At 41.2% G+C, this 72,089-nt stretch overlaps 1 pseudogene; it reads left to right on the top strand.

Annotated features, from left to right (window-relative positions):
• The first annotated feature begins 30,148 nt into the window (after positions 1–30,148).
• On the top strand, positions 30,149–46,890 carry LOC145353702 (spermatogenesis-associated protein 17 pseudogene; annotated as a pseudogene).
• The last annotated feature ends 25,199 nt before the right edge of the window (positions 46,891–72,089 follow it).

The raw sequence follows: 72,089 nt of genomic DNA, 5'->3' as shown, positions 1-72,089 counted from the left end.
TTATAACTGACATGGGCAAAATGGGCAGAATGTGCAAACGCTGCAGTATATATTTCACACAATAAACACAATTCTGGCACTTTGTTTTTTTTTATTTGTGCGCCGTTGACTGGTTCATCATTTTTCAACCACTATAAGTGTCTCTTGAGCTGAACAGATTATTCGACCATTTCAAATGCCATTTTAAGGTATGTACATTGCAGTCGATATTAATTTGGACACAAGCGCGGCCAGTTAAATACAACACTGTTCCTGACATATGAAACTTGAGTTGGTCTGATGTTTCTTTTCAGACTAACAAGAACTGCATCATGGTCATGATAAGGCTTTTAATGGCAGACCTACTTTTATTTACTGACCTCAAATTTCCTATCTTCTGCAGAGAAATTCGAAACTACCAAAAAAAACACATACCGTACTCGCCTGTCAGGGGTTATGCTTAGTACTGAATACATTTTGACACATTATATGAATCTACTTCCGCATGTGGCATTTGATTTCATGCAGATGTGACAGTGTAAAATTCATGATACTGACACGACTCCAGATAATCATTTTTTGACTTAAAATGTCGGGTACGCACGTTGTGCTATTCTGCTTTTTAATCAATGTGTGTACCATGGGACAGTTGGCAAATCCGGAAGTAATTCAAAGCATCCAATGTTGTAAGTCACTCGAAGTATCAGCTTGCACCCGAGAGCGCTTTTTCGCCAGAGGGGTATCATTTCAGTATCCATTAATCTCTGTTTGCAATCCCTTTTATTGAAGCGATGCATTTGTACATTTAGAATGACACAGGGTATTGTGCTTTTCATCTTAGCGTGATACTTACTCTTCAAATTCGCAGCAATATAAGTATTATCAAAAAAAAATAAACACATGCTGTGTGTTCTATGCAATGACAGTCACCAGTATTGTATTATCATTATTTCGTTTGCAGAGGGTAGGCTGGGACAATGTTTGAAAGGTGAGTTACTCTGAAACATTGATATAGTATTTTGTAGAGCACTGTTTTTTTTTGGATCAGATTAAATGCACAACTCGTTCAAGACAACGTTTTTTGATCAAAAATAAATTACACTTCAATTTTGCAACTTATATTCAGTTCCAACAATTTTAGTTATTGTCTGAAATTAAACACTGGTTTGTGAATGTGCTGAATGTAAGCGAGATAATCATGAAATAATTAGAAGTGTTGATAAGGATATTGTGATGGGGTGACTGCACTGTTCTGTCCTCATGATAATGGCGGCCCCAAAAAAAAGAACTAATAGGAGCTAATGGGAATGACCCACATGAAGTCCACCTGGATCACTAAAAGATTATTGAGCCTTTGCAAGTACTTGACAAAACGGGAATAACGTAAAGCAGTGAAAGGGAAATGTTAGAATGAAAAAAAAAGAAACAACTAAAAGAAAACTTGAATTTCCAAGAACATTTAAGAACTGCAATGTTTTGCAATGTGTCAGTTGGAATCAGTTTCTATCACATCTTAAAAAAAAAGTTTATTTCGATTACTATTCTAAGAAAAGTGAAGTGACATTCCTTGAAAATCATTGACGAGTGGCATTAGATTTCTGGGTGTAGTAGAGAATGAAGAGTGGCGTGCTGTCCGAATGCGTACCTTATTTTTGTACGGACGAATTCTGGAATGCTGGGTGGAAATCTGCACGTCCAACGACCAATTTATTTTTGTGTTCTGAATATTCTCAGAAATGGACAATCAATGCAAAACTGATGGTACGTAGCTTTAGCTTTGCATGGACATGATCATTTTGTTTTATTTGACTAATTAAAGATTCTTATGAATACATAAATACCGATAAGAACATATTGTTCGCAGTAGAAGTTGAGAGAAAGTAAGGCCAATTAACTCACGAACCAAGACAAGGGCCGTGATGAAAAAGTAAGAGCAAAGGCACTTACAACATCCAAAGTGGCAAAAAGATTCATGGTCATTGTTCAAACTCCACACAACTTCTTGCATCAAAACTAACCACATGAAAATTTGTTCTCTATCTTCCACCCAGCATAGATGGACGCATGTTGTATTTTGAAAATTGTTTCCCGAACATCTCAGTCATACAATGCGATGTTTCGTCATTTCAGGATCAAATCTTCAAGGCTCAGCAATTGCTTGAACGTGCTAGCTTTAGTTAATGATTTCAATACTGATGCAAACCAATTCTATACCTGTTTAATTGTCACATGGTCATTCAAAAGTACCATCTATGCAATGATGTGTGGCACCGTGGCACAGTAGTTAGCAGTGCTGTCTCAGAGCACAAGGGTGCCAAATTCGATTCCCAGCTTGGGTCACTGTCTGTATGGAGTTTGCACGGTTTCCCCATGTCTGCGTGGGTTTCATCGACGTACTCCTGTTTCTTTCCACGTCATTATGAAAGGCGTGATGTTTGGGTGCACTGACTTGAACAGGAACCGAAATGTGTCGATTAGGGGAATTTCACAGTTCCTTAATTATATTATTAATCTAAGCCTTAATTGTGACTAATCAATCAAATTTAACGCAGCTGTACATTAAAATACACCGTTATGGCGTAACGTAGCTTTATTGGTTTCGTATTAAATCACCTTGGAAATGACTCGTTATATTTCTTTGTCTAATTGACTTCGTAAATGTGCCACCATAGTTAAAAATATCTGCAAACAGCGAAAGCAATGTATTTTATACGCATTGCCAAATTTTACTGATTACGCAGACTCATTACTTTTTCCAAGAGGTATGCATTACCTCTCAAGTTTTTGCTCTGAAAATAATTTTGTGTTGAGTCTATCATTACTTCGAGTATCATGACGTTTCCGTTTAATTTTCCTGAAAATATGATTGCATTAGTTAAAAAAAAGCTCACATGTTCTTCTTTAGTTGTGATCAAGGACATGGACTGTCAAAGCCAAATCCCACGATTTGTCAATGCAAGTTATTAACCTCAACTTTTTATTTTGTGCGATTTCTTTTTTCCCCGAAGTTAGCACGTGGACAACTCAGCATTATTTTATCCCAATAATCTTCATCGGCTAGCTCTGCTTTTTTTTTGTTTAACTTTATGTCTAGCATCAATAACTGTTGTCTCATTCAGAAACGTTTTAATAATCTTGAAAATTGTTCCTCACATGATATGCTAGAGAAGATTTGCGAATAAATGTGACTTTGCTGATGATTTGCTATCAATTACTTAAATCCGATATTTTAACTATATTATCAATGGAAAACTCATCTAAAATAATTCAACTTATTTTGCATTACACAGCTTTGCTCTAGTAAGCCTGAATTGTCCTCATCTTACTATTCTAGACGAACGATTACTTGAGGCAAAAGACGGTAGGGACCTGGATTCCCATAAATGTTTAACTCCTATATACTTCGATCTGTTTCTTTAAAATGCCATCATTTTTTTTCTTCCAATGGCAATTATACCTGATAAAATCACAATCGTTATTTTGAATGTTATCTTCACAATGATGTGGTGCTTTATGATAACTGTTTAAACTTTGGTGTGACTCACATCTCACGAATGCCTCAAACATTCAGTTGAAACGATGAAAACGGCTTCTTTGAGGTTTCGAAAACTCAGCTCTAAAGAGGTTATTGTCCTAAATGCACGGCCTGATGAAATATATCTCAGGACAATGTGGGAGGCTCGGGAGAAAATTGCAAGTCCGCTACCTGAGATAATTGAATCATCGATAGACACGTGCCAGGTGGAAGACGATTGGACAGTGACAAATGTTGTGTCTTTGTTTAAAAAATGGCTGCATGGAAAATCCTTGGAACTACAGGCTAGTGAGTCTCACGTTAGTGATGGGTACATTGTTGGAAGGTATTTTGAGAGACGTGATCTACAGACATTAAGAGACGCAAGAACTGATTAGGAACAGTCAGCATGGCTTTGTGAGTGGAAAATAATGTCTCACAAATTTGATTGCGTCTTTTTGAAGGGGCAACCAAGAAGGCAAATGAGGGCAGTGCAGTTGATGCTGTCGGCATTGACTTTAACGACGCCTTTGACAAGGTACCACATGATTGGTTGTTGCAAAAGGTTACATTTCACGGGATTCAGTTTGAGATATCCAAATGGAGGCAAAATTAGCTTTTTGCAGAAGTGGTTGTAGAGAGTTGTTTTTTTCAAACCGGATGATCAAGGGTGTGCCTCAGCGATCAGTGTTGGATCCACTGTTACTTGTCATTTATATTAATGTATTGAATGGGAATATAGGAGGCATGTTTAGTAAGGTTGCTGATTACACTTAGATTGGTGGTTTCGTGGACTGCGAAGAAAGTTATCTCCAGTTGCAACGGGATCTTGATCAATTGGCCAGTGAGGTAACGAATGGGAGATGGAGATAAATTAAGAGTAATGTGAGGCGATGCATTTTGGTAGATTGAACTCGGGCAGGATTTACTCAGTTGTTAGCGGTTAAGTCCACGGTGGGCAAGTGGGAGGCTTTCAAGGGCAAACTGAAAAGGTCGCAGGAAAGAGTTGTGCCGGTAAAGAGGAAGGATAGGAAAGGCAGGATTAGGGTGCCGTGGATTACGGGGGTTATCAGTGGACCCAACACTGATCGCTGAGGCACACCCTTGATCATCCGGTTTGAAAAAAACAACTCTCTACAACTACTTCTGCAAAAAGCTAATTTTGCCTCCATTTGGATATCTCAAACTGAATCCCGTGAAATGTAACCTTGGTCAGGAAGAGAGAGGCATATGTTAGGTCTAACCAACTGGGAACAGAGAGAGCACTGGAGGAATATAGAGAGTAGAAAGTCTGACAACAGCAGGTTTAAGTCCAACCAATTTATATGATAGTAAACTCACACGCTTTCTGGGTTGTCCCTTCGTCAGGTAAATGGAGAGTTCTGGCCTCCGACAGAGCAGATAAAGCACAGACAGTTTACAGATTACTGATTAGAATGTGAATCTTTACACTTAACCTGCTATTCAAGTCCTAAAGTGGCCGACAATGTGAGTGGAAGGAACACTGATCGCAGGTTAAAGAGATGTGCATTGTCTCCAGACAGTGCAGTAAGTGATGTTTTGCAAACCCAGACAAGTCACGGGGGTTACAGATAGTGAGTTTACTATCAAATAAATCGGTTGGACTTAATCCTGGTGTTGGCAGACGTTTTACTGTGTTTACCCCAGTCCAACGCCGGCATATCGACATCCGGAATATGGAGAGAGCAGGAGGGAGCTCAAAAGGGGTGTTAGGAGGGTGAAAAGGGGGCATGAAATTGCTTTGGCTGATAGGAATAAGGAAAGTCCAAAGGCATTTTACTCCTATATTAGGAACAAAAGAGTGGTTAGAGTGAAAATGGGCCATGTAGGGACAAAGGAGGGGAACTGTGCATTGAGACTGAGGGAAATGGGGGAGATCCTGAATGAATACTTTGCGTCGGTATTCACGAAGAAGAGGGGCTTGGTGTCTTGTATTGTCTTGGAGGGAGCCGTCGGCCAGTTGAAGGAAATATCCATTACGAGGGAGGAAGTGTTCGGGTTTTTAGGTAGCATAAAAACTGATAAAGCTCCGGGGCCTGACGGCATTTATCCCAGGCTGCTTAGGGAGGTGGGAGATGAAATTGCTGGGCCTCTGACGCAAAACTTTGTCTCTTCATTGGACACAGGGGAGGTCCAGGAGGACCGCAGGATAGCTAATTTGGTACTGTTGTTTACAAAGGGCAGTAGGGATAACCCTGGTAATTATAGGCCAGCGAGTTTGACGTCAGTGCGAGGAAAGTTGTTGGAAAAAATTCTTAGGGATAGGATGTATAAGCATTTGGTGCGTTGTGATCTGATTAGGGATACGCAGCATGGCTTTGTTCAGGGGAGGTTTTGCCTTACAAATCTGGTAGAATTTTTTGAGGAGGTGACAAAAACTGTTGACGATGGACAAGCCATTGATGTCATCTATATGGATTTCAGTAAGGCGTTTGACCATATCCCTCACGGTAGGCTGGTAGAGAAGGTTAATGCTCAGGGGTTCAGGGACAGGTAACTAGATGGATTGAAAACTGACCAGGCAACAGGAGACAGACAGTTGTAGTGGAAGGGTCCTTTTCTAGCTGGAGGTCCGTCACCAGTGGTCAGGGCTCAGTACTGGGGCCTCTTCTATTCGTAATATATATAAATGACTTGGAAGAGTGCATATGTGGTGTGATCAGCAAGTTTGCAGATGACACAAAGATGGCAGGATTGGCGGATAGTGATGTGGATTGTCAGGTGACACAACAGGATATAGATAGGTTGGTATATTGGGCAGAGAGATGGCAGATGGAATTTAGTCCTGATAAATGTGAGGTGATGCATTTTGGAAGGAATAATGCAGGTAGGAGTTACATGATAAAGGGTAGACCAATTAAGAGTATAGAAATGCAGAGGAACCTGGGAGTGCAAGTGCACAAGTTTCTGAAGGTGGAAACCCAGGTGGAGAAGGTCGCCAAGAAAGCTTACGGTATGCCAGCCTTTCCGGGAAGGGATATAGAGTATAAGAGCTGGCGCCTAATGCTACAGTTGTACAGAACGTTGGTTAGACGGCATTTGGAGTACTGTGTCCAGTTCTGGTCACCTTACTACCGGAAGGATGGGGAGACCCTGGAGAGAGTGCTGAGAAGGTTTACCAGGATGCTGTCTGGTATGGAAGGAATGGGTTATGAGGAAAGATTGGGTAAACTGGGGCTCTTTTCCTGAGAAAGACGGAAATTAAGGGGGGATCTGATAGAGGTGTATAAAATAATGAAGGGTATAGATAGAGTAAACAGAGGCAGGTTTTTTCCAAGATTGAAGACATATATCACGAGGGGTTACGAGCTAAGGGTGAGTGGGGAGAAGTATAACTTGGATAGTAGAGGGAGGTTTTTTTTCACACAGAGTGTTGTTGGGATATGGAATTTACTACCAAGCAAGGTGGTGGAGGCAGGCACGCTGGACTTGCTTAAGGATTACTTAGATAGGCACATGAGTGAAACAGGAGTGGAAGGTTATCGGAGACGGTTTTAAATAAAGGACAGAGCCTCGGGAAGTTACTAGAAATCTAATGCTGCATGTGTTGATGTTTTATCTATTTTACTCCGCAGGTGTGTCAGTCCACCTTGTTGTCAAACGAGGGGCATGCACACGGTGGGTCGTGCGTGGGCTGCACTTGGATGTTTCGAGAGTGGCCTCGTGCTTCGCGTCGTTGTGTGTGCTTAAAACTGGACCAGCAGATGGGCATCACAACATCTCAGTGAATATCACTGCTAGCCGTGCAGATACATGGATTTGGGCCATTGTCTGTGGGAGTTTGCACATTCACCCTGTGGTTGCTTGGTTTCCTCCGGGTGCTCCGGTTTCCTCGCACACCCCAAATATGTGTTCTTAGGCTGATTGGTGTAACAATTTGTCCCTAAATTATTCTCCCCTGAATCTGGTTTCCAATGGGGGTACCATAAGTCAAGGGAGGTGTCGGAAAAATTCTTTGTTAAGATGGTGGCGCGGGCTCGTTGGGCTGAAGGGCCTGTTTCCCGAGCTGTGTTGTTCTTTGTTCTTTGTTATTGGAGCAGGGTTGGGGAAAGTTACAGAACAAAAGATCCAGGGGTAAATGTCCATAAGTCCTTAAAAGTGGAGTCAAGGTTGGGCAGAGTGGTGAACAAGACATTTGGCATGATTGTTTTCATCGGTCAGAACATTGAATACAGTAGTTGGAATGTCTTCTTGAAATTGTGCAAGACATTGGTAAGGCTACACTTGTAATAATGTGTGTAATTCTGGTCACCCTATTATAGGAAGTGTATTATTAAACTAGGAATAATGGAGAACAGATTTAGTAGAATGCTACTTGGCCTTGATGGATTGAATTATAAAGAGAGGCTGCATCGTGTGGGATTTGTTTTCCTCTGGAACCTAGGAGGCTGAGGGGTGAACTTATGGAGTTCTATAAATTTATGACGGGCATAGATCAGCTAAATGTCAACATCATTTTCCAAACTTTGGGGAGACTAAAACGAGAGGGCACAGGTTGAAGAGATATGAAAGTGTCCAGAGAGGCATTTTCTCTTCACAAAAAGGGTGGTGAGTATCTGGAACGAGCTGCCAGAGGTAGTAATAAAGGCAGGTACAATTTTGCCTTTTGCAAAGTATTTAGACAGTTGTATGGGTACAATGTTTATAGAGGGACATGATCCTAATACGGGCCATTGGGATTAATTTACAAGTTTAAAAAAAAATACGGCGGCACAGGGAATTTGGTTCAAAGGGTCTTTATGACACTATGCCTCTAATGTGATGAAAATGAAATAAATTATTTGCTCGCATATTTAGCAGCTTGGTCCAATGGAAAACAAGGTTGCAGTGGGCAGCTACATTTGGCCTGGTAACATAAATAGAATTGAATATAAAAATATATCATTCAACAAACAAACTCTGCAAAATTCTTCTTGAAATAATAGACTACATTAATTGTTTATTGCGACATAGCATATTGAAGTTCCAGAGCTCTTCAACAACAGATATTCAATGCATTCCCCTCACAGTTCGCAATGATTGTTGCTCATCGCAGATTCAACCTGGGGAGGTGGAAAGTATTCTCCCTATGTTCACAATTGTGGTCCGAGGCTAAAGCATACAGTTTAGTTTCAGTGAATAATAATAATTCATTTTTGTCAGAGGCGCCCATTTGAATGAAGGTAGAATAGACAGAGGGATATTGTTAGCGATTAGCTATACCAATTAAATTAAGCGTACATTGCAGCAGAAAGTCACTCGTTATAACATTAATGATGATGATGATAATGATAATGATAATAATAATAATAATAATAATAATAATAATAATAATAATAATAATAACAATATCTTCACTATTACCTGCAGAAATTTCAAAGCTGAAAAAGCTTTTGAGCAATAAAGGTAAGGGAATTAGTTCTGAATTATTATTTATGTTTTTCTGTCACATACTTCAGTCATATTCCTGCTTTTTACATCAACAACGTCCTGAAACACATATTTTTGACACTTTGAAGCGTTACAGTGTGTAAATCACATGGGCTGAAAAGTGAAAGGAAAACTTTGTTATTATGGTCTTGGAATTGCTGCAGATGTCATTCAGCAGAATTATGCATTTATTTTGCTCAAAAAGGGAGCACAGGGTAAAGGGTAAAAGATGGTTTCAGGAGAGTCAAAATTTTAGAAATACTGATGCAGAAAACATCAAAATTTGTTCGATTCAATCAGTGCATGCATAAAATCAGGAAGGGAAGCAGTGGATAAAAAAAAGAGTTGGAACTGCAAAAGGACAAGAACATTTGAAGTTCAGAACATTGGATATTAATATTTCCCGTCCAATAATATTCTTCTTACCATGAGCGTTAATAACATCGAAAACGATGCAGTAATGTAATTATACTGTACTTACCAGCCTTGTCGAAATACCAAAGAACTGTTTGAAATTCTTGATTTATTTACTCACAGACAGAAACCTTGTCATGTCAGTTTGAGAATATTCAGGGAAAATGCATTGCACTCGACTTTTTTTTAATTAATAATTTTAAATTGCACGTCCAAAAATCATTTTGTTCAATCTGCCAAACATAATAGAATATAGTACAAACTTTAAGATAACGTTTGGTAAATATTTTCATTTTGTTTAAAGTTAGTTTGCTGAAACAGGTGCCTGAACGCTGTATGGAAAAATGCTGCTCAGATTCTCCCATTAAACATTGAATGTATTTTCAGAATCGTATTGTGAACGTACATGCAGCGGTGAGTAACCAGGAAAAAAAAAGCCTTCACTTCAAAAATGTTGGCATATAATTTGATATTCATAAATATGGATAGCAATTAGCATTGGGAGATGGTGGAGTTGGCAACAACACGCCCACAAACTCCACACGCCTGATTCCAAAAGCAGCCCTCTGTCCTACACCAGACATGGGATGAAAATAATTCATAATAATTTACATGTTTTTTGTTCTGCTTCTGACTTTATTGAATGTTTTTTTTAATTCGTCTTTTTTTTTGGTTTGTTTTTATTTATTTATTTTTCTGTTAATTGCTTGTTTGGTATGACACTTGTATCTCCGATATTCCAGAGCTCGATGAACTGCTTGAAGTCACATGTAAGCAATTAGACACGTGAAGCAAACTTCTGAAGCTAATATTTTCTTAATATCGGGGAAGCTGTTTTCCTTCAATCCACGAGCAAATTACCTCCCACGGAAATTAACAAATATCCAGTGGTCAAGGAAATGGAAGCCCTGATCTGCCTTTGTTACAGTTTTTTTTAGGAAATAATGCTTAATGCTAAGAGTAAAAGTGGAACAGATGATATGCAATTTTTATTTTTTTAAAATTGCATTCGCGGCCTGAGGAAACCGGATCATCATGTGCAGTAGGTGTGGCAACATAGGAAACATGCATTCTCTATTCATGTCGGAACTGGAGACCCGAGTTTAAGTCTGAAAAGCCGTCCAATTGATATGTCGTAACTAAAAAAAAAATACGTCTATGTAGGCAGCGTTATGAATTCCGGCAGTCTAAAATAATCATTAAATTTAAGGGTAAAGATAATCACAACTTGACAACATACGTGGAACATAACAGCGAAATAAACGCAATATCACCCTTGATGAATGCGCCAGGAAATGTGCCTTGAGTGATATATGCATAGATCGTGTAAGGTTTACATTTTCTTTCTATAATAGATGTTGTGGAATGACTTCGCTTGATATTACCGTGGAGTGGTTTCATTTTCACCGTCGATCGCCTGCCCTTTTTTGTCATATTCAGTAATTTTACTGTAATAAGAGCATAAGCGTGTCATAAATTGAAGTCCCTGGACCATTCGTTTAACTGAGGATAGATACACAGCAAAATAAGCAGACGATATGTTCCGCATATGATGTTGATGAAGTACCTCACTTTCACATTGCCACATATCTCAGTAATCATGTGAAGTGACCTGGGGTGAAGAAATAATTTTTATTTTCCAAAATGCTGAAGGACATGGGTTAAATGTTGCATGGCAAAGAATAATTTACAAATCGTAAATTAAACATTTTTTCGGCAGCAGTAAAATTTAAATTAAGATTGCTAAAGCTGCAAATAGGTAAAATAATCAGTCACTGCTTATCATCATTTTCTATATTAACAACGCAGTAACATGACGCTGATGCTATCATGACATAATGCACCATATGTGATTTCATTAATTACAATCATGAAAATTAATTGCATGTGCATACTAATATGGGCAGAGTGACATTGATCAGCATGAACATATACATTTGCATCGGGGATTTAAGATCAGGAAAGATTGGTTGTTTAGCAAACATGCAAACGCACAATTCAGCATCAGGCAGAGTGATGACAGATTCGAATGGCAAATTGAACATAGATTCCAGGAAACGTAATGTGCTTGTATCAAGTATAAACTAATGATTATGCAACTAATTAATGTGTGGTTGCAGAGGGGATTCTGTCCTAGCATCAGCATTTTGGAGAAAATTGAGTTGACGCAAAAAAAAACACATGTTCTTTTTTATGTAGTAAATATTTCCTTTCGTGGAGTGAAGTCTTTTTGTCTGCTAAACAAACATTGAGCTTCAGATGTTAGATTTTGCGTTGAAACACATTTGGAAATCTTCCTTCCCTGTTGTGTATTTCGGCTAATCTAACATGTTAAATGTGCATTTGATGTTGTTTCATTATTTTGCAGTGAATCAAATTAAATAATTTTACTTTCCAATGTGTTTAGAGATATATACATTTCATATCTCAGATCATGTTTTGACGCCAAAAAATATGAAAATTGTAGAAAATATTAGTCCATTTTAGGCTCTTTCGCTGCAAAATTAATATTTTCATTTTTCAGTAAGCAAATTGCTTGACAAAGAAAAAGGTAACAAAATGACATTTTTTTTAATGCAGTTCTGATTCAAGTGCAACATAAAATTCAGGCGCCGGTGCCTTAAACACACTGTATTTTAATCAGCACTGAAATTTGTTTGAGAAGTTGTCTGCGGCCTGCGATCAAGAAGGCAATATTATTGCATTGGTCCATTAGATGTCCTACTTGACATTCATTATTATTTTTTTTAAGTAATGCATTTCCATCTGATGGCGAGTCTGGGCATATACTGTCATATATACAAAAGGCAGGCGGCTTCTTTAAACACTGCAGTCTGCCAATTGTTCTGAGGGTGCCACTTCCATGATATCGACACTGTTAGTATTAGCCAGATGAAAATCTGGCGAGTAGTAAAACGAACGTCTACGTTGCTCTACTTTAGAGAACATTTTTCGACCGAAATGATTCTGTGAGTTGTGGTATAACTTACAAAAATAACAATAGCGTAGGTATGTTGATTGCCTTCAATTTCAGTGTCTGACAACGCTACAGCTCCATCTAAATAGCATGCATCTTAGAAAAAAACGCGGAATTAGCCATGTTTCATTGTTTTGTGGAACACGATGCTAAACCGATTGGTCATTTTTCTTCGCATCTGAATTATTTAATAGCATCGGTAAAGATGCCTGCAGAATGGTGCACACACATTTGGGGCATCGACTTGTCTCATTGCTGCGGTTCGGGATGTAATGGCATAACTATTGTGAAGGGGTCGTGGTGATGCACACATGCGGTGCACCGATGTATCACAATTGTACATGATTGTATTTTTTTTCGTGAGGTGCCATCGTCTGTTTGGGGACTATTATATGCGCCCCATTTCCTTATCTTGCCTTGAAATTTGTTAATGATTCACCTTCCTGAATTGTCTTTGTACATTTGGAGACGTTCAACTGCATTTTCAAGAAATTGAAATGCGCTTCAGACAATGTCCCGTTCCGGGATTTTACTGCAAACTACTTGACGCGAAGGAAACAGGTTTCGGCACTGGTGAAACTGTTCTATACCTCCAAAATCAATGATGTTTTCATGGCAACGTTGCTGAGTCGAGCTTTCAAGTGCAGAAATATATGATTTCTTGAGATAATTCAAATATTACACACTGCCTGGTTGCCGTTTATCATGGTTTCACAAAATTGAAATTTGACGTCTGCTCTTAATATTCTAGTGATATTCCCATTGAGACGGGCTTCCCTCTTAATGTTCGAACACAGTATGTTCTGCATACCTTAAAAAAAATCAAGGTTGCACACATATGCCGTCATTAATATACCACATCATTCGATAAAACAGCTAACAGTTTTTTTCAATAAAAAATACAGAACTGTGATGGCACACTGACCAGGAAAGTTGAATGGGATTGTTCTTCAATGTATAAAGTGGAAAATGTGAAAAAAAAAAAATGATTAAAGTGGTGGCTGTGTTTACCAAGTTAGCTGCGTTTTTCATTGGATATAAACAAATGCAGTGACTTGACTTTTTTTTTCAATTAAATTTTCTTACCAGTGATTAGACAAATGCATAATAGAGCACAAAGTAAGACCTCACAATGAGCGTTGCTAACGTCCGCTAATGGGCAATGAAATACTCCAGAATGAGCATAATGGAATCGCGTCAATGTGGGGCACTAGAAGGCATCATAAGGATTAAATTATGATTACTTCAGAAAGCCAAATCAACAAAGGAATGGACTGAAGTTAAGGCAATTTGATGTGAACGTCCAATTTCTTAAATGTAGATGAATAAACAAAAAGATGATGGGTTGCATTCTGAAGAAAAGCATCGATAAGAGTCTTCAGGATAAACTAGGGAATATTGAACATGTAATGTAATCATCCACGATAGATAAGTCCACAGTAATATACTGAAATAACGTGATCAATTAGCTGGAACCAGAATTCAAAAGGTTACAAAAAAGAGCAACATTATTTAACTAAAAGGGAACCAAGAGAACAAAAAGTAGGCTATGCTGAACTCCATAAAAACACAAGTAGAAAGTGATAGCAGGTTCAGTTGAGTGGTGAATCATAAGATTAAGAGCTTGAAGAATATAAGTTTAATAATGAATATTTAACTTGTTTTATTGTTCGAACGGCAGCAGCAGAAACAATTCCAACAGGGAGAGGTACTGTGATTTCATGCGAGGCCCAGATTTCTGAAATGGACACATCCGTTGAAAAAAATACGAGGATTCCGATAACTACATGAAAACAATAGTGTTCCAAAAATGAGGTGTTGAATTTAAGCGCCTGAAAGAGAAGACACTCTTCATTTTTTTCCCTGTAAGAGAATTAGGAAACCAGGAAGAGTTCGTCAAATTGACAGACAAAATGTGCTCGAGGGCTGGCAGATCACGTGTGCTTGTTGCATTTTAGAAGAACACCATGCACTTTTATTTCATGTAGCAGTCTTTGGTGCGGCTCCTCATCAAATGTTATCTGGAAACTTCAGTAATATGTCCCAGTGTGCAATATATCAAGTAATAAAAAAAAAACATGCTGCAACAGAGCGCACTTCGGTAGTGGATCAAACTGGATCCTTTGGATACTTCTCTCTAAGGCTTATTATGGCGAGGAAGCATGGAGGGAGAAATTGTTGTGAAGTAATTGGAGTACGGGAGGTCGCTTGAGAGGCTCGACTGCCGCTGTTAGAATTTTCAAATGTTTTCCAAACTGTCAGCACAGAAAACCATTTCTTGCTCGTCTGTCATAGATAAACGATGCTTCAGTGCAAGTAATTAGAAATTTATTGACAGCACCAGGTTTTTATCCACTATTGCCGTGTCTGTAAATATCGGACCCAGGTCAAGGATATATGAAATTCTAAATCAGAGTGAAACATATTCTAACTCACGTATATCACATTGCTGGTTAATATTTAGGTTTTAGTTACGGAAGATTGTAAGAAGGGCTTTAACGGGAACCGGTGATTATCCCATTAAGGGAAATCTAACATAAACAAAAATCGCATGGTCTGTGCAATTGGGTGTAAATGCCCGATGAACGAATTATTTTGAAGCCAGAGTAAGAAAGGCTGGAAAATCTCAACAGGAATGACAGCATGTGTATGGAGAGAAAATAGCTGATATGTCGAGTCCAGATCATCTTATAAAATATTTTGCCAAGAGCTGGGTGTAGCCACGAGTTTGTTGCACTCTTATTAATATATACTTTTTTTTTGTTTTTAAATGTGTTTTATGTGCTTTTAACATATGTCACTGTCGGAACACTGTTCTTGTCAGAACGCAGAATCCTTCAAGAAGACCATTTACTTCCGGTGCCTACCTGTCCCTTGACTTTCACCTATCAAATCTCTGGCCCATGCCACTGTCTTCCGAAATAGACCTGTGCTGCACTGTGCTGCGTTAAATTTCAAGGAACGAAATAGAAATTGAATTATGTCAGATAAATCACTCAACATCGAACTCCATCTTTTGAAAGATATAGGTACACTTTGCACTGAACAAAACATCGTTCAAAGTTCTCATATTCGGGTACCGTTGCAGAATTGGAAATACTATCCCCCCCAAAAGAAAACAGGTGTGAACCCAATATGGTCATACTTACGGAATTGTACAATGCAGAAAAAAAAACACCATCATCCTTGGCAATGCTCTGATCAACGAGCAGGGCATATGCAGTAAAATAGCGGCAGAAAATTTCTGTTTACACATGGAAAGGAAATATCATTCTTATCAGCAACTAATGCCCCTTAATTCTGATGCAGTCCTGTAGTCAAATGACGAGCAGTACTTTGAAGTAAATGCTGCAATTATAAATGGGGGTCAATTCCGATCTCATTTAAAAATCATATACAGGACTGGAACTTCGCATATTTGTGGAGGAAATCATTTGGTTGCCGGTTTCCATCTATTTTCCAGCTGTGAACGGCCCTTGCCATGGAAAAATGTACTTTTATTTATTTAGTAATTGTGTTGCATTATCTATTTTAAATGCTGAAAATGTCCTTCACCATTTCAGCAAAGATTTGGTTGATGACTGCACAACACACGTGCGTCCGAATTTTACAGCGAAAAGCAAGGATACCGATAATTGTGCCTTGTGACTCAGCACTCAATGAATCAACGCCGAACACGATTGCCTTCCATTGCTCAGGAATGAAATGGCAAATTTGGAGGAATTTGTAATTGTTCTGCCAGGCAAAAGGAAACGATTTTGTTACCTTCATGGATTTGTGTTGTCCATTCTGAAAACTTGAAAGACTGTGTGACACTCAGTTCTTCTTGATTATGAAATTGTTTCTTCGACATAGTGAACAACTATTTGGGTAAAGGTCAAACCCGGAAAAAAAAACGAGGGACTGAAATTTTGGTTGAGTGAGCTTTTGTTTTCTCGAAGCCTTTAAAATTTCTAAATGTATGCTTTAGAAAATAACGTCCTGACACCTTCGAATTAAGTCAAACAGACATCACTCCTTAATTCTGAAAATTCCCAACCAGTTATATAAATTTGCGAGTTGTATCCGATGATAATTTTTACATGACAGACACCTTGGAGTTGAACAAGATGTCTGCCAGTATATCATTTGGTTTTCTTCTGTATACACAAGATTAAGAACTTACCCTTGTCACCTGCCAATGTTGTTGCGATTTTCTGTAACTTCGGTGGTTGTAACCTGTCACAAAGATATCATTATTTATGTTCCTATACAACAAGTTAAAATGGCTGCTGTGTCCATCTTTTTTTTCAAAGTAGTATAACACTGGCGAATGCCAACGGGATGGAGGCAATTTTGCAGAATTTGTTTGTTGTTTAATGATAGAACGTATCACACACCGATAGGGGAAAACAAATCGCCTCTCATTGTGAATCAGTACAGAACTGTTCGCTCCAATGATCTTACTTGGATTACTCTTGCACAGGGCGAATGGTGGAAAGTTAGACTACGGTTCAACATGTACAATTATATGCTACGCGTACAGATTGGTAATGTCGTCTTCTTTCCATCCATCTCTATTTATTCTATTCGATGATATATTCAAATTTCTCAATATAATGCGCCCGATCTTCAGTGAATTTTTGAAGAAATTTATTTCTGCAATCACAGGCATATCTGCAGCTGTGTTGATCTTTGTAAGCTTGCATTGTAACATAACATAAGAAATAGGAGCAGGAGTAGGCCATCTAGCCCTTCGAGCCTGCCCCGCCATTCAGTAAGATCATGGCTGATCTGTCGCTGCTCAGTTCCACTTTCCCGCCCTCTCCCCATAACCCTTAATCCCCTCTCTTATCAAAAGCCCATCAACCCGCGTCTTAAAAATATTTAGCGATGCAGCCTCCACCACTTCAACGGGCAGAGAATTCCAGAGATTCACCACCCTTTGAGTGAAGAAGTTCCTCCTCAACTCCGTTCTAAACCGCCCCCCTTTTATCTTGAGGCTGTGCCCCCTAGTCCTACTGTCTTTTTTGAGCGGGAAGAGCCTTTCCACCTCTATCCTATCCATCCCATTCATCATCTTATACGTCTCAATGAGATCTCCCCTCATTCTTCTAAACTCTAACGAGTACAAGCCCAGTTTATTCAGCCTCTCCTCATAGCTCAACCCTCTCAACTCCGGTATCAGCCGAGTAAACCTCCTCTGCACTCCCTCCAAGGCCAAAATATCTTTGCGCTGGTGCGGCGCCCAAAACTGCACACAGTACTCCAGCTGCGGCCTCACCAATGCCCTATACAGCTGCAGCAAGACCTCCCTACTTTTATATTCAATCCCCCTCGCTATGAAGGCCAGCATCCCATTCGCCTTCCTGACCACCTGCTGCACCTGCAAGCTGGGTTTTTGCGACTCATGCACAAGGACCCCGAGGTCCCTCTGCACCGTCGCCTGCTGCAGTTTTTCGCCCCGTAAGTAATAGTCCTTCCTACCATTCTTCCTACCAAAGTGGACCACCTCACACTTGCCAACATTACATTCCATTTGCCATGTCCAAGCCCATTCGCCCAGCCTATCTAGATCCTTCTGCAGACTCTCCACACCCTCCGCACAATTTGTACTGTACTATGTTCCATCCGATTAAATTGGTTGTTTTCCCTTCTTTATCGGAGGCGTAGTAACTTTGCTCTACTGGTTTAGAAACAAATAGCAAACTTTAAAAAATAAACACAATTTAGACAGGCCGTTTTGAATCCATCCAGACATGACTCTAAGATATAACTGCTGGAAACGAAGCCCCATCCCATTTCCAAATGGGCCAGTTCCAATCAATTGACACTTAAGTGCGTAAGAACACGAGCAATAGGAGCAGGAGTAGGCGAACTAGCCGTTCGAGCCTGCCCGCCATTCAATAAGATCATGGCTGATCTGACTTGGATCAGGTCCAAATTCCCGCTTTCTCTCCATAACCTTTAATTCGCTTGTCTGTCAAAAACCTATCTACCCATGACTTGAATATATTTAGCGAGATGACCTCCACCACTACAACAGGCAGAGAATTCCAGAGATTCGCCACCCTTCGAGTGAAGACGTTCCTCCTCAACTCCGTTCTAAGCTGCCATCCCCCCCCCCCCCCCACTTATCTTGAGGCTGTGCCCTCTAGTCCTGCTGTCCATTCTGAGCGGGAAGTATCTCTGTATCTCTACCCTTTCCGTCCTTTTCATTAGCTTATCTGTCTCTAAAAGATCCCCCCCTCAACCTTCTAAACTCCAACGAGTACAGACCCAGTCTTTTCAGTCTCTCTTCATAGCCTAACCCCCTCATCTCCGGTATCAGCGTAACGAACCTCCTCTGCACTCCCTCCAAGGCCAAAATACCCTTGCGTAAGTGCGTCGACCAAAACTGCACACAGTACTCCAGCTGTGGCCTCACCAGTGCCCTGTGCAGTAGCAGCAAAACCTCCCTGCTTTTATATTCTATCCCCCTCGCTATAAAGGCCAGCATACCATTCGCCTTCTTGATCACTTGCTGCACCTGCAGACTGGGTTTTTGTGACTCATGCGCAAGGACCCCCAGGTCCCTCTGCACCGTAGCATGCTGCAGCTTTTCGCCCTTTACATAGTAATCCCTCCTACTATTATTCCTGCCAAAGTTGATAACCTCACACTTTCTAACATTGTGCTGCATCTGCCAGTTCCTCGCCCACTCGCTCAGTCTATCCAGATCCCTCTGCAGACTTTCCACACCCTCCGCACATTTTGCTTTTCCACTCACCTTCATGTCATCAGCAAATTTTGTTACCCTTCACTCAATCCCCTCCTCCAGATCATCTATATGAATCGTTAATAGCTGAGACCCTAGCACCGATCTCTGCGGCACTACACTCGTCACCAACCACCAATCAGAATAGCACCCATTGATACCAACTCTCTGCCTCCTATTAGACAACCAATCCTCTATCCAAGCTAACACCTTACCCCTAACTCCATGCCCCCTAACCTTCTGAAGCAACCTTTTGCGCGGCACCTTATCAAACGTCTTTTGAAAAACGAGAAACAACACATCCACCGGTTCCGCTCTGTCTACTGCACTAATCACATCCTCATAGAAATCCAATAAATAACTTTCAAAGAAATATTGCTCAAAGAGCCTGACATAACATGTCACTGGGACAGTCTTAATACGGGCATCCTATACAGTATAAGAGGCAATTTCACACACAGTAGACAGCTGGTTGACCTCACTGGAAGTTCCAAAGGTCAGACATGTCAAATGATGTAAAGTTATTCTTCAGGATGCAATATGAAAACACAATAATATTCCGTGGATAATCAGTCGGAGTTGTGAGGGTTTATCGAGAATCTGGGAATGGTTTGTTTTTGGAAAACAAAGTTCAGGAAAGGGCTGATAAAGGTATTCTAAATCCTCAGAAACGTGCCAATGGATGATCCCGAGAAATGCTTTCTTGATATCGAGAATATCAAGAACTACGTGGCACTGCTTCTAACAAATTTCCTAAGAAGCATGCGAGGTAAATTAAATCGTGTTTACATTTGATGTAAAATGAGGCTTGAGTCCGCAATGAACTTCCTCAGGGGCTGATGAATGCCTGCCCGAATTGAACATTTGAGAGGAAGTAATGCGCACATTCACAGAGAGAAATGTAGAACTCCACAGTAAGTTCCTTCCTGGAGGCAACAAAAGCTGGATGAGCGAAATGTCGAACAACCGAACGTCAAAGTTAGTTTGCATCCATTAGTCTGTGATTGTGTCTGTTGTACGAACAGTGACTTAAAGTTTGATTACTAAACCATTCATTTATCTTTTGACTATACCGGATCAGTTTCATATTCTTGAATCCGCATCAAAATTCCTTTATTATGTTTGGCTTATTTAAGCAATGTGGTCATCACAGGCTGCGTAAAAAAAAAGTGTAATTTCAATCATCGCCCTTGCCAATACGTTAGTTAGGTGCATTTCTTTTATTCACTGCACGAGCTCAGGTAAAATGACACCAGTAGTGCTGCGGAGAGGGAATTGCAAATTTTTGAACTCTCTGCTGCACGAACGGTTTTTTGTTTTGATGGAATACATAATGGAGTTATGCAAACTTCCTTTTTTGCCGGCAGTCCAGTCCGCACGACATCAATTACGATTTATATGGTAGATGTTGTTGCTGAAGAACTGGTGGTAATTGCAGTATATAATGTTCATTTTTGTTTTGTTTAATAAAATGCACATTGTTGTATTTTGTTAAACACATAAACTCGTTTTTGTTTATACACTGCTCTGTGAAATGTAACTTATCTTCCCAGAAACAATAATATGACCACAAGTTTCCAGCTTAAGGCAGAAATCGTTCCTTGATCTTTACACAACTCGTCACCTCATATTACGTGTCGAATGCATTTACACATGGCTGCTACTTACATCGATCATATTGAAAATTAGACATAAGTTGTTGTGAACTGGTCATTTTTTTCTGAAATATTATTTAAAGACTAAACACAGTTTTGCAAAAACTTCTTAACAATTTAACTCTAATCTCCAGAAATACGTAAATTAAAAGATCTTCTGGCCGGCAAATGTAAGTCATATCATCAAGAGACTAGAATTATTCATTGAAAGGATAATTCGTTTTACTGAGGGGAAACTTGCACTTCCATCATCTGGTAACATTAATATGCATGATGTAGAGATGCCGGCGATGGACTGGGTAAAAACAGCAAGGAGTCTCACAACACCAGGTTAAAAACCAGGTGAGTCACCTGACGAAGGAACAGCGTTCCGAAAGATAGTGGCTTTTGCTTCCAAATAAACCTATTGGAATTTAACCTGGTGGTGTGAGACTTCTTAATCCATTCATATGCCTCATGAGGCGATTAACAGGAACGTTACGTATACAAATGCATGGTTTTAGACCTCCTCGCTAGGGGGAGACCAGCAATTCCCTTCCAAGTTCAAAGGAGATTTAAATTGTTGAGTCCTGACCCTCTTTGTTTTCATGGCGGGCGAGTTGTTATCATTGTGGCTAAAGCCTCTGACATCTATAATAAAACCACGTTCTGTTGTTGATATGTTCAGTCTACTAAGTGAATAATCTTGACTTGGTTCCGTGATCTTCCTCTGTGAAAATATTGTGCCCAAAATGCGATAGGTATACATATATTTCGGAAAGTCGGCAGTAATCAATGTTGTAATGTAATTGGAAACGACACTGGATAATGCCGAAGCTCCACAAAATAAATAAACTCCTACGTCCTTTGTTCTTTTTTTTTATTTTGAATGTGGAGGAAGCAATGATTACTGAAGAAGTACAGAGGAATAATATCAGGAATAACCTTGGATGGTTTCGCATGATATCCATAACGGTTAAAAGCATCCTGAGCACGAACTCATCAACATAACCATCTCTGAATCGCCGATGTCTCTATTAATTGGATAAGGGCGACCCTATTCAATGAAAATTGTGGACTTTAAAAACATAGCCAGATTCGAACATTGGAACGAAGAGAAGCGTTCAACATATAAGTGGTGTATATCTAATATACATTCATTATTCCCACTCAGCATCTTTCAACTTGACTACACTTGTAAAGTGGCTGTTCGCACCCCCTGATTGTCATATATTAACAGTGAAACGTTACGTACCTCGAAAACAAACAACTAACCAAACGGGTAGACACTTCGAAATTTGCAGACATTTTTTGAGAGTACATATTTAGTATGATCAGGTCCGACATCTCGGGTCCTTATGCTGTGACAAACTTTCTTATTTTCTCTTCTTCATAACCAGAGAACACAACCTCCTGGTGTGCATCCGATTAAATAGGCATAGGAAAACATGAGTTTTGGGACAGAATAGACACAATAAAGAATCAGACACTAGCTCTTGTCAGGCAATATGTGAGTAGCAACACACTGCAAGCGTCTAATGTATTCTTAAACATGACGACCAGCTTTGCACATAATACTCAAAATGTGGCTTAAACATGGTTTGTAATATCATGAAAGAAGTACATATCCATACAATCCATCGTCTCGCATGAAAGGCCAACACAATATTCAGCAACTGGATTGCTAATTATACCTTCGAGTTAAATGATTTTCTGGTCCATTCCACGGGCATCATAATTGACTTTAAATATGAATTCACCACTCCCAATTTGAGTGAAACAATAAATCAAATGACTTTATGTTTAACACATTGTGCAACGCATTTTTCCCCCAGGAAGCTGCCTCCCTTATGTTGTAAAAACGTATTTTTCGGACTGCCGATGCTAATTTGACTGTCTCTCTTTAACATCCGGCAACGCATCAATCGTATTTCTTGTGAGAATTTGCTATTCCATAGGAACATCAGAACATATGAAATCGTAGCAGAAATAGCAGGAGAAATCCAGGACATTGAGTTTGTTCCATGCTCATTGTTCCTGTGGAGCAGCATCGAGAGGCAGTGATTTCTGGGCGTGTGTGCAGGTCGCGAGTAAGGTGCTTTTTCTTGTTTATATTTTTTAACTTTCATTTCTAGTTTAAAGTCGCGAGTAGCGGTGTTTTTTTTTTCCTTTTTTTGAATTAGTTCGAACCGGAAGTCGTCACTCGGACGCTTACCGGTATTTGTAGTTTTTTGTTCGGGTCTCCGACCCTATAAATCGGCACGAAGAGGATACCCGATCCTTTACATCGGTAGAGAATCCCACCCTCCCACCTCCTCTAACCTAATTATAAGTGAGTGGGAATTTTTGTTTTTGTTTTTTTTCTGCTGGAAATTGTTTCAGGGATGGCAGTTCAGGCAGTAAGCTGCATGTCCTGTGGTATGTATGTGATGAGGTAAATCAGTAGTCTTTCTGCTGATTTTACTTGTAGGAAATGTATTCAATTGCAGCTTCTAGAGAAGCATGTTAAGGAGCTGGAGTTGGAATTGGAGGAACTCTGCATAATTCGGGAGGCTGAGACACACATAGATAAGAGTTACAAGGAGATAGTCGCTCCTAGAAATGAGTCTTGGGTAACTGCCAGGAAGAGGGGAAAGAAACAATTGGGGGACAATCCCCTGGGGCTGTTCCCCTCCAAAATAAGTTTTCTGTCCTGGAGGCTACAGTTGAGGAGGTATCAACTGGAGATTGCCAAAGGGAGCAGGTCTCTGGAGGTGAGCCTGTTGTGAAGGCTCAGGTGGTTAGGGGTTGTAAGAGATTGGGCCTAGTGATTGGGGACTCCACAGTTAGGGGGACGGATAGGAGAGTCAGAGGTAATGGTAGGGACTCAGGTGTTGCCTCCCAGGGGCTGGGGTCCGGGATGTTTCAGAGAGGGTGTTTAGGACTCTTAAGGGTGAGGGGGATCAACCCCAAGTCGTAGTTCATGTCATAGGGAGGTTAAGGGAAGGAGATATTAAGCAGAAATTTATGGAGTTGGGGTGGAAACTTAAGGCCAGGTCGGACAGGGTGGTTATCTCGGGACTCTTGCCTGTGCCACGGGATAGTGTAGAGCGGAACAGGGAGAGGGAAAGTTTGAACTCGTGGCTGAGGGGATGGTGCAGCAGGGAGGGGTTCAGGTTCCTGAGCAACTGGGGCTCATTCTGGGGAAGGTGGGACCTCTACAGGAGTGATGGTCTACACCTGAATCAGAGGGGAACCAATATCTTGGGGGGGAAATTTGCTAAGGCTATGCAGAGGGGTTTAAACTGATTCGGGGGGGAGGGGGGGTCTTGAGTAGCAGGGGTGAAAGTGAGGGGGGCACAGATGGGGACTGCAATGAACGGCATCGTGGGGGTGAAGTGGAGCAGGGTTTGAAATGTGTATACTTTAATGCGAGGAGTATTCGCAATAAAGTGGATGAACTTGCAGCGTGGATCAATACCTGGGACTTTGATGTTGTGGCCATTTCAGAGACATGGATAGAGCAGGGTCAGGAATGGTTGTTGCAGGTTCCGGGGTTCAAATGTTTCCGTAGGAGTAGAGAAGGAGGTAGAAGGGGGGAGGGGTAGCATTATTAGTCAAGGATTGTATCACGGTGTCAGAGAGGAAGTTTGATGAGGACTTGTCTGTTGAGGTAGTATGGGCTGAGGTTAGAAATAGGAGAGGAGTGGTCACCCTGTTGGGAGTCTTTTATAGACCTCCTAAAAGTTCTAGAGAGGTTGAGGAAAGGATTGCGGAGACGATCCGGAATAGGAGTGAAAGTAATAGGGTAATTGTTATGGGGGACTTTGACTTTACTAATATTGATTGGAATAGCTATAGCTCTAACTCCTTAGAGGGGTCAGTTTTTGTACAAAGCGTGCAGGAGGGTTTCTTGACTCAGTATGTTGACAGGCCAACTAGAGGTGAGGCTATATTGGATTTGGTGCTGGGAAATGAGCCAGACCAGGTGCTAGACTTGGAAGTCGGGGTGCATTTTGGTGATAGTGACCACAATTCGGTTACGTTCACCTTAGTGATGGAAAGGGATAGGCAGGAGCCTCGGGTCAGTAGTTTTAGCTGGGGGAAGGGTAATTATGAGGCTATTAGGAGAGAATTAGGAAGCATAGGTTGGACTAGGAGACTACAGGGTCTCGGAACGTCCGAAATGTGGAGTTTTTCAAGGAGCAGCTACTGCGAGTCCTTGATATGTATGTCCCTGTCAGGCAAGGAGGTATTGGTCGAGCTAGGGAACCGTGGTGCACTAGGAAAGTTGATTCGCTGGTTAAAAAGAAAAAGGAGGCTTATGTCCGGATGAGACTTGAGGGCTCAGATAGTGCTCTAGAGAGCTTTAGATTGGCTAGGAGAGAGTTAAAGAGAGAGTTAAGAAGGGCTAAAAGAGGACATGAGAAGACTTTGGCTGATAGGATTAAGGAGAATCCTAAGGCGTTCTATAGATATGTTAAGAACAAAAGGTAGGTTAGGGGAAGATTTGGGCCAATTAGAGACAGCAGTGGGAGTTTATGCGTGGAACCAGAAGAGATTGGAGAGGCATTGAACCAATATTTCTCTTCGGTGTTCACGCAGGGGGACATAAATGTAGCTGTGGAGAACACGGGTTGCAGGGTTGTAAACTGGAAAGTATTGCAGTTGACAAGGAGGATGTGCTAGTTATTCTTGAGGGTTTGAAAATAGATAAGTCCCCTGGGCTGGACGGGATCAACCCTAGGATTCTCTGGGAGGCAAGGGAGGAGATGGCAGAGCCTCTGGCTCTGATCTTCAGGTCGTCGTTGGTTACCGGTATAGTGCCAGAAGATTGGAGGTTAGCGAATGTTGTCCCATTGTTTAAGAAGGGGAACAGAGACTTCCCCGGGAATTATAGACCGGTGAGTCTTACTTCTGTTGTGGGTAAGGTTTTGGAAAAAAATATTAGGGATAGGATTTATAGTTATTTGGAGAGTAATGAAATGATTAGAGATAGTCAGCATGGTTTTGTGGAGGGTAGGTCGTGCCTTACTAACCTTATTGAGTTTTTTGAGAAAGTGACCAAAGAGGTGGATAGGGGTAAGGCAGTTGACGTGGTGTATTTGGACTTTAGTAAGGCCTTTGATAAGGTTCACCATGGAAGCCTTCTGCAGAAATTGCAGATGTATGGGATTGAGGGTGATTTAGGAAATTGGATTAGGAATTGGTTGGCGAGTAGGAGACAGAGGGTAGTGGTTGATGGTAAGTATTCGACATGGAGTTCAGTTACGAGTGGTGTGCCTCAGGGATCTGGTTTGGGGCCACTGCTGTTTGTAATTTTTATAAATGATCTGGATGAGGGTATAGCTGGGTGGATGAGTAAATTTGCTGATGACACCAAAGTTGGAGGTGTGGTAGATAGTGCGGAAGGGTGTCTTAGTCTACAGGGAGACTTGGTCAAGTTGCAGAGCTGGGCCGAGAGGTGGTGGATGAAGTTTAATGCGGAAAAGTGTGAGGTAATTCACTTTGGCAGGAATAATGGATGTGTACAGTATAGGGCTAACGGTAGGACTCTGAATAGTGTGGATGAACAGAGGGATCTAGGTGTATGTGTACAGAGATCCCTGAAAGTTGGGAATTAAGTAGATAGGGTTGTTAGGAAGGCATACGGTGTCTTGGCGTGTATTGGTAGGGGGATTGAATTTAAGAGCCGCAGCGTCATGTTGCAACTGTACAAAACTCTGGTGCGACCGCACTTGGAGTATTGTGTGCAGTTCTGGTCCCCACATTATAGGAAGGATGTGGAGGCTTTGGAGAGGGTGCAGAGGAGGTTTACCAGGATGTTGCCTGGTATGGAGGGGAGGTCCTATGAGGAGAGACTGAGGGTTTTGAGGTTGTTTTCATTAGAAAGAAGGCGGCTGCGAGGTGACCTTATTGAAACATATAAGATGATCAGAGGTTTGGATAGGGTGGACAGTGATAGCCTTTTTCCTCGGATGGAGAAAGCTAGCACGAGGGGACATAGCTTTAAATTAAGGGGTGGTAGTTATAGGACGGATGTCAGGGGTAGGTTCTTTACCCAGACAGTGGTGAGGGATTGGAACGCCCTGTTTGCTGCAGTTGTGGATGCGCCTAGTTTGGGGGCGTTTAAGAGATCCGTGGATAGGTTTATGGATGGAAAGGGTTTGGTTTAGGTTAGAGGGTCATTGTTTTTTAACTGGTCGGCGCAACATCGTGGGCCGAAGGGCCTGTTCTGCGCTGTGATGTTCTATGTTCTATAATGCCATGGGTAGTTTCTCCCTTTCCTCAAATCCACCTTTTTCCACTACACCATATTCACCGATGCTCATTTAATTAGTAATTGTGTCCATCAGCTTCTTGAATCCATCCAATGATACAGACTCCATTGCGCTCTGGGGCAGCGAGATCCTTAAATTACTCAGCCAATTCGAGAAGAATGTCGTCCTCACATCATTTCTGACTCTAAAGCCGCTCAACGAATACCTGTGACATATTATGTTACATTGGCCCACAACAGAGTTGATACTAAGAATTATTTTAAGAATTGTTTATACATCTATCAGATCCATTTTCACCCATCGAAGCTACAGAGAGCAAAACCCAAAATGTATAATCTCGCCTTATATTTCACCACTTTCATTCCGGTAATCAATTTGTTGGAAACCCTCTGAAATGTCTCCAATGCCAACACATTTTCCCCAAACCAAACTGCAAAAATTGAGAACAGTTCTCCTTAAGTCGACTCAAAACATCCGATACATTGCTAATACGTCTCTAATTTAAGCTCCATTACCTGCGCAATCATATATATCGAAGGTCAATTTGTTTCCCAGCAGCAAAAAAAAAAATCCCGAGTGCTCTGGTATTTTCCTGGCAGAAAAAATGTACTCCTCGATCAATGATAAAAAGTTACACATGAGGAACTCATAGCAAACGGTATGCGTTCTCGAACATTCCTGCAGCAAATTTGTCTATGTGAGCTTGCAGGAAAAATCTATTGCAAATGCCCGTGTCTATTCTTCAGTCTATGTTTTATTCCAACTGAAAACAATGATGCGACTTTTCTTGTCTCTCTACTTTAGCTGATCCCGGTAAGTGCCTGTTGGTAAATTGAATGCATTAAGCTAATCTCGTTTTTTTTTTAAGTTTTGTGATAACTGTTCATTACAGAGGAAGGTAGTTATTACGTTTTGCACAAATGTGACGACTTTTGTCATAATTTCTCGCCCCCATTTTTGTTTTCAAATTCAGCGGCACACAGTGTTCCAAATCTGCTAGCTGACTGTCTGAAAATGTGCACCCCTGTTCTGTTGAAGAATATCATGGTAATCGACGCAACATAAGATAGTTTAAGTTGAGATATTTTGTTTAAAAATCAGTCAACTTTCCTGTCATCATCAGTCTATAAATTTACAATAACATCAGTTCTGGACGAAACACATATGCTAAATGATGTATTCTGATGTTATCATTCGCCTTTCTTTTCCGAACATCTGCGACCGATCTAGCAGCAACAGAATCGAAATAATGGGGAGCGAGGACTCACATGTGGGACAATTGTTTGTCGACGTGCACCAAGAGGGACATTTGCATTCAAATGAAATTATACAAATAAATTTGCAATTTAATCCGAACAAGCTATCAAGTGACACGCCATGAGCCTACAAACAATGGTGTTCGATTCAGTCTCAGATTGCAGCTTCCCTTCACAAATCAATTCAAGGGAGAACAGCTGACTTTTTATGTTATGGAAATCTGTAAAATAACAAAACAATTATTCATTTGCGTCAAGTTGCACACAGTAAATTTACATGAAGAAAATTGACTGTACCATCATCAGTGCCAAAATATTAACATATTATAACCATATCGTTCCTTGGGTGAACAACAGAGAGGGAGCGATTCGTGAGAGGAGTACTTGAGGGTAAGCTACACTAATTTTTTTTAACTAACTTCTTTAGCTTATTTTTAACTTTTAAACGGGAAAACGGAAGGAGGTCGCATGGAGCCCTGGGTAGTTTTTATTTTCTCTTTTCCCCCATAAATTGGAACGGTGAGAAATTTCGATAATCGACACGTGTTGAATACCACTCCTGCCGCCTCCTCGAACCTAAAAAAAAAGAGTGACTCGGAGTAAGAGCAGGTAAGTTTTTGTTTCTCTTCTTTTTTTGGTAAGGTACGTGACAGGGATTACAGTGCAGGCAGTGTGATGTTCCTCCTGTGGGGTGTTTGTGTTGCGGGACACCAGTAGTGTCCCAGCTGAGTACAAGTGCAGGAAGTGCATCCAATTCCAGCTCCTTGAGGGCTGTGTTAGGAACCTGGAGCTGGAACTGGAGGATCTAAGGAACATTCGAGGAGCACAAGCAGCTATTGATAAACGTTAAAGAGAGATAGTTACTCCTAAAAGTGCTACGGGGGTGAGTGCTAGAAGCGGTATGAAGCAGTCAGAATAGCGATCCCCCATGGCTGTTCCTTTCCAAAACAAGTACTATGTTTTGGATGTTGCTGGGGAGGAAGACTCAGTGGGGGTAAGCCAAGGGGTACAGATCTTGGGAGTAGAGCCTGTCCTTGATGCTCATGTGGGAAAGGGGGAGAAGAGAACAGGATTAGTGATTGGGGATTCCATAGTTAAGGGGACAGGTAGGAGAGTCTGTGGGAAGAGCGAGACTCACTGTTGGTATGTTACCTCCCAGGTGTCAGGTTCTGTGGTGTCTCTGATCAAGTGTTCGAGATCCTTAAGGGGGAGGGGAACCAGCCCCAAGTCGTGGTTCATGTAGGCACCCATGAAATAGGTCGGAAAAGGGATGAGGATGTAAGAGAGAAATTCAGGAAGTTAGGGTGGATGCTTAGGGCTAAACCAGTCAGAGTTGTTCTCTCAGGTTTGTTACCCGTGCCACGGGATAGCGCGGAGAAGAATTGAGAGAGAGAACATTTGAACTTGTGGCGAAAGGGATGGTGCAGGAGGGAGGCTTTCAGACACATGGACAATTGGGGCTCATTCTGGGGTAGATGGGACCTCTACAAAGGGGATGGTCTGAACATGAACCAGAGGGGCACCAATACCTTGGGGGTAAAATTTGCCAATGCTATTTGTGGGGGCGGGGGGGGGGGCGGTGGGGAGGCGTAAACTGATTTAGAGGGGGGATGGGAACCTGAATTGTAGTTTCAATGTACAGGAGGATGAGAATACGGAGGTCATGGATAAGGTTTCTAGGTCGCAGGAGTGTTTTGGCAGGCGGGAGGGTGGTTTGAAGTGTGTACGCTTTACTGCAAGTAACATAAGGTGGATGAAATTGCAGCCTGGATAGGTAACTGGGACTTCGATGTTGTGGCCATTTCAGGGACATGGATAGAGCAGGGACAGGAGTAGTTGTTGCAGCATCTGGGATTCAGATGTTTCAGTCAGAGCAGACAAGGTGTTAGAATGTGGTGGGGTGGGGGGGGGGGGGGGGGGGGCGGCGGGGGGTGGGGGGTCGGTGGCGATGGCATTGTTAATCATGAACAGTGTTACGGCGGCAGAAAGGACGTTTGACGTGGACTTGTCGATTGAGGTAGTATGGGCTGAGATTAGAAACAGGAAAGGACAAGTCACTCTGCTGGGAATTTTCTTTTATAGGCCTACAAATACTTCCAGCGATGTAGAGGAAAAGGTTGCAAAGATGATCCTGGATAGGAGCGGACGTGACAGGGTAGTTGTTATGGTGGAGTTTAACTTTACAAATATCGATTGGAAAAGCTATAGCTCAAGCACGTTAGAGGTGTCAGTTTTTGTCCAATGTGTACGGAAAGGTTTCCTGACACAGTATGTAGATAGGCCAAGAAGACATGAGGCCACATTCGATTGGGTACTGGATAACGAACCAGACCAGGTGTTAGACTAGGAGGTAGATGAGCACTTTGGTGATCATGACCACAATTCGTTTATGTTTACCTTAGTGATGGAAAGAGATAGATATGTACCGAAGGGCAGAAGTTAGAGATGCGGGAAAGGCAATTATGAGGTTATTCCGCGAGATTTGGGATACATAGGTTGGAGTAGGAAACTGCAGGGGCTGGGAACAACTGAAATGTGGAGCTTTGTCAAGGAGCAGCTGCTGCGAGCCCTTGATGAATTTATACCTGTCAGGCAGGGAAGAAGTGGTCGAGCGAGGGAACCGTGGTGTGCGAAGGAATTTGAATCTCTGGTGAAGAGGAAGAAGGAGGCTTATGCAAAGATGAGACATGAAGGCTCAGTTAGGTCACCAGAGAGTTCCAAATTAGCCAGGAAGGAGCTAAAGAGAGAGTTATGGAGAGCAAGAAGCGGACATGAGAAGACTTTGGCGGGCAGGATCAAGGACAATCCTAAAGCTTTCTATAGGTATGTGAAGAAAAAAAGATTGGTTAGGGCAACATTAGGGCCAGTCAGGGACAGTAGTGGGAAGTTGTGCGTGGAGTCTGAAGAGACAGGAGAGAAACGAAATGAATATTTTTCGTCATTATTCACGCAGGAAAAAGTCAATGTAGTCGAGGAGAATACTGAGATATGGGCTTTTAGACTAGACGAGATTGAGGTACATAAGGAGGAGGTGTTAGCCATTTTTGAGAGTATGAAAATAGATAAGTCCCCTGGGCAGGATGGGATTTATCCGAGGATTCTCTGGGAGGCTGGGGAGGAGATTGCAGAGCCTTTGGCTTTGATCTTCATGTCGTCATTGGCTACAGGTATAGTGCCGGAAGACTGGAGGATAGCAAATATTGTTCCCATCCTCAAGAAGGGGACTAGAGGCCATCATGGCAATTATAGGCCAGTGAGCCTTACTTCTGTTGTGGGCAATGTTTTGGAAAAAAAATATAAGGGATAGGATTTATAATCATCCAGAGAGAAATAAATTGTTTAGGGATAGTCAACATGGTTTTGCGAAGGGTAGGTCGTGCCTCACAAACCTCATCAAGTTCTTTGAGAAGGTGACCAAAGAGGTGGATAAGGGCAAGGCAGTTGACGTGGTGTATATGGATTTTAGCAAAGCGTTTGATAAGGTTCTCCATGGTAGGCCACTGCAGAAAATGCAGATGCATGGGATTGAGGGTGGCTTAGCAGTTTGGATCAGGAATTGGCCATTTGATAGAAGACAGAGAGTGGTGGTTAATTGGAAATATTAAATATGGAATTCAGTTACTAGTGGTGTGTTGAACGTTGGTCCCTTAGAGGATGAGAAGGGGGACTTAGTGGTAGGGGATGGGGATATGGCTGAGGTCTTAAATAACTTTTTTGTTTCTGTCTTCACGGAGGAGGACGTGAATAATTTGCCAGGTGTTAGAGATGGAAAGGTGGTAGGACTGGAGGGCCTTACTGACATTACTGTCACTAGAGAGGCGGTGCTCGACAGGCTGGAGGGGCTGATTGTGGACAAGTTGCCAGGACCGGATGGAATGCATCCGAGGGTTCTGAAAGAAATGGCGGAGGTGACAGTGGGTGCCTTGGTGGTTATTTTCCAGACGTCGCTGGATTCCGGGGAAGTGCCGGAAGATTGGAAAACGGCTAATGTTACGCCGTTGTTTAAGAAGGGTGCCAGGAAAAAGGAAGGCAATTATAGGCCGGTTAGTTTAACGTCAGTTGCAGGTGAAATGTTAGAATCCGTCATCAAGGAGGAAATAGCGAGGCATCTTGAGAGAAAGTGCTTGAAAGAGCAGACGCAGCACGGTTTCGTTAAAGGGAAGTTGTGTCTGACAAATTTACAGGAGTTCTATGAGGATGTGTCTAGGGCGGTGGATAGAGGAGAGCCGGTGGATGTGGTCTTTCTTGATTTTCAGAAGGCGTTTGACAAGGTACCTCACAAGAGGTTATTGCAGAAGGTCAGGGGCCATGGAGTTGGGGGTAGGGTGTTAGCGTGGATAGAGGATTGGTTGTCAAATAGGAGCCAGAGAGTGGGAGTCAATGGGTGCTATTCGGATTGGCGGATGGCGACTATTGGAGTGCCTCAGGGGTCGGTGCTGGGGCCTCAGATATTTACCATTTATATAGATGATCTGGAGGAGGGAACCGAGTGTAGGGTGTCGAAATTTGCTGATGACACCAAGATTGGTGGAACGGCAAATTGTGCGGAGGGTGTGGAGAGTCTGCAGAAGGATCTAGATAGGCTGGGCGAATGGGCCAGGAAATGGCAAATGGAATTTAATGTTGCCAAGTGCGAGGTGGTCCACTTTGGTAGTAATAATGGTAGGAAGGACTATTACTTAAGTGGCGAAAAACTGCAGCAGGCGACGGTGCAGAGGGACTTCGGGGTCCTTGTGCATGAGTCGCAAAAACCCAGCTTGCAGGTGCAGCAGGTGGTCAGGAAGGCGAATGGGATGCTGGCCTTCATAGCAAGGGGGATTGAATATAAAAGTAGGGAGGTCTTGCTGCGGCTGTATAGGGCATTGGTGAGGCCGCAGCTGGAGTCCTGTGTGCAGTTTTGGGCGCCGTACTGACGCAAGGATATTTTGGCCTTGGAGGGAGTGCAGATGAGGTTTACTAGGCTGATGCCGGAGTTGAGGGGGTTGAGCTATGAGGAGAGGCTGAATAAATTAGGTTTGTACTCGTTAGAGTGTAGAATAATGAGGGGAGATCTCATTGAGCCGTACAAGATGATGAATGGGATGGATAGGATAGAGGTGGAGAGACTCTTCCCGCTCAGAAAGGGTAGTAGGACTAGGGGATACAGCCTCAAGATAAAGACGGGGTGGGGGGGGGGGCGGTTTAGAACGGAGTTGAGGAGGAACTTCTTCACACAAAGGGTGGTGAATCTCTGGAATTCTCTGCTCGTTGAAGTGGTGGAGGCTACCTCGCTAAATATTTTTAAGACGCGGGTTGATGGGTTTTTGATAAGAGAGGGGATTAAGGGTTATGGGGAGAGGGCGGGAATGTGGAACTGAGCCACGACAGATCAGCCATGCTCTTATTGAATGGCGGGGCAGCCTCGAGGGGCTAGATGGTCTACTCCTGCTCCTATTTCTTATGTTCTTATGTCTCAGGGATCTGTTTTGGGGCCACTGCTGTTTGTCATTTTTATAAATGACCTAGATGAGGGTGTGGACGGATAGGTTAATAAATTTGTTCAAAACACCAAAGTTGGAGGAGTTGTAGACAGTGAGGATGGATGTTACATTTGCAGATGGACTTAGATAAGCTGCCGACCAGGGCTGAGAGGTGGCAAATGGAGTTTAATGCGGAAAAGCGTAAGGTGATTCACTTTGGTAAGAGTAACAGGAGTACAGAATATAGGGCTAATGGAAAGACTCTTGGTAGTGACGACGAGCAGAGAGATATCGGTGTACATGTGTATAGATCCTTGAAAGTTGGCACTCAGGTTGTTGAGGTTGTTAAGAAAGCATACGGTGTGTTAGCTTTTATTGGTAGAGGGATTGAATTTCGGATCCGTGAGATCATGTTGCAACTGTACAAAACTCTGGTGCGGCCGCACTTAAGTATTGTGTACAGTTCTGGTCGCCGCATGATAAGAACAATGTGGAGACATTGGAAAGAGTGCGGAGGAGGTTTACCAGGATGTCGCTGGTATGGTGGGAAGGTCTTATGAGGAAAGGCTGAGGGACTTTCGGTTATTTTCGTTAGAGAGAAGAACGTTAAGAGGTGACCTAATTGAGCCATGTAAGATGATCAAAGGTTAGATCGGGTGGACAGTGAGAACCTTTTTCTTCGGATGGCACGAGGCGACGTAGCTTTAAATTGAGGGGCGGTAATTATAGGACGCATGCCAGAGGTAGGTTCCCCAGAGGGAAGTAGAGGCGTTGATTGCCCTGCCTGCAGCAGTTGTGAACTCGCCAACTCTAAAGGAATTCAAATGGTCAGTGCAATAGCATATGGATAACATTGAAATAGTTTAGGTTCGAGGGTCATTACATTCGTTCCACCGGTCGGCGCAACATCGAGGGCCGAAGGGCCTGTACTGTGCTGTAATGTTCTAAGTTCTATCTTGTTCTGTGGTTACGCTGGCCAAAAACAAATCAGGCAAATGGAACTCATTCAGTTGGAGTACTGTTTCCAAGACGTGCTCAGTTTATAAGTTATTTGAGGGAATTGACGCAGAGAATTTTCTGTGTTTTTAGTCTGAAGTGTCCTTGACAAGCAAGGAGATTCGAGAAAGAACAATCACTCAATTAATTGTGGTGTTGACAAAACGATGAATTGAACGTTTACTTTCCTTTGGCAGGAATGGGCATCGCTTTACAGGAAAAGGAAAAAGAAGTACAGGCATAAGGCTGACCCAACACAAAGAATGGAATAAGCTGTTCGATATAATTCACATCACAATGTTGATAAAGGAATCCACCGGGGTCAATTAAATCGTCAAGAAAGGGGATTGATTCATTTTGGTGATTGAGGCAGTTTATTTTGGAAACAATTACTTTTGTACCTTCGCGCCAGGGTGCCACCTTTAGAAAAACAAATACAAATTAGTGTCTCTTTATAAATGCTCATCAAATCTAATCATGTCCTTACATGTCAAATTCACGTATTGAGCCTGAGGGTCATAAAATGTAGCCCACATTTGCAGAGGAAATGCAACTCTGCGTAATTTGAACTACAGAAAGTGACGCACCAATACCCGAAAATCATTCGCTGGTGTGGTGGTCAGAACAAAGTCTGTGGGTTGAATTTTGCATTGTTTCAAAAACTCACTTAATACGTCAGAGATTAGAGAGGCTTAAACAATATTTATGTCACCCAAATACCATACATATGTAATGAAACATGAATTTCAAAAAAAAAGAAGCTAAGAATCATAAACAGACAGAAAAAGAAATAGAAGCCTGCCCAAACTCTTTCTCGAATACATTCAGAATCTTAAAACTCACAACATTCTGGAGCAGAGAATTTACCACTCATTGAATGAAGAGTCATTAACTCATGTCTTTGCGCCAGCGATCGTTGGGTGCCTGCAGCCTTAAATTCAAAAGTTTATCCATTGTTCACAAATAAGGCTTATATTAAAAAGGCAAAAAAGTTCTGTCAAATACACCGAGTCGTCACAGTTTGGCATTTCTTCGGGACAATGCATTTAACTAGCACATCTTTCAGAATATGCAACAAAACAAAAGTATCCGTAGGAAACCCAGGCAGACATAGGGAGAACGTACAAAATCCACGCAGGCAGTGACTCAAGCCGAAAGTCGATCGCCTGGCCCTGCGAAGCAGCGCTGCTAATCATAGACGCGTTTATTGACTCTTAACATAAACATTGCTAGACGCCATCCATGAAATATTAGCTCTCTAATGAACTACGCAGAAGAATAACTCCCACTCGAACGAAATGGCTGGAGTGGTTCTGACGTTGGAGAAAAAAAAAACAAACTCAGCATTTATGGTCAATTACAACAAATCAGGAACAAACGATTATTTCACACCGTTCATTGACGTACATATTTGTCAATGAAATCCTAGCATTCCGCCCTTTCCCATGTGGAAAAAAAATACTTTTGCTCATCCTTTATTTGCATAGCACATCCGCATTTCATCCCCCTTTGGTATCTGTTATGGAAGCAAAAACCTGATCTCGAACACTCTCCGATGAAGCTCAAAAAAAACAAAATGCGCGGAGGCCTACGTTAGACCAGATTAATTTGAAGCAGACAAGTTCCCTTGAAGATGTGCAACTGGTAACATTCTCACACACGATTACAGTGAAGACAATTTTTTTTTAATCTGAGCATTTTAGGTACCACGAGTCCTCTATGGTCTCACCCATTAGCTTCCGTCCGGCTTCATTTGCTCTACATCAATCAAGCAGAGCAGAACATCCTGACTGCACCTCGTCTCTCTACCCCAGTTTGATTTAAACTAGTTTCCATCACATGTCTTGTTTATTCTTCTAATATGTCGTATGTAACCACAGTCTCAACTTTCATTCTAGACCAGATGATTGATAAAAATCAGCGTCAACTGATAATAAATTTCAAATAAAGTACAGCAGGAAATTTCAGAAACTCAGTAAAGCATTGCGAAGTGTTGCCAAGGTGGAATTCTCAATGTCCTACAATGCTGTGAAGTGCACAATGGTCGAGACTGTTGTGGAGAAAATGTTATTACCTATAGTAAACCGACATCCATGGTTAGCAACATGATAAAAAAAAAGTAACTCCCGAACATCAAGGGGAGCCGATGGAATGTTGAACAATGACACTCGGGGCAGAGGTAAAACAGGAGGGTGAACGGGAGAGATGGCATGGGTAGCACATTAAGTGTTGTCAGACAACCAAATTATGATGTGTTTTGATGATTATTATGATGATTATTTTAAAACAGGAATGTTCAGATGACATTGGCTTTCTTACTAACATGTTAACAGTCCTTAAATTCTGCAAATGTCCAAACAAATTTGAAAATTAATACAATGGCAAGTGTTCTGAAGCAAGAAGGAAATCATACAGAATTTAGTTTATCATCTGATATCTGAAGAAAGCTGTAGACTATTTGCAAGGCTTCCATTGAAATACACTTAGAATATCGCAACACGATGAAGTAAATTGTATTTTTAATGAAATCATTTTAAATAAATACTTCGCCAAACCATTTTGAGATATTTAACACATAAACTGGTAAGTCACGTTTTTTTTTGTTCGAGATGAAGAATAGAAATAGAATCGCCGTGCAAAGTCACTACCCGAATGTCTTTCACTGTTTGACGCTAAGAACAAAGATTGACGACTTAGATGCAATGTTCCTTACCGTTATCTTCAAACAATTATTGATCCTGAAGAGCAAGTGGAGAGAATTCTGGCTATCTACCCATATGCTGCTCCCAGCAGAAAGGACAGTTGAGTCATCGAATTTATCACACAATTTGCCAGTATTTTATCATTGCTACGAGCACGACTGTGCATAATTTGGGAGATACCAGTATCAGGTTTAATTCCTTACGTTCTTTCTTGATGCTTTATTCAAAATCTGCTTGCGTAGTTTGGCCATCAGTGTGTAACTATGTCAATTTATCAAGCGACAAATACTTGTGAAGTCAGAGTTAAAAAAAAGCGAAACGTGTGCAAGCATTCCCTTATATATGTACGGCATGTTGAAACAATTTGTGTTATATCTTCCTTCGAAGATTGATGTCAAGGCAGCAGGAAGACGCGCCCAAGACTGTTAATGCTGGAGGAGTAATCCAATGTGACATTACGTGAAGACTGTAAAATCCTGTTGTTGTCCCTGAGATACAATTAACCAGAAAATTAAGATGCATCAAATGAGTTGAGTACAGTTATGGATAATGAATAGTTTGTGATCTCTGTAAGCAGAACTAAGTAACGTCAACGTTGCCCTGGGTAGAACTGAAAGGTGGAGTATTCCACGTGAACTCTATGCGTTATTATTATTACTAATGCTTTTGCTTATAAAATGTAAATAATATTCCACACCGTGGATATTGAAAGACGATTGGTGAGCTTGAAATCTGCAATGTAGTAAAGAAATTTCATAACAAACAATGAAATAATGCAATGAAATGTGTTAACATCTGGTTAGCTTTCTTCACATATTAATGACATTCACAAAAATAGCGGGTAATGCTATTTTTTCCAATCTATATGAAGTAAACATGATTTCAATAATTATACAGAATGCCTTGAGCTTTAATGCATTAGTAATACAATTCGTATGAAATACTGATTTATTATTGTCTTAAATAATGATATTTGCTATTCAGAAAACGTTTTGAAACAAAAGAATGAAGGTAAAATTCTCAAACCATTGTCTGAATGTGTCGGTGTTGCAGTATATTGGCATCGTTTACATTCGCATTTTTTGCATACGTTTTAATGTGCTTTTAATGCACTTTGCCATTTCACAATAGCTGACTGACCTGCGACCCATATGTGATCAAAATCTCTTTTAATCTCACTATATATTTGAATAACGTGAAATATAACTTCGTGTCATCCAGACAACCAGCTGTCTTCCAGTAAACATGCAACAACTTCCAAAAAGGTTTCTAAAAAAAAAGATACACACATCGAACAAATCAAAACAGATACTGAAACAGGATGGCTATGCTGCTGCACACAGGTTAAGTGTCCCATAATAAAAGGAAATAGCTACAGCGGAGCCTGATACAAAACAAAACATGACAAATCCTTGAATGAAGGCAAAACATGACGAGTACATTTTTTTTATTAATACACATTACCGGCAGAAATCTAAATTAATTACTACTTTCTGGTGACCGAATAACATATTCAATTAAAATAGGAAACGTGCTGATCAAGTTGTTCGTATGTAATTCATTCAAACTAATAATTCTGCCTGGACAACAATCTTTGCTCATTCCTGTTTGTTCTCGGGAAAGTAATGGCAGCTGTCTTCTTGAACTGTTGGATCCCCTGAAGTGTAATTATACACATCATGATTTTAGGAAGGGAGTTGCAGGATTTTCCGTGGATGAAATATATTCCTAAGTCAGGATGTTGAGTTTTGCAAGACCCACGAGGTGCTGCTTTTCTGATGTATCAGTTTTTGTTCTACCGTTTTTGGGAATAGTATCCGTTTGGTTAGTGCTGTCAAAGGAAAGCTGCTGTGGATCTTGTGGTTGGAATATATATAAAAAAAGGCTACTCTTTATCGACTCCGGTGCAGGGCTTGAATCATTTTGAATTGAACAGCAGTCAGGTGTGCTTCTTTGGCCAGGATTCTTCGCTGTTGTTGGAGATGTATTCTTGGAATCATATGCCTTGTTGATGGTGCACTGGTTCTGCAGAGTAAGGAGGTAAGGGCCTAGTCGTAGGGTTCATTACCTTCAACTTGCTTCTTCGATCAAAGTTGTTGCATGGCGATTCCAATTTAGTTTCTTGACAACAATTACACACATTTTGTTGATGAGGACAATTCTACACTGGTAATACGATTGGATATCTGTCGATACTGGAAATTTCAACAATGGTGATAACTTAAAACGTTGCAGTGCCATGAAAAAATCATATCCAGTTTGGCATGCTCATTGATTGGCAACATTATGGCACAACGCATTTGTCCGCTTGTCAGCCAAAGCCTGGATGGGATGAATTGATTTGGTACCCATGAAACTCAAAACAAAAAAAATAGGTCATTCATAAGAAAATACCTCCAGTTATGATGGAAGGAAGGTCACATAACAAGCAACATAAAGTTTATGTGTTCAGACAATCTCTGGGCATCTCCTGCAATGATGTGCTGGAGCTGAAATAGTTGGCGTGCAGTCACTGCTAACAACTTCCTTTGTGCGAGATTTGACTCTGAGCATTGGCGTGTTTCCAGCTGATATCCATCAAACAGTTTTATATTCAGGGACAGCTTTTCATGTATCTTATCGGAATGTTTCAGTTTTTTGTACAGTTTCTAATTGTATTGCGATTATAATATTTATTGTTTCTGTTGCGAATGTGTCTGTTTTTGCTACGAGTTCTACTTCATTGTTGTAACGAGTTTTGGAGCAAAAACTGATGTGCAGGGCCGTACAACAATCCAGAATCAGGGAACATATGATCTATTGATCCATCATAGCGTATTTTGTAATGCTACTTCAGTAATGGTTTACAATAAATTGGCGCTTTTTCTTGCCGGGATTTTGTGCACGGAATGTGTGGCGTGGCCTTTAAAGAACCAAATGAATTCCATAAATTGTAACAGTAGACTTAAATGACTCAGCCGCGCAAATGAAGCCTGGATTACCGCGCGTACTGTATTATCCCATCATCTGTCCCACTGCACCCCTGCCCCCGTCCCACGCTTTTGTTGATGTTGTTGATGCTTATTTTTTGCAGAGTTAGCCAAGATGGTCGAAAAAGTTAAAGACTTTGGTGAGATAATACGGTCAATGACCTGCGTACAGTTATGATAATGGAAGTTAATACTGACAATTCGTCAGCATGTTCAACTTTCATGGGAGGAGACAGCGACATTAAAATCTTGGTGCGGGCATAGATACTCAGAACCTAAAAGCAGCTCAGATATTTTGCTACATGTTGGATTATCTTAAATCCACCTCTCACAATATCCCCATGCTCCATTTTTTTTTCCCCTTCGTCGACAAATGTATCCACATTTGCTTTGAGCTAAATCTGTGAAAGCAATCGCAGGCGATGTTGGTAAATATTGCAAATATTCAGCACAATTTTACTGAAACAAATCATTATTTCGGGCATTTTGAGAATGCAGACCTTGGACTACGAGCACTCCCGCACCCATGGACTCGCATGTTAATAATAGCAAACAAAAAAAAAAATCAGCGGGAAGGCAAACTGCCTGCAGCTAGAGCGTGGCGAATTTGAAGTAGGCGATGTAGTCATGTGGCACCATCTCTCGTTCGCCTAAATTCTATTGAAATCATGCCCAAACTGGCCTTTTTTTTTCATTAATAGCATCCTCCTCCAAATCTCTTTAACTCCCTCTCTTGGCAATACATCATTCCGTATGGATGCAGACAAATTACGTACACAATAGCCGAGGTGTCTTCACGCAAAAGTGATTTGTCACTTTTATGGCAACTCATCTGAACCACTGTCCTTAAATCCCCTGGAAATAATGAACAACATTTAATTTGTTTTTCAATTCCTTTTGGACGTATTACACTTTCCAATTGTTCCCTTTAAACTATAGCAATGATTTCTGGATAAAGGCATTCTGGAATCTCTCACCATATGATAGGTGTTTTAGCATTTTTTTTTTGATAATAGTGAGTTATTTGAAATTGTTTCACATTTTACTTCAAGTTACATAATATTACACCTTCAGTTCGAGGAAGCATAAATCTCATGAAAACCTTTTCTTCCGCTTCACAAATTACAACCCGTCAGTTTATTTTTCATCAGCAAATCTGGAAACACGGCAAGGCATCCAAAAAAAAGATAATAATTGGACTAGCTGGGATGGAAATTCTTTTTGCACACTACTGACTGGATGCAGGCAAACTAAAGAAGATGTGTAAATCCCAAATTATTTGCTTCCTGGACGTACCGCAAAATCTCATCCATGAAATTGGATTGACGCTGATTCAATTTGGTCCAAACTCCAGCTGGCAGCATAGCGAAACATTATGCAACAGGCTGATAATTCTCTTGTTTATATTTATATGTTATTATAACAGTATACTCTGTGCACATTTATTAACTCTATTATTTTGTTCAGTTGGGTATAAGCCAGCATTTTTCTTTTCGCTCATCCTTTTCTCAATTGAATGGAATGTCTTTCTGGAACAATCAGTTTAAGTGATAACATAACGAGAGATAACAGATCCAGGACAGTTCAGCATTTTTGCATATAATTTTACAGAAATTAATTCCATGCTTTACGTCTGCAATTGGAAATCCAAGAACTGCTATTGTGAATGGGTTCCATAGAACAACATTCTAGGTGTCTGGATGTGTTGCAAAGTGACAGTATCAATTTCTCACGCCTGTGCATCCTTCTTACATGAGATAACAAGAAATTGTAATAGACGGCAATAGTTTAGTTGCCAACATATACCTTGCTTCGGACCAACTGAAAACATCATTTGAACGCATATTTTGTAAATTTAATCAATGAAATGCAAGGAGAGGATTTCAATCCCTGATGCTATTACTTGTCTACAGTCCATGTATTTTCATAACCGAACCCGCTAAATTCAACATACTTCTGTGTTTCCTTCTGCGTTTAGAACATAAAATGAAAAACTGTGAGCAAGGTAAACACGTGTGAAAATATTTATTGGTTGTTTATTGGTTGCATGTGAGACGAAGTCATTCAGCAATAAGAAATTTCGTCAGTGCAGTAGTAAGCCCATAATCATAATTACTATGCATCGACGTGAAGCTTGGCGAAATTTTGAAAGTTTTGCTACGTTGTAATTAATGTCATTCATGATTGCACGGTGCATGATCACAAAAAAAAACCTCTGAAATATGAATCATTGTATCGAGGACAGGGGAAAATCAATTCCACGACCAGTTTTGCTGCTTGACATCAATTCCGCTAAGATCTTTCCATTTATCGAATAAATGATCAGCACACATGACCAATGTGTTTACCTGCAGTAGTGATTCATTCGGCTGACGATGGTGTGCTGGCGGCTGAACTGAAATTTCTGGAATCAAAACTGCCATAGCCAGTTTTGATTCCAGATACTCAACTAACCTAAAACACCTTGGTACAATAAGCGGAAATTTAGCATGATCAATCCGCCTATCCTGCACACATTTGGAGTTTGGTGGAAACTGGAGCACCCGGAGGAAAACACACAGACATGGGAGAAGGTGAAAAGTCGACAGAAAAATTCACCAATGATCATCATTGAAAGCGGGCACCTGGCATTACGAAGCTGAACTGTGCTACCCTGCTGCACCGTCATATATTGTGTTTTTTTCCCCAGAGAACACATGCAGCCAGTTGCTCAGTTCGACACAAAAAAATTATATTTTTACTGAGTTTTCGAAATCCTTTCGAATGTGCGTGACTGAAATTGGAATATTATCCAAAGTGTCAAGCTTATAGTTGCAAATCTTTGCTGCAATTAAAACACGTTACATCCTTAGCTGCCAAGATGCAGTAATATGCTATTGTTTCTGCAGGGCAAAAAAAAAACGCATTTCAGCCATATTATCATGGATCACAGTAGCAGTATCATTGGCAACCTGATCCAAAACAGAGATAATTATTTCAATATCGATTGAGAATCTCATATACGCGTAGAGCGGAATCACTACACCAAGGAAGTTGTCTATTTCCGCAAGAACATGTTTTTTTTTCCAAGATAGGAGATGGTAAGTATGATAAACATGAGGGAGAGAATACACAATGTAGCACGGCACTTCAACTTGATAGGTTGACATGGATGTGTTTTGTTTCCATAAATTCAATATGTGCCAATAAAAGTTGGGTATTTGTGTTCAACCGAAAAACAAGGTGGAATATTCCAGGTTCGATCATTAATTGATAAATACATACATATCATCTCTCTATCGTGTTGATCCTTGCTTATGCCTTAGGCCACTAAACCATTCTTTTTATCATTCTCAACATACAATGTCCCTTTCAGTTTCGATTTGCATTATTTAAGATACAGCTGTTTGCTGGACTGAATGAGCTAAAAATAAAGATGACAACCTCATGATGTAATCTTGCCCATTGTTGTAAGGTCTGTTTCCATAATGGACTATGAAATCACAAGTGGCAGGAAAACCCGTTGCTGCGATTATATGATCACTAAAAGGCTGAGTAATCTTGTCACACACAATTCAGTCTGACCATGACAGGTACCCTGCGTGCAAAGGCATTCTTCCCACAGAATGCATAACAATGTGCGAGCAAACCCAACTATTGAGTGTACTGGCAGTTTCAGCGTAAGTGCCTGCCACACGGAGATACTTATTAGTATACAGTTCTCGATGGATTGTGCATATCAAACATAGTAAAATTAACAGTATGGAATGGAACATTTTACAATAATTTTCATAATTATCGTCTGACAGTCTCCATGTTCTCTTTCATATCTCAAACGTGGAGGAAAGATACAAAATCATTCACATAATCATGCCACAATTAGAGTGCCTTTAATTTCAAGTCTGGAGCTTCGCAATCTAACTCAGAACTTGAATATTGGATTTCGTGTTCACTTGGCATCGTAGCATATGGGTATGATCATGGAAATCCTATAAACATAAACAAACTGTCCTCAGACATTAAGTTATTATCGCATTAACTAAACCATTTCTATTTCATCTAAGTTAATAACCTCTTGAATTCATGTTGTCATGATCTGGCCTAATATAGTAGTTCGTCTGCAAATGCAAATCATCCCTGTTATCACTGTTGTGGCTACAAAAGCTTTGATGGTCCCCTGCTCCACAAGATCAACCACCACAGTCGCAACATTGTTTTGACTGGATTTCTCATTAGGATTTCACCTGTGTCCTATTTTGACATCGCTTACTATAATTCTCATCAATCAGGATACTCGTTTGTCTTGTGATTATTATGCTAAAAGGTCCCTGCTGTCGGACCCCTCGCCATTTAGGAGCTATCATGATTTGAACTATTATCTTCGGGTGTAGGTTATTTAAAAGTGTTTTCCTTTGCGAATTCTATTCATTCTCTGTTCTGCTTTTGAATGATTACCTGCTTTTGACCAACTTCAACTTCTCCTTCTCGTGCTATTCGATCCTCTAGGAGGTTCATTGCTCTCCAAGACATCAATTGAGAAAAAAAGTTTATTCCTGTTCCTCGAGATGGAGCAGCTCGTTGTCGGAGTAATATTGCTGGCAAAGCCTGCATTCAATTGTTTCCTTCTTCCTTTTAACTTTGGCTAAACTATTACTCGGTATCGCATTCATTTTCTTTTTTCTCTACCTTTGTTGAACTCTCTAGGTAAAACGGCATGTGTAATCTCTTTTATCTGTAACATTTGGCAGACTTCTCCTCAATCGTTTACTGTTAATTGAGTTCCCTGGCTTGAGATTAAGAGAAGCGCCATTCCCTAACTATTGCCTCATTCACCAATAATAAAGCTGCAGTTTTGGCTGTGCCGTATTTGCATGGGAAGGCTTCAACCCATCGAGCAAACTGATCAATGATTACTAAACAATATGAACTTTTCTTAATCTGTGATATCCATTTGCAAATATCTCCTGGGGCCTTTGGCCTCGGCTGTTTTCCTATTTTAACGCGAAATTGACGGCCTGATTCCGCTAAGGCCATAAGTGGATTCCACTAAGAATCGTTGACAGAATGTTGTTATTGGTTCCCCAGTGCCGTTCTACAAGCAACCGTTTCCAACTAAGTTGGGCATCTTATCTCTGCTTTAATGATATTTTCCATGTTGCACTTTTAATAAGGGTAACAGTACTCTTTCTTGTGCGTTTTTTTTGTATTTGTTTTCGGAATGCACCTCCTCAGTAATTCTGCTCCGCCCGACCAACACCACCACCAACCCCCCCCCCCCCCCCCCCCCCCCCGCCCCCCACTTTGTGACTCCCACATCAGCTTCACTTCCTCGGACGCTTGTTGCTATGCGTGCATCTGAGTAATTATTGTATTATTACTAACTTGCAGTGCTGCAACTATGTTATTCACGTTCCTTCTCAATGATGATCTAATATATCTTTTACTGCTCTGTCAGCTTGACTCTTCCCCTTCTGGGTTTGACTGATATAAAATGGACTTTGTAACGCAGCTGCTTCTTAGGTACTATGGTCTTCATGCAGTGTATACTTAACAAAATTATCATGCTAGGCATGTTCACCGCTTAAGGTAATTCAACACTTTCTATCATATGGTCAATAATTACCCAAAGGCATATCGCCTCTCTGTGTAGTTATTAATTCGTCTTCCTGCACTCCATTCTAAATCATTAGTTAAAGCTAACAGCTCTGATACCTGCGCTGAATTACGTCCTGATATTTGTTCTCCTGCATCATATTCCAATGTCCATGCATCGGAATGTTCACCATCAATATACTTTGTAGTTCCATCTGCTGCTGTGAAAATCCAAAGCTGTTTCCGAGGGTTTAAGGTTCGAGCACATATCAGGCACCTGCAGAAAATAGCGATCATCATCCAGAAAACATGGTGTGGATATTGTTACAGGATGCATTTCAGGACCATGGTGCAGAGAGCATATTTTATTACGAAGATGAATTTCTACAATGAAAAGGCTGCCAGGATACAGAAAAGTTGGCGTTGGATATTATGTTCGAAATTCATCCATAATTACTATGACTTGAAAAAATATTTCAAAAGTCTTCGCATGAAAAATCAGATCATAAGGAAAGAACTGGAGGAGTATGAAGAGATAAAAAAAATGAACGGGGGAAAAAAAATGCTGTAGAAGTGTAAGAGAGGAGAAAACAATACGAAGCCCGAAAGATGCATTTCCTCCTCATCACTGAGCAGCTTCCAGGTATTTATAACTCTACATATTTGCTGTGTCCGAATGAAATGGATTGTAGGTTACAACAGGTCAGACTATTGACTCCGAATAAACCTTGGAAGAAGGACACCACCGAGGGTCCTGTGGATCCATCAATGCCTGACATTCCATGCACCTTTCCTCCATACGAGCTGTTGCCACTTGTAGGCAGAAAGAAACCACAGGATCCCTTTGGCGACATTGCTGAAGTATTGCAACAGCGCTACAAGTCTTTGGGGGCAACCTTGCGGGTGGCAGCAACAATCACATCGGAGAAAGAAGCCAGAGAGGAGATTAAAAGAGAAGAATGGAGAAATCGTGTACACGATGGAACAGTTTAGGTTAGAGGATTATTAGATTCGTTCCACTGGTCGGTGCAACATCGAGGGGCGATGGGCCTGTACTGCGCTGTAACGTTCTATCCATTCTATCTACATAGAAGGTAAACGGCTCTTCACCTGTGAGTGGTTCTTCTGCTATACCTTCATTTATCTTCTCATTACCCTCTGAAGAGCACCATGGCTATGTTCCTTGGACTGCACTTTTCCATGCATGATGTTTCTTCACATCTCTGTTGACTCCTACGTTCCTGTCTCGCGGCAATAGACTTGCTTTCCCATTTTGATTATCATTCAGGAGAAAAACATTTCAATCTCCATCTTTCTCAAAGCTTAGCAATTGTATGAGGACATTGAATAATTATGTTTGCCATCGCTGTGAGTGATTATCAAGAACTTCCTCTCCATGATGAATGTATTACTCCTCTCACATACTGATGGATAGCTTTCGCAAATGAATCCAGTTGGGCTGAGCTGTAACCCACTGGTATTAGTCTCTCTTCATGTTGTTTGGTGCAACCGTTTCTTACATTCCATCGTGTCCGTGACAGAAATGAAAAACAACTTCGTAAGGTCTTTTGTTCTAAGGCAGGGTTTTCACCTGAGCATGCTTTAATTCGGAGGACGTCTGTGATTTTCTTCACTCCTCATCTCATTCTATTGCAACGACCCCTTATCATTTTCATCAATCCTGTAAGTTTTTGCCAATTCTGCATAATATTGCACAGATTCCCCCTATGTCCCAATACTTCCCTTACACCTGTAATGGTAAGTGGTCTATTCACACTAAACGTGGCTTGCTTGAGATCTTCCGAAATTCCTTCACGTTGGGATATGATTTTTTTTGTACCTTGGGATATGAAATATCCTGTATCTGCCACCATTTGATGTCCCAGCTGATTTTTCTTTCTTGTATTCAAACTAAGATCCATGTCCCGAGTTATTTGAAGCCCCCTTGTGTATGGCTAAAAAAGGCCTTTTGAATCTCCGATGCATTCAAAATGTTGCCATAAATATTGAAATTGTCGTACATATACATTCTAAAGATTGCATTTTCCGTGCCATGTTCTTGTGAAGAAATCGCTGGTCTGCTCTGGAACCCTTGGGGCAGACTGCTCCGGAACCTCGGTGGCAGACTGCTCCAAGTGTGTTGCTCATTCCTGACAGTGAATACAAAATTATCCTCGTGTTCCTCAAACCAAGAATCTATTAGCTGTTTCTAGTACTGCAAACATCTCAATGTATTCAAGATGTCTGCTGGATTTGCCGTTGTGGAGTTATCTTTAGTTGCATAGCAATTTACTATTGCATTATTGATCGTTAATCAATAACTGCCATCTGGCTTCCTTGTTGGTCAAACAGGCGAATTAATCTCATAACAGATTGTGCATCCAGCCTACAATTGTGTCTTTGTGTCGCTCTTCTAGAGACAATGCAGCCTTTCATCTGAGCCCATAGAATGTTCTTGTACAACTCATGGCACCTTTTGCTGTTAATTATAGCTGTCAATAGTTCTAATTGGTCAATTCCTGAAAAAAAAAGTTCTCTGTTGAACTTATCCAAATTTAGCCCTATTCCTCTTTACTCACAATCTCGCGTACAGTAGGCTCACTCAATAATGAGTTCTTAAATCCCCCGTAACTTTTGACAACTGTATAGCCTATGCGGTTTTCGACAAATTTAAGTACTCATTTATGTAGATGTCCCGGTGTCTACCAACATGATTCAGGCATGGCTTCGGAACGGCTTCTCTATGTATTCAATGCGCTCTGCCTGCCGTCTCAAGAGCTGTTAATTGTAATTTCTGACTTAACTCTGCAATTCGACATCAGACGTATTGGCTGTTCCTCCTTGGTTATGCATTACAGGCTGGGATCATGATTTCGCTGTGATTGGACCTTACCCTTCTCTACACGCACATATTTTCCCCAAATCAAAGAAAAAATGTCATATCAACACTGATCTTGTGACAAATGTCACATTGCCCTTAGTTACTCAGATTATTTTCTGTGGATCTGACTTGCAAGTCTAAGAAATGTGTTATTGTTTTCCACATGCAAAGCACATTTGAACGAATATTCGTTGTTAACGATCAGACTGTTCGCGAGTCATTTTTGTTTTCTTGTGTTTTTTTTAGTTCTGATTTTCATTACTCAATGTAGTGCATCGTGATAGTTATTCCCAGTTTAACATTAGTACGGATATTTCGAGACAGAGATTAACTAAAACACATTTTGAACACTCCCAAAAAGATATTGCCATCCCAAGTAGGGTTTTTTAAACATTTCGCTATCTGCATAAGCTCTGTATGTTTTCTTTTCTTGGTATTCTGATGCAGATTCATCAGGTGCAAAAATAGCCATCCGTAATTAATTCTGGTCTAGCCGACATGTGATTCAAGAGGCACAGTAATGTGCTTGACTCCCAACTGCCATCTGAAATGACCTAATATGCCACTCATTTGTATCTGTCGCTGCAAAGTTGAACAAATAAACTGGACGGAACGGTTGGTTTCGACCTAGAAACTGGAGAATAAAGCAGCAAAACAACTAGATCTGCTGACCTTATAATATGTTCCTTTCTAACCCCTAGCGTATGGTGCCGAAATTGTGAGAGCGTCCCCACAGACTGGTCAAACATAAGAAATAGGAGCAGGAGTAGGCCATCTAGCCCTTCGAGCCTGCCCCGCCATTCAATAAGATCATGGCTGATCTGTCGTGGCTCAGTTCCACTTTCCCGCCCTCTCCCCATAACCCTTAATCCCCTCTCTTATCAAGAACCCATCAACCCGCTTCTTAAAAATATTTAGCGAGGCAGCCTCCACCACTTCAACGGGCAGAGAATTCCAGAGATTCACCACCCTTTGAGTGAAGAAGTTCCTCCTCAACTCCGTTCTAAACCGCCTCCCCTTTATCTTGAGGCTGTGCCCCCTAGTCCTACTGTCTTTTTTGAGCGGGAAGAGTCTCTCCACCTCTATCCTATCCATCCCATTCATCATCTTATACGTCTCAATGAGATCTCCCCTCATTCTTCTAAACTCTAACGAGTACAAGCCTAGTTTATTCAGCCTCTCCTCATAGCTCAATCCCCTCAACTCCGGTATCAGCCTAGTAAACCTCCTCTGCACTCCCTACAGGGCCAAAATATCCTTGCGCAGGTGCGGCGCCCAAAACTGCACACAGTACTCCAGCTGCGGCCTCACCAATGCCCTATACAGCTGCAGCAAGACCTCCCTACTTTTATATTCAATCCCCCTCGCTATGAAGGCCAGCATCCCATTCGCCTTCCTGACCACCTGCTGCACCTGCAAGCTGGGTTTTTGCGACTCATGCACAAGGACCCCGAGGTCCCTCTGCACCGTCGCCTGCTGCAGTTTTTCGCCCCGTAAGTAATAGTCCTTCCTACCATTCTTCCTACCAAAGTGGACCACCTCACACTTGCCAACATCAAATTCCATTTGCCATTTCCTGGCCCATTCGCCCAGCCTATCTAGATCCTTCTGCAGACTCTCCACACCCTCCGCACAATTTGCCTTTCCCCCAATCTTGGTGTCATCAGCAAATTTCGACACCCTGCACTCGGTTCCCTCCTCCAGATCATCTATATAAATGGTAAATAGCTGAGGCCCCAGCACCGACCCCTGGGGCACCCCACTAGTCACCAACCGCCAATCCGAATAGCACCCATTGACCCCCACTCTCTGCCTCCTATTTGACAACCAATCCTCTATCCACGCTAACACCCTACCCCCAACTCCATGTCCCCTGACCTTCTGCAAACATCAGCCTGGCATATTCATTCTTTTTCAGGGAATCAAAACTAACGAATCACACCCCAGACAAAACAATTACCACCGATGATATGTTTTCTCCCGACTGCAGAATAGGCGCAGCAGAGGTCGTGTCACATTTGTGTGCATTCAGGAGAGATTTGCCCTGGGAGTCCTTGTCACCATATCTGGAGCTGATGAAGTCTCATGACTTGAGGTTAAACATAGACAAGGAAAACGGGTGGTTACCATGTATGATCCTCCTTCGGCTGTTGCATCAGATACTTCTCCACGTTGAACAAAGCATGGAGAAATCACCGAGTGCTACAGAGATACAAAATATACATTAGTTGGGGATTGCAATGTACAAGGAAAAAGTGGCTCGCTAAGGGAGACTATGTTAAAGGGCTTCAGTTTAATCTGATTCGGGTGAGACATAAGAGGGTCTGAGGTGAACTTGTTGCACACAGAGTTTGGTGATTGTCTAAAAAAAGCTCCCTGAGGCAAGAGTAGAGGCAGCACAATATTGTCTTTCAAAAGTCATTTAGGAATTTATATGGACAGAACGATATGGAGGGATACCGGCCATATGCGGAGAATTGAGACTAGATTAGTGGTTACAACATGCAGGCCGGCGTTGTCAACTTGAGTCAAAAGAACTAGTCCAAGCTGTAAACGTCCAAGAATCTATGACTATGTAAATGTTACACTTTCTGACATACTCTACAAGAACACATCGGAACGATTTAGATCTTGTAATCTCAGTCTGTGTTTTTTTTTTCAATTTCGTTTGACCGACTTTCCTGTCACGCTTGGCCTTGTTTTTTTTTTCACTCTTTGATTTATACTTCAGTTTGTATCCTCTTTCCCATTTATATTCATTGACTCATTTGTGGTAATTCCCCTGGTTCAAACCCACAGCCCACTGCTGAATGAAAGGATCATCTCCTTCTAAACTCTCCTGACTAGCGAGCCATTACTCAGCTTACCACCCGAATAACTCAAAGACCCCTCGTGTTCAGGTCACCGCGGCATCCGAACACCAAGGTGGAAAGTGGCCCTACTCGTTGGTTCTTTTGAAACTCTTACATTATTGATGTATGGGTCTCCTTGCACAGCGAAGTGAACATGGCAAGTATTCATCTCTGGTCTTTTGGCTTATGCAGGCTAAACAATGTTTACGTGTTATCTCAAGGCACAGTCCTTTCGTCCGATCACTCGCAGGTTGCGAACTTCTCTTACAATCCCTCTGTTTTAAGCGTGGTTTATTTAATCAGTAACATTGCATTAGCGACCTCAAATGCTCGTTCAGAAACACCAGACTCTTGTCACTCTCTCTCATCATTCAATGCCAGAAACACTTCGTGGGCTATCCAAGTTGGCCGGTATTGCCCAAACGTCAGACAATGCAAAACAAACAATTAATTGCCTCACTTAAAATAAATATTTTCATTCAGACCAGCGGCCGTTAGGAAACCATCAAAGAGCTACGTCAGCTCTGAGATAGCGCAGCTGAACCACCTTATTGAAATCCGACGCATGTATTTTGAACTATTTCAAACACAGTTTTCTTATCATTTGTTTCCGCCATCTGTTAACTTTACGTCAGTTATCTTCAATACACATGAACAAAAAAAAAACAACCGTAAACCTTAGGTAATCCCATTTACCGTCTGGCATAATGACATTTAATGATCCATAGAATCTGCATGCAAGCTTCCGTTTTGGTTGAACCGACAGCCATTGTTGCCGAACTGCTTCAGACAGTCGCCAAACGTTCAAAGTAATGTTCCCATGGGGTCCCACTTCTGTCCCTTCTAACGCAGGTTCAAATGACTCCAGGTCTGAACATGTATCCAACTTTTTCTTAGAAACTGAATGAATTCTATTTATGAAATAAGATTAATTGTTCTAACTGTTTTTCTCATCTCAAAATATACTGATTTCTCTTTTTGTATTTTCACAAAGTCTAAACGTTCTCTTGCAAAATTATTTTGCTCTAATACTGTTTTTTTTCCATAATGTTTCACAGCAAATTTCTCTTGAATAAAGTGAACACTATAGCATAAAATATATTACCACATTCAACATATCAGCATTTGAGTTTTGAAATTGTAATCGTTCTTATTACATCTCATGAATGTAAACTGCTTTCTTGTTAGCCCCAAGATTTGTTTTAACAGTCACTGAATCAGTGTTGGCATTTCTGTCTATGCTTAATACCTGATGTTTAAAAAGAACATAGCAATCTCTTAAAGTTCTTCCATTTACAATTACCAAGAGCCAACATGGTTTGCTTCAAATAGTTTCCCCCAGTTATATATCAATAACTTTGCATTTCGTGATATATATTCACGAGCTACTCCTCCGTTCGAAGTGGTAACATAACAAATAGATTAGTAAACAGTGAACTCGCCAATCAAAACAAAAGGATGTAGCCGTTTTGGTTTACTGGGGACACAGTTTGCAAATCAAAGCATGAAATGACGAATTTTAGAGGAACAAAACATCTAACGGTAATGGAAATTGGCGGGTGCGTATAATAGTAGTGAATAACAGCAGATATACTCTCTGGGCCTTTAGAAAGATAAGAGCGTTGGATTTTGCAAGGGAAATCAGGAGAACAATTGATATCAACTTGTGTGTTCTCATCTTTTTTTAGAAGTTCTTAATGTTCAATGGAAAGGAAGCAATCCGAGATTAGGCACGACACCACCTAGGCCTCAGGGAAAATATCATGCACCGTTTGAGCGCGGAACGAGAGGAAGAAAGTGCACTCATTAGGGTGCTTGAAGAAGAGGTTAAATATTTTGAGGCTGGACATTTTCGGGTTTGTTGATAGTGTAAGATCGTTGGGATCATTCTTCTTTGAGAACGCGAACAAAATATATTGGGCCCGAATCTCCCAAAATAATTTTACGCGTTTATCATGATTGTTTTGCTTTTGCAATGCAACTTTAGTCCAGAATGTTCTCCATTCTGTTTAATCAAAAGGCCACTGTCGTGACATTGATGATAAGATCGGCGGGCACAGCTATTCGCAAAGGACTTTGACAGGTGCAGGCATCTGCACCCGTGCAATTCCCCCGATCTGTCGGATCACAGTTTGCCAGCCAGCTGGATGGCGAGCCCGACCACTACACCAACAGTGCTGCTCATCAGGCACCCAATCGATCTCCATTAGCCCGGCCTGATCACGACCCTCATCAGCGCTGCAGGACCATACCCGTGTTGGAGCGCCTGATCTCCATCCCCGACCCACGGCAGAATTCTCCATGCTGACAACATCCACCCGCCTACGGAGGCAGACTCTCCACGCCCCTTACACCACAGCCATAAGACAAACAACCAGCAGAGCACTCTGCCAAACACATCCCTCCAGCACCGAACGATTTCAGTGGCACATTGGCAGTGGGAGCCCAGCGCCACCGATCGAAATGTGCGTGTTTTGACGGGAGAATCGGGCCCATATGTCACAATTTACAATTAACAGGGAGGTGGGGAGAGAAGATAACCAGAAATATGCCCATTGGATAAACGATAAACAAATGGGTTGGGGGGGGGGGGCACTAAGTTAAGATATATTTCAATACAGGACACTGTGGTCTGAAAAATAACTTTTTTCCTACGAGAACTTCGGCTCTGGAATGTATTGTCGCAACATGTGTTCTTACGAAGGTTCAACTGAGTCGCTGTACGTTGCATTAGACAATTTATTGTGCAAAAAGAAACTGCAGGATTAAGTGGGAAAGAGTGAGAGAGGTATTGTGCCAAGATGTTCAAGTTGTGATCCAGGGCAGACACGTTGGGTATATCGCACTCTTAGGATGTCGTAATTATTCGGCCGGTCTGTGAACCCTGCTGTTGGAGTATGCAAAATAGCTGAAGGCTGGGAACGAAAACGAAACGTCAGCTTGATGATAACCTTTCTGCGTTCATGGCTGGATGTTCTGCAAAAGGGAATCATTATTTGAAAGCGATCGTATCAATTAATTGCCGCATATTTTTTATGTATGGATAATCATTGCAAGTCCATTCACATTTTCGAAAGGAAACACATACCTGTGCAATATCTTCTCTTTGTACAACCCGTGCCAAAGGCTCATTTCGAGGCAACACATGTTCAAATCTTCAGTAACACAACTCTCGTCAATTATCTCGTGATGAAATTAACAAGGCACAGAGTACAGCATCGTAAATGTTCAAAATACGCCTTGCTTGTTCATGTTCTGAAACGTTCATGCTAAACATGCATGCTATTCCATTCTAATGGCTTGCAGATTTTTTTATGTCCAATGCCAGAGCACATCAGCAAGAACATGACGTCATATCTGATTTCAGAGTTCAGCAGAGAATGAAATAGAGAATCTGGCGAACCAGCCCGGTAACAATTAACTCTTCTCCAATGTCAATAAAAAATGAAGGGGATTTTCATCGACATGCCCCTGTCTATATCAATGGGGACGAAGTAGAGAGAATTGCGAACTTCTGAGTTTTATGTGGCCTGATCACCGACCTTGGCGCCTCATGTCGACTCTAGAGATCCGAAAGCCTACCAATCCCTGTCATTTCCCTAAAATTAAGTGCAATTGGCGTGTCATCCATGACTCTCACCAACTTTTACAGATGCACCATGGAAAACATAATTGTTTTCTCACAGATTGGTATGGCTCCTGCTCTGCCCAACGCCGCATGGAAATGGAAAAAAAAAGTTGTGCATGCAAATCAATCCATCACACACACAAAAAAAACTCCCATCCATTGAAACTGTCTCCATTTTCCGCTGTGTCGGCAAAGCAGCCTGCATATTTATGGACTCCAATAACCCCGCACATTCGCTCTCCCATCTTCCATCGGCAAAAATAAACTGAGGTCAAAAGAATTCAATAACAGCTTCTGCCCCGCTACCGTCAGACTTTACAATGGACCCATTATGTTGATTCCTCTCGTCACCCTAGCTATTATTGCAACATTGCATTCTGCCCTGCCTCGTTTCCTTCTGTATGGGCGGTATGCTCTGCCTGTATAGAACACACGAAATAATGCTTTTCACTTCATGCTGATGCATGTGACAATGATGTACCAAATCAAAGCAACTTATACAAAATGCATTTTCCATCACCAGTTAAAATATAATGTTGTATATTTCACATTAAAGTGGATGGATCCCTTGAAAGAGGGCAACCAAATGACAAGAGTTGAAATAAACTCCAGCAAGAAGGGTGGCACAGTAGCACAGTGGTTAGTATTGTGATTTCATAGCTTCAGGGTCCTGGGTTCGATTCCCTGCTCGGGTCACTGTTTGTGTGCGTTTTGCACATTCTCCTCGTGTCTGTGTGGGTGTCCTCTGGGTGCTCCGGTTTCCTCCCACAGTCCAAAGATGTGCGGGTTCGATTGATTGGTCATGCTAAGAAATTGTCCCTTAGTGTCCAGTGATATGTAGTTTAGAGGGGTTAGTGGGCATAATATGTAGGGATATGGGGTAGGGCCTGGTTGGGATTGTGTTTGGTGCAGGCTCGATGGGCCAAAGGGCCTCTTTCTACACTGTAGGGTTGTATGATATGATAAAATCACCTTCACAGCAATTTTTGTTACCTGAACTGCTCGGTCTGGGATTGTAGTCGAGACAGATTCAATCTTAATGTTTTGAACACAAATTGTCTAATTTCTGGTAGGACGTAGGATAATGACAGCATGTGGAATACTCACATGGAGAGTCATTGAAGATCATGAAATGAATGGACATATTCTAGGTTAGAAAATATCAATGAGTTGGCCATTCTATGCATTTATTTTGAGCAGTGAGCCGCTCTAAAACTATATTGTGTGTACAGTTGGACCTAATCTGTTGTTACTAAGTAAATGAATAAATCTTTGCAAAATTGCTAATGACAAGTTTAATGCCTGTTTTGGAATCTGCTCCCATACATAGAGCATATATCAAAATATGGGTAATGCTAGCTACGATTTTCTCTTCTTTGGAATCAGTGGTTACAAATGAGCGTATGTTCGACGTAAAGCCAGGTAAAACCAGAGAACTATGCTCTATTCGGACTTGTTTGTCATTTGCTGAAATAAGCAATTGACTGACTTGAGACTGTTTTTTTTGATGGGATGCAAATGGAAATAAATTGTCTGAAAAAGTTATGAAGGGACGTTTTCAGTCCAGAGAACGGAAAGCTGCCATGTCATCAAAAGGGACGCAAATGCATGTAGGGCAGGACTATGGAAGGAATTCTAATTCCCAAAGTTAAATAAGTAGGACATCACGGTTGCACAGAGGTCAGCACTGCTGCCTCACAGCACCAGGGTCCCAGGTACAATTCTGTCCTCGGGTCCCTATCTGTGCGGAGGTTGTATATTCTTCCTCAGTCTGCGTGGGTTTCCTCAGGATGTTCCGCACCCTCCCTCCCCACCCCCACCCGCAAGCATGTTCCAAAGATATGTTGGTTAGGTTAATTTAGGCTAAATTGACCCCAGTGTTAGGGGATTTGTTAGGGTAAATGCATAGGGTTGACGGAATAAGGCTTGATCGTGGCCCTTTCAGGCTCGATGGGCCGAATACGTCGGGATTCTGCGATTCTATGACAACTATTTGTCTCTGGACGATATAAATTAATTCCAGTAGGAATTGGCGACACACGCGGGATCATGACCCTGCTGATACATCTCAAAAATGATATGTAAATGACAAACCCGGCAAAATAAACTGTAGTATTTTTAAAACAACATGCATAATGACGCAAGAAATAGAAACAGAACAGTACATTTCAGTATCAAAACGAGGACAAATCAGGCGGTCAATAATATAATTGATGATAGAGCTTGAAATCGCGACCTGATGCCTTCAACTCCCATCAAACAAATATGTTTCCTATCCATGTTGAGGTTGTTCAGTCAGTGGGTCACCACTGTTCTCTCGGGAACGGAATAAGTTGCATGGGTAACTTTGGAGCGAATAATTTGCTCTTCATCACAAACAGAAATGAGACACCCCTGATATGAAAAACAAATGTATACCAACCAATGGTCTATCTACTTCCCCGCTGTCATCATCGATCAAGTTTCAAACACTATTTTACATCCTCCTAACTTTAAGTGCCGGCTTAATGCTTCGGAATAAGAGATTTGTTAATCTCAGCAATCCGTTTACAAAAAAAAAGCTGAGCAAGACATAATGTTTCTCCATGTGTTTCGGGACGAAAACTTAGCGCAAACCTAAATGTTGTCTCGGCAATGTTTAGTACCATTCTAGCCAACGAAATTATTTTGATTTCGAGAATATTTTGATTTTTCCAGAACTGCGAGATGCAAATAAACGTTTAAAAGAAACGGGTGAGTGAAGTCTTGTCAACTTGCAACAGTGCATGAAGGTGTGTGTTGCGGGGGCGGGGGGGCGGGGCTGTGGCTGGGGAGGGAGTGGAGGGGGGAGGGGGAGGGCGGTTACATGGTTTGCGGGGCACTGCCTCTTACATTATACCGAAGGGGAAAAGTGTGACATAATATTGTTCTTCTGATATATTGTTGTCAACTGCGCATCATACGTCACTCTTGCCCGCTTTTGATAATTTGCCACCACTTGAATTACCACATATTCTCTAAGACCCCGCTAGTTTATTCGAAATGGCGACATACAACGAACTGCCAATTTATTCACTGCAGCCTCGAACTTTTGACTTTTTTATTCAATCTTTCTCCAGTGGCCTGAGAAAACTGCAGCCCTTATGTTCGTTTTGCGTCATCTCTGTCCTCGTTTTTTTTTCAACGAGCTGACGTTGTCATCGTCTAGATTTCAGTCGTCTCCGGGATAATTGGTTAATATTAATATTCTGGAGTTATGACTACCAAACTCAACACGACGCGTGGTAGAATAAAAATTAATGTCCTGAATTATAAACTTAGATACAATAATCAAAAAACGTGTTCTTTTTCCCAAACCAATCTTGTTGACTATTCTCTCTGGAAGCTCACCTACCAGGCTTGCCTGACCTGGTGTACGTGCACCTAAATTTCGCATTCATACGGCTGGCAAGTAATTGCTCACACTAAAACTACGTGCAAATGAAATTATCTGTTCATGTAAACGAATTTTGGATGAATTAATGACTCCCAGTTTCAATAATATTGATAGTTTACCTTTCATTGATGCTTACGACAACTAAGTGCTGTTTTGGTATACCGTTCTGATAGTGGCTTGTGTTTCCTTTTATGGCCCAAATTAAATGCAGCTTCATTAGATCCCGGGCCGTCATGGGTATCAAATTATAACGACCTAATCAGCAATTTAATTGAATGTCTTGAGAATAAGAGGATAATATTTAACGTTATGTGGAAAAGTCTCATGTGGCTTTCACTCCTTGGTACAGAAGAACAATCATATATATTTGTGCGAATGCCTAAGCATTGGTCTGGACAAAACACAAAGAATTCTGCAAAGCATCTTCACAAAATCCACGTCAGGTCTCTGAAATATTTGTCCGGAAATAATTTAATGATTTGGAAGGAAAACGATGGGGAATTATGTATTAAAAACAACTTGCATTGTAAATCACTTCATACACGAAACACGACATTTACAAAATGGTATAATCATTCGGAAAGAATACTTTTTTAAAAAATTTGCCAATGTTGCCTACGTGGATCTTAAAAAAACTCATTAAATCGTGCAGAGTCACATGTGTTGCTAAACTCAGACATAACTTATCTAAGAGCTTTAGTTCACCCTGTTCATCATTGTACATGCAGTCCATCATATCAGCTGTCCGAAATTGCAAAGTACCTAATTCCAAATTCATTCAAAAGGGATCGGTGGAAGAACAATGGAAAGAATATCTGGTATTACTAAGTGAAAGCCACTTCACATGTTGAACATATCCTGGACATTATAATCACCCGATATGCTACGTGTTATTCAGAACAATCTCGTATTATCCAACCAGACATTAGTTGAACAATGCTATTACATCTTAGATTTTTTCTTTGCAATTCAACTAAGTTTCCGCCTCGGTCAACGATCAAAAACTTTCATTATGCAATTTACAGATGTCCTAAAACTCGCGCAGAGGTTCCCAACTGATAGGTAAAAGTCTTATAATAAGCTGAAACATGTCAAATAAATCATATAATGACGCCAATCATGTAATTGAAATAATTAAATGTAATGAACAAGCCATACATCTGTATTCACATTCGTTGTGATCGGAGAGAGTATGCATTTCTCACTTCGACCAGGCAACATTGATCCAAAGTCAGAACGACAGGAATATTTCTAATTGCCCCTGCAAGCACATTCAGAAACCATTATGCTACGCCCAGATTATCGACGTTGGTGGTGAAGGTGCTTTTTTGTCATGTGTTTCTTACCGTTCCTTCGTCGAAGTAAAATGCAAAACAACTCCCAGCCTTAAAGTTATAATCACAAATAATCACTCATGTTTAAAGTAGCATGCATTAGTTGAGGAAGAGAGAGAGAGATAAAAACAGACCTTAATGCTGTTATTGATAATAACATTTAAATCTAGACGATCAGCTACGTCAACAGAAGACGGGTATGTTACGGAATTGGAGAATTGTACTTTTTTGATTTTTCTGCCGTCTCATGTTTTGGATTTCAAAAACTGGTTACCAAAATCGAGCATGATGTTTATTTATCCACAATATGTGCTGCAGAAGCATTTCTCTTGTGTGTTTTATCTTGCAAACAACTCTTAGATGGTACCGTAAGAAATGCTGGTTTGGAAAAAAAACCTCATTTTAGTGACTCTATTCGGACCACCCATTCAAATCTTTTAGCCTCTAAAACATTGTCCTTAGCATTCTGAAGTCAAACTCACATTACCTTCTGACCAATTAACACGTGCAACCTGTTGTGCACTGAAGATGCAAACATCTACCTTGCCGTGGTCACGGTTCAATTCAAAATATTTTCTTACGTTCTCTTGGTCTGCAATTCCTTTGGTCTGCATAATCCCATTATTTTAATGCCGTGACTGAGCTGATGTCTTGCACAGAATGGCGTTGTACAGACATGTCCGACAGCATCTAAAAAAAAACAGTTTAGTGAGGAAAATGACAGGTTTATTTAGCTTAGCATGTAGTGACGTGACATTGCCGATCCTTCAGACTGGGAGTACCAAATTGCTTCACGTTGATCCCTAATATTTTCGATACTTTTGCAACCATAATGAAAATGTTTAATGAAGATCAAGTCGTGAAATTGGCCATGTTTTAAGCAAATTGGTGGTAAAGTGGACAATGAAGAGTATTATGTAGGATTGCAATCGGGTCTTGATCAATTGGGCCATTGGGGTTGAGAAATGCACATGGTGTTTAAATGAGATGAATTTGAGGTGATGCATTTTGATTGACATAACTAGGCCAGGAGTTACTCCGTTAATGATTGGGTGTTGTGAAGAGTTATACAACAAAGAGATCCAGGGTGCAGTTTGATAGCCTTTTGAAACTGGAATCATAAGTTGGGCATAGTCGTGAATAAGCTTTTTGGCAGGCTTGGTTTAATTGGTCAGCACTTTGAATACAGGAGATGGGGCATGATGGTGATGTTGCACAATCGTTCTGGAGACACTATAGCATAATGGCTTCGGTGGCAGGGTCACAAATAGTTTCGCACTGCTGCTTCACAGCTCCAGGGATCTGTGTTTGTTTCACGGCTTGGGTGACAGTCTGGATGAAATTTGCACATTCTCCTCGTGTCTGCGTGGATTTGGTCCAATTTCCATACATAGCCCAAAGATGTGCCGGTTACGTTGAATGACCATGCTAAAATTGCTTCTTACTGTCCTGAAATGTGTAAATTACAGGGAATAGCAGGTAAAAGTGTCGGCCTGAGCGGGATTGAGGTTGGTGCAGGCTCGATGGGCCAAATGACCTCATTCTGCACCGTGAGGTTTCTATGATTGGCAAGAACACACTTGGAATATTGTGTTATCGGACAACAAATTTTATGAAATTGGGCGCACAAAATGGAAGCAAACTGAAGCTATCCTCAGAGCCCTTCACTAAAACCACAAAGCAACAGACACTGATCAGTAGGCAAGAGCATGCTTTTAGAATGCGAATGAGGGCTAGCACATAAGGGAAATTGGACAGGATGACACCTACAGGAACTAAATTAAAGAACACATCCCCACCCCATCAAAACCTGCACTTCTAAACCAGTCAAACAACCCATGGAGACACATAAAACTAGCACAGTAAAGAAAGCGTCCCTGGCCCCTCAAGATCAATAACACACCTATGCTTCAAACACCAGAGATTCTAGACCATTGATATCCAACCAGACAGAAACAATTAACACACACTTAAAACAATTGCTCCAACATTCGAAAACATCGAAACAGGATCACTGAAGTCAAATACTGTAAATAAAGGATTAGCATTTGAAACGCGAAGTTCAGGTATAATTGTAGCCCCTTGTGGGGGAGTCTTCAGAGCACTTTCGGGACAGCCCGATTGTATGTCCTGACTGTGCTACTCCGACAACGTAAAGAAAATACAGCTGTGCCGTTATTGAACTTCACCCTGAGTCCGTAGTGGTCGTTTCGCCCACTCGCGCTAACAATTGTATACATTTCTCGTCACCTTATTATAGAGAGAGAGAAAAAAAATGTAGAAAAGATTTACTCGGATGTGACTTGTCTAGATGGATTGGGTTATTAGAAGAGTAAGAAAAACAGTAGGAAGACAGAAGGTAAGGTTGATTACCGCACAGAAAATAAAGAGAGCGCATTAAGTATTAAAGGTTGTGCCAGTAACCCCAGTACGAGACAAGCCAGGTAAAGCAAAACAGAGAAGAAGAGAAGTCCAGATTAAGATGCACTTATTTCAATGCAAGAAGTCTGACGGGCAAAACAGATGAGCTCAGAGCATGGATGGGTACGTGGGACTGGGACAGTATAGCAATTACTGAAACATGGGTAAGGGAGGGACAGGACTGGCAGTTCAATGTTCCAGATTACAGATGCGAGAGGAAAGATACAACAAGAGCGAAGAGACGAAGGGAAGTTGCACTTTTGATTATTCAAAAGATCACGACAGAACTGAGAGGCAATACATCCAAGGGTTCGACTACTGAGTCTATATGGTTAGACGTGAGAAGTAAGAAGGGGAAAATCACTTTGATAAGGTTGTCCGACAGGCTTCCAAATATTCGGTGGGAAAATGAACAATAGATCTACACCGAGCTTACAGATAATTCCGAGAAAAATAGGATGGTAGTCGTTGGCAATTTTAATTTTCCCAACTTTAAGAAGGGCTGCAGAGAAAAGCCCGGGAACTATGTGCTGGTGAGTAAATTACTGGAATGTGTTTTGAAAGGTGCGATCTAGAAGCATTTAGAGACAAAATGAGTAGCTAGAGACTGCTAGCATGTTCTTGTGATTGGAAAATCATGTCCCACAAATATGATCGAATTTTTTGAAGGGGTAACCCAGAGATACGTGAAGGCTGTGCTGCTGATGTTGTGTACATAGCCCTTAGCCATGCCTTTGACAATTTACCACACGGTCGGTTGTTGCATAAGGTTACATCTCACAGGATGCAGGGTGAGGTTGGATAACGGATACATGTTGGTTTGACGACAAAAGTCAGAGGGTGGTTGTAGATGTTCTTTTTTTCAAACTGGAGGCCCGTGACCAACAGTCTGCCTCAGGGATCGGCGCTAGGTCCACTGTTCTGAATGACTTGAATGGAGATATAAGAGGCATAGTTAATAAGTATGCAGATGACACCAGAATTGGTGGCAGAGTGGACAATGAAGAACTTTATCTCGGATTGCAACGGGATTTTGAACAATTAGGCCATTGGCCTGACAAATGACATTTAATTTAGATAAATGTGTGGTGATTCATTTTGGTTGTTTCAAGCAGGGCAGGACTTACTCAGAGAATGATACGGAACGGGGTAACAGAGAAAAACAGATCAAATGGCATTTGTTCATATCTGCTTGAAAGTGGAGTCACAGTTGGATGGAGTAGTGAAGAATGTCTGGTTTCAATACCCAGAAAATGTAATACAGGATTTGGGCGTGCTGTTGAATTTGTACAATATATTGGATAGGCCAATCTTGGAATATTGTGTACAGTTTCGGACAGCCCGTTTTAGAAAGGGTATCACTAAATTATAAATAGAGCAGAAAAGATTTTCTAGAATGCTACCAAGACTTGATGATTTGAGTTTAAGTAAGAGGCTGGATAGTCTAGAAATGTTTTTTTTTCCCTCTGAAGCACAGAAGGCTGAGGTGTGATTTTACAAAATTCTACAAATAATGAAGACATAGATCAGCTAGAGAGTCAATATTGCTGAAGTAAAAACAAGACGACACCTTTGCAAACTAACGTGTATGCACTACAGGATTAGCTGTGCCCAATACTTATCTGTGGTTAGCAAAGAACATCCCAGCAGTGTATAAAACTGATGTGTATTTGACTATTTTTGAAGTAAAATTAAGATTGTGACTTTTGGAAGCAAATGCTTACGTGAGTACAGAACCAGCTGCACCCAACAATTTTCTTGTGGTTAGCAAAGGGCTTCCTGCCACTGTTTCAAAACCACTGAGCGACAGAACAAAAAAAGAAAACAATCTTTGGGATCAAGCTTAGCTTACGATAAAGCATAACTGAAACTATAAGTTCCCCTTTTGTTAACAGTTTTTTTTTGAAGCAATGTGATTGAAAGCTCATTGTTGCCAGGGAACGGAGTTGGCTAATGTATGTAACCACCTGAAGCTAATGACCAGATAACTGCTGATGGCTGTATAATTAAAGTGAATGAAAATGGCTAGCCACCACTCAAAATTAGGAAGATGACTGACGTACAACAGAGTGCCCAGTGCTTCTCCCAAATCTTTGTCCAATAAACTGTATGTTGAATCTTTAAGTCTGACTCCGAGTGGTGATTTCCCACACACACAAACAAAAGATGGCGTAGTCGGCATGATCTTACTGCTGGAGAGTAGATCAGTTGGCCTCAATTGGTGAACTGGAGAAAAGATTAATGAACTGCGGGAGTCAGACTGACCCAACAATGCAGTTAAACACGGCTAAATATTGCAGAATTTTACGACACCGTTGGACAGGAGCCGTGATTGATTACTTCTCCTGATCAACAAAGGACAAGAAAGTGCCTGCCTCAAACGCACAGTCTTAGACTGGTTGCTAAGAGGGGAAATGAATCAAATATCAGAAGGAAATCAATAGGGAGGGAAAACTGTATCTCTCCACCTACACCCCCCCCCCCCCAACCCCTGCCTCCCCGCCTTACAAGACAATACAATTGGCACCCTTTGTCTTGTGTAAAACGGAAGTACAACGGGTTTAGGCCATTACCTCTACTAATAGGAGTAAAATCGCAATGAGCAAGCAACAGAAGAGGGGGCGGGTCATTGAATATGGGGAACGATTGCTGCAAGCATACCAAGAACGCTCAGGGCATGGAATAATTAGATTGATTGGTTAGGAATAAATGTTTTAAAGAATGTCAGCACTGTATACAGTATTGAATGCAAACATCAATGGATAGTCATGCGTTGTTCGAAATTGTTATGCCCATTAACCCCATAAACAGACCATGTTGGGTAACAGCTTACACCCTCACTAACATCACAAAAAAAAATTCTAAGGATGAATGTGCAGTGCGTGCGCCAAATATTGGGAGAAAGGAACTATGATCTCTAAACTTAAGAGGGAAATATTATAAATTAATTGTCAAGATGGAAAAAAAAAATGATTAGGCAAAATCTAAGGTTGAGCTAATAATTTGAGTAGTTTGTGTACTTCAGTGTGTTTGTGTAGCCTGATTGCTTGTCGAATATATGTGGTTGTTGTTGCATTAGTTTGAGAGCAGGAGATGTTGAAGCCTGTTTGGTCTTGTGGAGAATGCATTGTGGACAATAGAGTCAGCGCTTTATACATTTGGTTTAACTTCGAAGGTGCTGTGAAAGTGTTAAAACTGTTAAAAATGTAATATAAGATTTATTGGATTTGCAGCTGATTTTGAGTTCAATTGTGGTTTAGAAGAAAGAAGAATGAAAGCAACTGACTTATTCTACTTGTTTGTGTTTTATTTATGTTTATTTTCAACCCAGATTAAAATGTTAAGTTTGAATAAAAGAGGAATATTTGTAGAATGAATGTTGGAAGGTTTCATATGTGCCCCTGTATGTTTAACAAAGTGGTTGTCTGAATTTTTTTTTGTTGTCGATTGCTTTAACGTTTTAAAGTTATTTCCCTAATAGCTAATTTGCAACAGTGGGTTTGATAGAGAGTTAAAATAAAAAAAAGAATTAGATTGGAAATTAAATAGGAATTTCAAAATCAAATTACATAATTTGACGATTGAAATAAACAATTTGAGTTTTGAATAATCCTGTTTTTTTAAAAGAAAGCTTCTAAACATTGGCGAGAACCATGCGCTCTTTCCTTTGTCTTGAAGTAGAAATTTTGAGAGCTAGTTGAGAAGTTAAGAGGAGAAAATAAGTCATTTGGTGGAAATGGAGAAAAGCGGGAATAAAGGAATCAGTTAAATATATTGCCTATGAAATAGTTTAAAGTTTATCAAGTTAGTAAAATGAATCTTAGTTCTGATTCTTCCAAGGTCCAGCAAGAAATGGACCAAGTAAAATCTCAATAAAGGTGTTGCCTGTGTTTCGGACATTTGAGTCTGAGGGAGATGGTATTCATGGATTGGGTTGTGGATTGTATCTGGGAAAGAATGCCTGTTGTGCTCGTGGCATTGACTTGAGACCTCCACCTCCATTTCTTGAAGCACCTGACCCCACGGGAAGTTTAAAATGTCCCCTGGCCTGATGAATTCAGTGACTATTAGTTGCAAGGAGAGACATAGCATGACATTGTCACCGATTCATGACATGCACGCACTACAACCCCGGGCGACCTACATAAATAATAATAAACAAATGAGACACCAGTACCAACCACACGGGCCGCTGGAACATCTGCTAATAGAAGCCAAAGGACCACTACCCAATCTGACCATAAAACCTATTGTTTGGTTATCACAGACCGGTTTACCAGATGGGTGGAATTTTACTGCCACCGCCGTGGATAGAATATTGGCAGAGGAGGTGTTCCCTAGTTGGCATCCGATCAGAGGACCCACTTCACGGGGCAAAGTTTAATAACAGCGAGCAAAATGATGGGCATAAAGCAAAAATGTCACATTCTTTACCACAAGCAGAGTTCTGGAATGATAAAAATATGAACCGACCCCTTACGAATGCCCTTGAAAAAGCCTTGCACGCGTCGGGTAAGACATGGACAGCAGTATTACCTATTATATTAATGAAGTTAAGAACTACAACAAACCGTACAAGCGGATTAAGCGCATATGGCCTGATGACAAGAAGGGCGATGCAGTTAGGAGAACACATCATAACAGGTGGGGCCGTTGCAGGCCCACTAAAATACAAAATTATATGGTATGTTTTGGAACTGAGTGCCCAACTTGAAAGAATGCATAAATTAGTGAAGTATAATCAGGAAGACAGAGACACGCACACAGAGCTTGAAATAGTCCCTGATGTCCCAGCAGCGGGAGATTGATTCATGGTAAAATTATTACGTGAAGAAGGGGGTTTGCCCCAAAATGGAATGGTCCATATTATGTAATAATCAATGGAGACACCTGTGTTTGTTTGGAAATAAGAGGGAAAGGTGTATGGAAACATTAGACCCAGCTGAACTTGTACAAAGAAATGAATGATTAACTTGTGATTCACGATTAAACAATAAAGTAACTAGAATGTTTCTTTTTTCCCCGAAACAGGTAAAGACGACCAGCAAGTTTAATTAAAGCATTTGGTTTGGCGATATAGCTTTTGGGAAGTTGTTAATATAGAGTAATAAGATAATTTTGGCTTTTGTACCTGCCTCCATACTTGCCTGCCGCGAACATGTCTAAGATAGCCTACAAATGTGTGTCTCTTTGTGTTATGATTGTGAAGGTGACGGGATTGGAAGATAACCTATTCTCAAGACCCACTTGCGCTAATACTGTAATCGAACCATGTGCTGTCCGCTCGCCCAATCAGTAAAAATCCTATTCGTGGCCACCCCAGGTGAACTCCCATTGAATTATATATCACAGATACCTCAGACACACCCTATAAAAGACATACAGGCAAACATAGAAGGGGTAAACAGGGAAGGTGTGTAACTCCACAGATCCTGCGTGCAGTGGGCTCCGTAGAGTGGGAGGAAGAGTATGCTCAGACTATACAAGCTACTGACTTTGCTTTTCGGGCAAGGAATGGGGCATGCATATGCTTTAGTCGCCAGAACATTTTCTGTGAACAGACACAATGTGTCCGACAGCGCTGTCAAGTAAACAAAGGTCAACTTACTTGTACCTGTAACGAACAAAGATGTCTGAACGTGACCACGGGGAGGCAATTCACTTGTGGTCAGTATAAAGAGACTCATGTCAGCTCAGCCACATGAGCATACATGAGTGATACTTAAGGATTGGTAGGAGCGGGTGGAAAATCAAGTGAACCAGAACATTCGCGGTGTATACAGTTTGCACAGACCAATAACCAGGATGTTTAAACGTTGCCGACCGAAGGAGGGATTTCTCTTACTCCTTCACTGCACATTGACAACGGCAAACCGACCCTTCCTGTCCTCTTTGCAGTAGGAACAGTAGAACCACTCACGATTCCATGCCCTCAGGAAGGGCATACCCGAAGAACGGTAGTGACCCGAGAGATCAGCGAGGAATCCTGTGCCGAATGGAAGGACCCGGCCACACTGGAATCGTCAGTCGACTACGTGTTCATTGTGGCCCAGTCTCTGGAGAGAGAAGCTGGAGAAATTAGTGCCAAAAATAGAAAGTATCTTACCTGTAGATTAACCATTCTGGGAAACAGCACAGCAAAGAGACATCAACCGATAACTGGCTGAGTTGACAGTCTGCATGTAGCAGACCTGCTAAGCTTTAGATTATTATTTAGCCTAGCAGGGAGAAGTATGCACAGTACTAGAAGACAAACGTATAATGCACGTGACAGATAACTCTTACAACATCACCCAAGCCATTAATGACGTAAGATCACTTTAGACAAGGACCCAAGAAGGGTAATAGTTGGTTCTAATGGTTATTGGGGGGGCGGGGGGGGGGGGGGGGTGATCCAGTGGGTCTTACTTAATGGATGGATTAATTATTCTTGTTATAATAATAATTGCTTGTTGCTTGATTATCGGTTGTTTGAATATCTGCTGTAAAGTCATGACGGCTCAGATTGTGCCAGGAGTCAGTGTGTCCACCAAAGAAGAACATCTAATGGGAACATCCAAAGACGGCAATGATGAAGAGAAGAACGAGATGAAAAATTACCTATAAACGTGTAACCTGTGAGTTACGGGTCAGGCATATGCACAGAACGACATGGAAGACAAATACCCGAATGGCTGTGTATTAATTGTCTGACCAGCGATACAGGAACTTTGCTATTGTTGATCAATCGGATTATTTATGCATAATCATGACCGAAAGGGGGAATTGTTGAAGTAAAATTAAGACTGTCACCTTTGGAAACTACTGTTACGTGACTATTTTCTGAAGTAAGATTAAGACTCTGACCTTTGAAAACTATTGTGGACGTGACGTCAGGACAGGCTGTGCCCAACACTTCTGTTGTTGTTACCAAAAAACATCCTGGTTTGCAAAACAAAACTACTGAACGGCAGAAAAAACAAAATCAGACATTGAGATCCAGTTGGTCAGCTTAGCTTACCAAAAAGCAGAACTGAAACAATAATTTCCCCTTTTGTTAAAGGTTGTTTTTGAAGGAATGTGATTGGAAGCTAATTATTGCTAGGGGAACCAAACTGACTAATGCATGTAACAATCCAAAGCTAATGACGGGATAACGACTGATGTCTGTATGATTAAAGTGTATATTTTTAAAGAAAAGGCTAGCCACCCCTTCAACTTGAGAACGTGACTGCGATCATTGTGGACCGTTCAGCGCTTCTCCCAAAGCTTTGTCCAATAAACTGCATTTTGAATCTTTAACTCTGACTCCAAATGATGATTTCCCACAACAGTATCATTTCCCAAAGATAGGGGAGTTTAAACTAGAGGGCACAGTTTTTCCGTGAGAGGGGAGAGGTACAAAGTTATCCAGAGGGGCAATATTTTCACAAAGAGGAAGATGAGTGTCTGGAACAAGCTGCCAGCTGTCGTACATAGAACATAGAACACTACAGCACAAACAGGCCCTTCGGCCCACAAGTTGCGCCGATCACATCACCTACCAACCTACAGACCTATCTATAACCCTCAATCTCATTAAACCCCATATACTCATCCAGAAGTCTTTTAAAAGACCCCAGCGAGTTCGCCTCCACCACCACTGACGGCAGCCGATTCCATTCACTCACCACCCTCTGAGTGAAAAAACTTACCCCTAACATCACTTCTGAACCTCCCTCCCCGCACCTTAAATCTGTGTCCTCTCGTAGCGACCATTTCAAACCGGGGAAATAGCCTCTGAGAGTCCACCCTATCTATTCCTCTCAACATTTTGTAAACTTCTATCAGGTCGCCTCTCAACCTTCGTCTCTCCAGGGAAAAGAGTCCCAGCTCCCTCAACCTAACTGCATAAGGCATGCCTCCCAGTCCAGGCAACATCCTTGTAAATCTCCTCTGCACCCTTTCAATAGCTTCTACATCTTTCCTATAGTGAGGCGACCAGAACTGCGCACAATACTCCAAATAGTAGTAGAGGCAGATACGTTTTTGTATTTAAAACGAAACATTTAGACAGCTATATGGGTAGGATAGGTATCGCGGGACATGGTCAAATGCAGGCAATTGGGGCTACCTTTTTGTTTTTAAAAAATGGGTGCATGGCCAATTGGCAGATGGAGCTGTTCCCAATCAGTAAACCTCTATGACATTACGACTGAGATTTGCTCACTAAACATGGGAGTCAACGGTGATCTATATGCCTAATCAATAATGAGGAGCGGAGATCAGATAGATCGTCAACATCCTTTTCAGAAATGTAGAGGACTATAAAAGTAGCGAGCACGAGTTTAAGGTGAAAGGGGAGAGGTACAAATAGTTCCAGAGGGCATTTGTTTTCAAGCGGAGGGTGTTGACTGTCTGGAGCAAGCTGTTCGATGTATTAGTCAAATTATTTTTTGTATTTTAGAAGAATTATAGACAGTTACATGGATGAGTTATGTAAAACGGGATACCACCCAAATGTGGGGAATTGGGATTATTTTCGTGTTAAAGAGAAACGGTGGCATGGGCAAGTCGGGTCCAATGATATCTTCTGAGATTTAAACATCTAAGACTCTGTGACTCTCTAAGAGTAAGGTCATCCTCTGGGGAGATTGCAAAGTATGAAGGCCTGTTAAGTGACATCTGATAATATTACAGCAGGAGGATATGTGTTACATGTGCTTTATATTTGGTTTGCATTTTATTGTGGACATTTTTAATGTATGGATAATATCCTTGAATTTGTAATCGAGCAATGTTGAATGATACGCTGGCAGGCAGGTTCAAACCTCAGTATGGTTAATGGTCGAATTTGAATTCAATTTGAAAATAACATCCTGATTAAATAAAAAAAAACCTTCACAATTGTGGAAGGAGTATTGGATTCTTTGCTGTCCTTGCCTTGTTGCGACTCCGTAATTAGCCAATTGTTTTGACACCAAACGCGGCTCTCATGCCCAGGCAATTTATTCAGTGCAAGGGAAAATGAAGAGTGGGAAGTGTTAGTTGTAACCTAAATGACGATGGACTGATTAAGGATTTTAAAATAAATCATCACTATGCCTACATTCGAAGCTTCTCAAAACTTTTTTCTTTGAGTAGACCTTGGCTAAATTGCCGTCGTCATCAGCGATGTTGTGCAATTTTGGTCTATGATGAGGGAAAGACTAGGCTGTGCAATTTTGAAATTATATCACATAGGTTGGGATTATTTGGCCGCGCTCGGCCCAAAGCAGGAGCATCTCACCCAAGGTTTAAAAAAATCCATATTTTACTACCCAAACAGTATGATTTCCATGGCAGCTGAGATGGGATTATCCTTCCCATTGTTTTTATTTGCGTCTGCACAACGGCACTGATTCTACTCCATGCACAGTTGAAGCCCTTGTGGGGCATTTCATATGCAGGGTGGACCTTTTCTGATATACATTCACAGTATTCTCTTAAATTGTGATATTATGTCGGAACTTCATCCAAGAAAGTTGGGTATTTTCTGTTTTAAATACAGCTAACTCTGTAATAGAAATAGCTTTAACATCTCACTGAATGCATGTCTATTTTCTGAGTTGGCATTAAATATTCGTCCATTCTCAGATAAAATCAGAATTTCCATTGAATATGGCAGTCGATTGGAAGTTCATTGCAGTCCAAACCTGCATTT

The sequence above is a fragment of the Carcharhinus amblyrhynchos genome, chromosome 16 (assembly GCF_965287045.1).
Source record: "Carcharhinus amblyrhynchos chromosome 16, sCarAmb.v2.hapA, whole genome shotgun sequence".
Taxonomy (NCBI): domain Eukaryota; kingdom Metazoa; phylum Chordata; class Chondrichthyes; order Carcharhiniformes; family Carcharhinidae; genus Carcharhinus; species Carcharhinus amblyrhynchos.
This window is presented reverse-complemented; position numbering and strand designations above follow the sequence as displayed.